We start from the raw sequence: 66,670 nt of genomic DNA, 5'->3' as shown, positions 1-66,670 counted from the left end.
ATCCTTGATAAACACCATCAAGAACCTGTGGGGTGAGCTCATGTGGAATGAGACTTGGTGGGGCCTCTGTGTGGGTGGAGAGACTTATTCCAGTCTGTCATTAAGGTGAGCAGGGAGGTCATACCTGCACCGCGTGTGGGGGAATAGCCCCCAGTCCAACTACCCAGGGAGCCAGAATCCCATAGGAGCTGCTTGATGTTTCGTGCTGCCTCCCACAGCCTGTCCAGTGCCCTCGTTACCCAATGCACCAACGCACACCTGCACTGCTCCCGCATGGCTCTGCCTGAGATTCCTGACGCCCGGTGAGCCGAATGGGGGAGGGACTATACTGGGGTGGGGACTCTGGGCTAAATCCTGCCTGTGCTGAGCTGGTGTAGCCTGGGAGCCCATCCATCTGGGTATCTGGGCTCACCACAAATGCCTCCATCCCCTGCAGAAGCTACACAGCTGTCCCTGCAGAGCACTCATGAGCGGAGGGGTAAAGGGCTAACCAGCCAAGCACAAGCTCCCCAAGCCAAGCAGCAAGTACAAGCTAATGTGGGGCAGAGGAGCAGCACAGGGGTCCTACACTGGGACAGGCCTCTGTCCCCCCTTGCTGTCCCAGCACGGACAGGGGGAGCTCTCAGAGTGCAGAGGACTGGTGGGTACAGTAGCCAAAGCCTCACACGCTCTGGTTTACAGACCCCTCCTCTCCAGCTGAAACCCAGGAAATGGGCATCCCTGCCAGTCACAGAATTCTCTTGGGGGTAGGTGTAAGGCAAAGCAAACTCAGCACCAAAAGCCCGGTGCCCTCAGTAAACACTCCCTGTTAACCAAAATCTGCTGATGTCCTGTCCAGCCCCATTCCCTGTTACCCAGAACCCCCTGGGGTCCTGCCCGCCCTCACCACGCCACTGCCACTCCCAGTTACCCATAATCCCCCAGGATCCTACCCAGCCCACCACCTTCCCTGTTCAGTATCGCCAACCGCAAAAAAACTAAAGTCAGGAGTGAGACCCCAAAATATCATAAGAATTTAATAAATAAATAAATAAATAAAGATTTTGGGGGCCAAATGTGTTTTCTTTGGTCTGTCTTATGGTTGTTGAACTCCCCATCCCCAGTGTGTGTGAGACAATCAGTGTCAACCACGCACCCAGATGTACTGGGTGAGTAGGATGACCAGATGTCCCCATTTTATAGAGACAGTCCCGATATTTGGGGATTTTTCTTATATAGGTGCCTATTACCCTCCACACTCTGTCCTGATTTTTTCATACTTGCTATCTGGTCACCCTATGGCCCACTCAGCCCCAGTGCCTCATTCCCTGCTACCCAGAATTCCAATAGGTCTTGCTTGGCCCCAGCATGCCTCCTCCGGGGCCCCAGCATGAATCCCTCTGGGCTCTGCCCAGACCCAGCACCTCATTTCCGCTTACCCAGAGTTCGCCAGTGCCACTTTTTTGTTACCAAGATGGCCATCTTGCTTGGGGGACTAGGTCTGAGGGGGACTGTATCTGAGATGATGCGGGGTGGGGGTGCAGGGAATTGGGACAGTGTCATGGGTAGGGCTGATAACCAAAGCAGGTGCAGTACCTCCTCCCCAAGCCCCTGTCCCAGCCTCAAAGACACCCAATCCACAGAGAAGGTCAGGGAGAACTTTGGGGTGTAAGGCATGCAAGCCCAGATGGCACCCCAGGTTCAGAGCCACAAGCAGAGCTGGCAGGAGCACCCCCCAGCATGTAATGAAGGGAGCTGGGACTTGGCGGGGGTGGAGGGGAGCAACGTGCAACCCTTGTGCGTGTTGAGCAACCCAGGGCAGGATTAGGGAGATAAAGCTTCTCCCTAGCAGTGCAGGATGGTGCAATAGGGAAAAACAGCTGGGCCTGCACCTCCCCTCTTAGGGGTTGGAACACTGCAGAGCCCTGCGTGAGCTGGGCCCTTCCTCACCCCTCTCTATGAAAAACCAGACAGCCCTGCCTGCGCCATCCCAACAAGGCGGGGGGGGGGGGGGGGGGGAATCCACACCATAGAGGGGGAGGGAGACCCAACCTCCTTGGCTTCAACTCAGCCAACTAGCATGTGGCCTTATCTGCTGCACTTAAGCTGCAGGACATGTCCGCTAACAACACGCCTTTTCTCCTAGTCAAGAGAAACCTACAGAACATTCCCCCTCTCCAGCAGGCGTTACCAGAGCTGTCACAGAGACGCCTGCTCCTGGCCCCTCTCATGTCTGATGCTGCTGTGCGCTGCTGCGTCTGCATTGTTTGTCCCGTGACATGGGGAGGCATTTGAGCCACTTGAGACAGACCCTGGAAGTCTGGCTCAGATGGCGGCATGCAGGCCTGGGCTACAGGCCGCACCCACTGCAGTGATGCCTATTGCACCTCCAGGGCTGGCTCATGCACTGTCCCATAAAACCTGCTTCCCAAGGGCTTCCCCAGGGGCCCTCTGTTGTTATATGTATTAACAGTAGTGCCCCAGTCAGATCAGGAGCCCATAGTGCTAGGCGCTGTACAAACACAGAGCAAAAGGACAGCCCCTGACCCAAAGAGTGTCTCATCTCTCCCTGTCTCTCCAGAGGGCTCTGTCTGCCAGGGAGCTCCCTGCCAAGGCCACTTGGTTTAATTGGAAGCTTTCACACCTCGGCAACAAACCGGAGAGAGACTACCGAAAATGACGCTTCCCTCCTCCTGGCAGGCTGGCAGCACTTCCTTTCTCTGGAAAGAACAAGGGCATTTCACAGGCAATCGCACCCTGTGGTCTGATGCCAGCAGGCCGGGGCAAACAGAGAGAGAGGGTGGGGCAGGGACGGATTCACAGCAGGCAGCTCTGTTGGGTCATAACTCCCTGGCAAAGGTGCTTCTTAACCATAGAGATTGTTGGTAAAACAAAGAGCTCGGGCTATAGACAGGGTGGGCCCAGAAAGTGCAAGCACAGCCTGGCTGGGGTTGGCTCTCGCTGGGGAGGGATTCCCATGTCCTCCCTGGTGCTTGGGAAGCACCAGCTGCTGAGACAAGAGCCCACAACCCAGGGCGTGTCTGACCTGAGCGAGGAAACTCCAGGGGGTGGGGGAGATGGTGTGTCTTTCTACCCAGAGCCCAGAGCTTTCTACCCAGAGACAGGGCGTGTTTGGCTCAGTAATTAGGGGTAAAGGCAGAGCGACGCCTCCTGCAGACTTGGCGCTGACACAAACCCTCCTCTCCCAGCTGGATTCCTTCCCTCTAAGAGTCTTAAAAGCTACAACCCAGCAGGCTGCTGCCCCATCTCCTGCATGCCCAGGACTGTCTGAGCAGTCCTGTCTCTACAGAGACCTGGCGCTCAACTGCGCCTCAGTCCTGAGCACTTCCAGACCCATCCCACTGGGGCCTCATTATGGTGGAAATGGGCACAGCATGAGCACCAGGAGGGAGCAGCAGGCTATTCTGCATGACGCCTTCCAGACAAACCCTGTCCCCTAGTACATTGCAGGAATACCTGTGGTCAGGAGCTGCGCAGACCACAGTGGGCCCCCAGTAACCCCCAGGTACAGCCAGGTGGCCTCTGTGGTTCTGGGAGCCTCTCAGCTACTCCATGCACTTGAATCTACAACTCCCCTTGGCCCTAGGAGAGGGTGATTGCTGCAAGGATTGGCACGGAGTGGGGAGCCATGGAGACCAGGATCCTCTCACCCCAGGGTCTGGGGGAGCCATGGAGACCAGGATCCCCAATCCCCTCATCCCAAAGGTGTGGGAAAGCCCTGGAGACCTCAAGATCCAGTCCCCCAGCACGGGTGGGTTCAATGGGGAAGCCAATTCCTCTTTCACGCACTTAATCAGGAGTGAGAGCAGTGTCACTTCCGCCAACTCCACTCCCAAGCTCAGTACGGCCTTGCTTGCTGCTCTCACCTAGCAGGGGCCTTCACCTCCAATCTAAGGCACTGCTGATAGGAGCCAGGCCCCCTGCACACCAGGCTCCTGTGTGTGGCCAGCCTGTTTCTTTAACTGGATTGGAAAGTGCCAGGCCTGCCCTGTGGGTTCTGGCTTGCAGCTCAGGTGTTCTCCTGCAGCCACCCCAGGTCCGAGGAGCCTCCTTGCCATTAATATCCCCAAAGAGGGTGCAGCAGGGCTGAGAGCAGCCAGGGGCAAGGGGCAGACTCCACACCCAGGGGAAGGGAAATTGGCCCTTCATGGCAGCCCACCGGCCCTTGTGATAGGAGGCTGGGGAGGGAGAGAGACAGAGGTGCTTGGAGTTAGCATTGCTATTTGTATTGTGGCAGAGTCTGTTTCACTCCATCCACTCTTCTAAGGACCATCCACTCTTCTTTTGCCTCCAAGGCCTCATACATTGTCCCAATCCTCCTCCTTTCACCCCTCTAATTTTGCTCCCCTTTTCATTGTTTAGTTTAGAAGACAATCTTGTTTCCATCTTGTGCCTTCATTTTCTTTAGGCCAAAGGTGTGTGTGACAAAAATACCTGCAGATTCCTAGGGATCTTTGTATCTTCGTACAAAACTTCCTACAAGCTTCGGGGGGCACTACACAAACCAGGGCAACATTTCCTATCGCAGCTTGGTTACGACAGAAAACTGGGGTTTGGCTCATTTGGGTTTTGGCAGAAAGTATGTTGAGAATGTTTCATTTTTAAATCCAAAACCTTTGAGCCAAAAGAAGAAAAATTAGGGGTGAGGGTGAAACCTCAAAAATTCCCACAGAAAATTTTGCCATGAGGAAAAAATTGTCCTTGTGCCGCAAGTCGTTCCACATATAAGAACAAGGAAAGAGCTATAGCCAGGAGGCAGATGGTGAGAGCTCAAGAAAACAATGGGATGACACCAGAAAGACAGCAAAGAGGTCACCATTGGGAGGTGCAGATATTAGAGGCGCAGTGGTTGAGGGATGATGACACTGTGAGCCAATGGGGGATCTACCAACAATAGGTGGCTCATATGGGGCCAGCCCATTCCTTCCCTCAAAGCCTTAACTGGCTCTCTGAGGCATCCAATGAGGGTTTTTTTGGAGGGTTTAGGGGTGAGGAGCCAATACCGGCATATTCCTAAAGTGCTGGGCCAGACTTCTGCAGCCACAATCCCCCCACAGTTCATGACTGTCCCTGTGCAGAGGTCCCTGCAGGCAGCTGGCCAGAGTCCCCTTAGCACTGCAGCCCAGAGGAAATTTGAGGATGCGGGCAGTGTGGGGAGGGTCCAAGCCTAGGGGCTTAGTGCTGGGTTTGGTGTAATGCGCTGTTGGTAGAGGTCAGACTCTCCCTTGGCAAGATGGCGGCTCTCTCAAGAGACCCATGTGTGCAGGCTCCTCACGGAAGTGGCTGTGACTGGAGCACTGGAATCAAGGGTGGCCCCTGAGTTGAACTCAAGATTCAAGGCAACATCTGAAAAGGTGTGACACCTGCTCTGCTGGTACTGGGCCATAGGTGCTGGAACTGGGCGTGCAGGGGGTGATGCAGCACCCCCTGACTTGAAGTGGTTTCCATTATATACAGGATTTACAGTTTGGTTCAATGGCTCTCAGCACCCACCCTGCATAAATTGTTCCAGCATCCCCGTACTGGGCCTGTCCACATGGTTAACGGACAAAGGACATTTACTTACCATCTGTTGTTAGGGTCACTGCAGCAGAGGGGGGGGGCCATGCTCCCCATACCCTTCTGGGACAACATGCCACTGCCGTACAAACCCCACCCCCAGATGATCTATTATAGCCCACCGCAGCACCTCCCACAACTCCGCCCTGGTCTTTGTGCAGTATAGAGCCCCTCCCACAACAGTTCTGCCCTGCAGCCTCCCCACTCCCCCATCTATATTCAGTAATAGAGTCCCCATCCCCCCCCAACTCTGCCTTGGAGCTCCCCAGTCTCTATTCAGTATACAGCTCTCCCCCCGCCCCTGCTCCCCCACCCCCCATGACAGCTCTGCTCTGAAGCTCCCTGGTCTCTATTCAGTGTAGAACCCCCAGCAGCTCTGCCTTGCAATTCACTCCCTCTTGTTCTCAGGTCCTTCTCCATGGGCCTGGGCACACCGCCTGGATCCAAGCCCCCTGTTTACATGTAATGTGACCTACATCAAAGCTGGGCCAGACACCAATGGGACCGTGTGCAAAACCCAAGCGGGGTGGCCCAGCCCAGCCTTGGAAGTGTCAGGTTTCCCTGCCTGGCTTCCCCCTGCAGCGCTAGGGGCGAGGAGAGCTCAGCTCTGGGGAACGCGCTGTGCCCTGCAGTCCCACGTGCTGCCAGCACCTGCCCCCATCAGGCACCTTCCCCAGCCAGGTGAGAGCAGCAGGGAGGTGGTGTGAGCTCTGCTCTGTTCTCTGCTGCCTCTGCCACTGGCTTTGCCCAGAACTCAGGGGAGGGCACTGGCCACAGGCCTGTTACATCCCTAGGGCCGGCTTCAGCTTTTTTGCCGCCCCAAGCGGCGAAGCCAAAAAAAAAGATAAAGCCGCTATCGGCGGCACTTCGGCGGCAGCTCTACCGCACCACTTCATTCTTCTGCAGCAATTCGGCGGCGGGTCCTTCGCTCCAAAAGGGAGTAATGGACCCGCCGCCGAATTGTCGCCGAACACCCGGAAGTGCCGCCCCTTTCCATTGGCCACGACAAGCACCTGCTTCCTTTGATGGTGCCTGAAGCCGGCTCTGCACATGCCCTAGCTGGGGGTCCCTTGGGAAGCAGCCAGGGCACCACAGACCAGCACTGCTTCCCCACCCTCTGACACACAGTGACCACGCCACACTCACCCCAGTGGGAAGTACCCAGGGTTCCACACTCCACCAGAGTCCCACCCATAGCCCCGGCAGTGCTGAAGCAGACATGGCGGGGAGTGGGATTCTCTCCCCATGTTAGCTCTGCCCTAGGGGGATTGGGAGTGTCCCTATACAGGCCACCAAATCCTGCCTCTCGCTTGCAGCCACCTTGGGTAGGCAGGGGAGGGAGTTCAGGCCACATTCTGCTGCCAGAGCCCAGGCTCTTCCTTCAACTTGGCAGGGGTGAGCCACAGGGGGCAGCTCCCTGCTAGAGCTCTGAGCTCTAGGCAGAGCTGGGGATGCCTTGCCCCTGGCAGCAGCCTCCCTGGCTGCAGGATCAAGATGGCTCCTGAGGGCTTCTCAATTTCCTCCGAAACAATGAGGTTCAGAGTTTCTGCCTGGCAGCCTCTCCCTGGCACTGGGATACCACTAGGACAATCTGCCACCCGGCAGCTTGGCCATGAGCCGGCCCCAGCGCGCTGAGCCACGTCTGGGTTACCAGCCCTGCAGCCCCCACTGGCTTCCAGGCAGGAAATGGGGGTGGGGTGTCCCTGATTAAACTGGTGCAGGGGGAACATCACTGGGGAGGCAGGATCCTACCTGTGTGTAGGGGGGGGAAGGGGGAGGATGCCATATGCGGGTAGTACCAGCCCAGCTGGGGAATGCCAAAGCCAGGGAGATAGCAGGATCCTGCACTGGACAGGGGCGGGGACAGACCACAAGCCAGGGATGTACCAGCTCTGTTGTGGGTCTTCCCAAGCCAGGGACTGACCCAGCCCAGCTGCAAGGAACCCAGATCCCAGGGAGGCAGGAGACATCAAGCCAGGGATGTAGGGCCCAACTGGGAGGGGGATCCTACGGAGGATGTACCAACCATGTTGGAGGGGGGACCCCAGATGCAGAATGCACCACTCCAGCCAGATCCTCCCAGGATGCCTGTTACAACAGGTTATATTAATATACTTGGAATCACTCCTCCAGCTGTGATTCTTCAGCGATGCCCCCAAGAAGGTGACAGGTGACTCTGGCCAGGCAGGGGGTGCACATGGCTAGTCTCTGTAACCCTATGTTACCCTCCTGCACCCTCTTACACTCGCATGTAGCCCCTGGCTTTAGCTCCTGGTACCATGTCTGCACAATGGCACCCTGACCCTGAGTGCCATGGAAATCAATAGTAGTGAGTCACCCCTGGCCACGCTGCACAGAGCACGTCTGCTGCCGGCTGCCCCATGCCAGCCAGGGCCGAAAGCCCAGAGCAGGGGTCTCCAGCCACCCCAAAACAAGGATAGAGAGTGAATGGGCCAGGACAGGTGTGTGTGGGGGGGGGCACCATGAGGATCTGCAGCTGGCGGCGGCTGTGTTTTGTGACCTGTATTCTGGAGCCTGCAGGCCAGGCCACCCCTGTCCCTCGAGGAGGGGTCGGGGTGCAGCATGCCCCCTGTCCCTCCCAGGTGAGCTGGAGCCTGCCCCACCCATACTGAGTCCCAGCTCAAGAGGGGAAATATCTTTGCACTGAGGAATGGCTTATTCAGAGCCTGGCTTGTGAGTGAGAAGGGCGGGGCTGAGCCGCCAAGATGGTCCCCATCCCCTGGCTGGGGACTGATCCTGACACAAGAGCTGGGGCCCAGCTCACAAGACCATCCCCTCAGCCGTCCCCCTGCCGTCAGCTCAGAGAGGCCTCCACACCCAGGTACCTCAGCCAAACCAAGCTGGTAGCTGGTAATTTTACACTTTGTTTCAGTTCCTCCCTCTCCCCTCCCTGGGGCTCTGGCTGGGCTGGGCTGAGCAACCTCCCTGCATTCTTCCCACTGCCAGTAAACAAACAGGAATTTGGCCTAGGACCATGGGTTACTCTCCCGCCTCTCCTGGCTCTCGGCCTGCCTCCCACGCTGGGCTGGATGCAGGGCAGAGAGACTGGTCAGAAAACACCTCTGCCCTGCATAGGGTCCATCACACCTGGGCTCCACACTGTGAGGGGCCAGACTGCATCCCGCTCCCCAGGCAACCTGGGGATCAGGCAGGTCACTGGATAGAAGGTAGGCAGGGAAAGGGGCTGGCTCTGCGCTCTCACCCACTGGCCTGGGCAAAGCCCCTTCCTTCCACTTGCCACCATTGCCCCGCCTGTCTCAGGAAGCCGATGTGCCGCACTCACCCATGGCAGGGAGACCTGAGATGAAAGAGGCACCAGAAGAGTAGGGATTCTTACAAAGAGCTCACACAATGGCAGGGCTGTAGTTACACACACACACACCAATGCCATGGCAGGGCTGTAGTTACAGCGCACACACCCACACCCCTGCTGCCACACTCCTCCAGCTAACAGCACAAACACCTTGTTTCTAAGCCTCTGGCCCCTGCAAATGCCCCCTCCCCAGGCCCACATGCTGCACCCCACACATTCCGAGCCCTGGGTCGCCTTGGGATTGTGCATGTCCAGCCTGTTCTCTGGAGCACCCACAAGAATCTGCACAGCCTTGTTTACTAGGAGCAGCGTTCTGCTAAGCCCTCGCCCGGCAGCCCTGTGTAGCTCCAGACCAGAGATCAATGGGGGGCGGGGGGGAGGGAAGATGACAGCTCTGGGATCGCCTGCTAGCTCCTCCCAAGCTCCGAGCAAAAGGAAAACAGCTCACCAAGATAACATTCCAGGTCCACATTCCAGGCCCAGCCCTGGCGTTTCCGCATGCAGCACAGCAACCCAAAATCTCATGTGGGAACCAGGCGCAGGGAGCCGGAGTCACCGTGGGACTGTCCCTGCCCTCCTCCCACCAGCACCTCCTCCAAAGTTAGACTAGCACAGGATCTGGGCCCTCCTGCCTGGGAGGCTGCTTTAACCACATGTGTGAATTTAAACCCCTGTCATTAAAGCGGTGGGAAAGGCCACATGGACGCTCTCATCTCAGTTTAAATCAGCTTTACTTTGGTTGGTTGGGTGTGCTAATCCAAACTGAGATAGGAGCGTCCATAAAGGGCTTCCACTGGGGCACATGCCGATGCCCCCTAACTAATGGATGTTGGGCAGCCACATCCCCAGGGTGTGGTATCCCACAGCAGGTAGCCTGGGTCTATAGGTATCCTGCACCTTCCTCTGCACATTGTGGGACACTGGGTTAGATAGCTCCCCCGTCAGCGCTGCTCTGTTCCAACCTGCCTGACTCCCAAGAAAGAAACCTTACTCCAAGGTACGGCCCACGGACCCAAACAGTCATCCCTCCCCCTGCCACAGGGAACATAGCGAGTGCACAGGTACCCCCCCTCCCTGATCCCCAGCAGGGCTTTAACTCAGGACCCTCATTGCTGAAAGCATGGGCCTGTACATCAGCTAAAGGGGGACGCTCCATTAGCAGGTGGCAATAGTAGGTTGTTGCTCTCAGGTTTGGTCCTGCCATTAGTGTGGCACACACAATGCACACTGAACAAGCAAGTTAGCCAGGCCCCAGGGGATGTGTCCCCATAATATTGCTCCCACATCCCAACACAATGATGTGCCACCATTAAAACACTCTCCAGAACATGCCAGAAGCTGGGAATGGGCAGCAGGGGATGATCACTGGATGATTACCTGTTCTGTTCATTCCCTTTGGGGCACCAGGCACTGGCCACTGTCGGAAGACAGGATACTGGGCTAGATGGACCTTTGGTCTGACCCAGTATGGCCATTCTTATGTTCTCCCTGCCATACACTGTGTACCCCCTTAAATCTCTCCTCCAGCCCCACACAGGTGTGTTCCCATTATATCTGTCCCCAGCCTGATATACTGTTTCCCCATTATATTTCTCCTCAATATAGTGCAGGGGCTCTCAAACTGGGGTCAGGACCCCTCAGGGGATTGTGAGGTTATTACATGGGGGAGTCGTGAGCTGTCAGCCTCCACCCCAAACCCTGCTTGGCCTCCAGCATTTATAAGGGTGTTAAATATATTAAAAAGTGTTTTTAATTGATAAGGGGGGTCACACTCAGAGGCTTGCTATGTGAAAGGGTTCACCAGTACAAAAGTTTGAAAACCACTGATATAGTGTATCCCCCCCCAATAAACTGTGTCCCCCATTAAATGATACATTCTGCATCTGGACATAACTCCCACCCTACATTGGTTGTTCCCATTATATCTTTCCCCACTCCAGTACATTGGGGTGAATGGGCAGATGGACTTCGGGGGAGTGGAGGCAGCAGGAGTGGGGGAAGAGCAGGGGGACAACAGAGAATGGGTGAGGCTTTTCCTCCACTCAGACTATTCCTGAGCTTCAAAACACAGGCCAGACTTTGGCCGCCCCTGCCCCAGAGCTCTGGGTCAGTCCCTGGGAGCTCACTGGCAGGGCCAGCCCATGGGGCCTCTGCAAACTGCAGCAGTGATGTAGGGGTTGCCTCCAACTTGGGGCCTCCTGCCAGGGTAGCCCTGGCGGTGCGGTGCAGCGATCACGCTTTCCTGTGCAAGCGGCAGTAAGAAGCTAAAATGGAAATGGGCTGGGGCTGCCCGGCTGCAGCTTGCTTCCTCTCGAGGGCTGGAAGCTGACTGCAAGCAGAGGGGAGCCGTGAGTCAGTACACAGAGCCGCCCCAGAGAGCTTGGGTGGGGCGGATTTAGCAAGAACAAAACTCAAGCCAGATGTGCGAACGGGCAATTTGGAGTGGCGCCAGCCTTGGCTGCAGCTGCTCCCCCACATCTGGTGGCCATCTTGAGGCATTGGAGTTTGTTTGGGAGGAAATGTGCCCCCAAGGGTGTGGGGGGAGGATCAGGGGAGACACTGCTAAGGGGCAGCACAGGGCATTAACCCTTCCCTCACCGCACCCTATAGAAACACAAGCAGCTTGTTTGCTATAGGATGTGCAGTGAAGTTTGACAAGCTGATTCCCAGCAGGCAGGGAACTACTCACAAACTGAGCAGCCAGGGCCACAGCTTCGCACAGCCAAGCGCAAGGAGTGGCAAGGCACACGTCACTGCTCCCGCCCTCTGGCACGCAGACGGCATTTTGTATAACTGTCTATGGCCCAGATAGGCACCCCACAGCAGCTGGTGGTAAGCCAGCATTTGCTAGCAGTAGTGCCTGGGGAGAGCTGAGAGAGCAGCCGGAAGAACGTGTCTACACGGGGGGCTTAGCCATGGGGCTGCTAGCTGCAGTGGGGCAACCATGCTATATGCTGCATACATCAGGCATTGCGTTAATGCAGAGTGCCTGCAAGAGGGGATTGCAGTTGCACCAGTAGGGAAAGCCCCAGGGCAGAGACGGCTAGAGCCCATGAGATGGTTTCAGGAAACGGGTGGAAGACACTGACAAACGTTGGTATTTTAGTGAAGAACATTATGTACACCATGGGGGGGGGGGGGGGGAGGAGACAGGCAATAAACACACATACAAGCTCCAAGCACAAGCCAATGGCTAACTACTGGGGCTTGTGAGGAAACGTGTCCCATGGCCTCTCCCCCCTGGAGTCAGGACACTAGCCTAGAAACCCCCCCACCCCCTTTCTGATGAAGTCTGGCAGGTCCCAGCAGCCCCCAGCTCAGGAGGAGGTTGGAACTCCACCCTGGGGTAGCCCCATAGCAGATTTATTTGGCTCTAGGGTGCTGGCAGGTCTGGTTGTAGCAAGCGGCTCTGGGGATTTACACCCATAAGCCTTTAATGACCTCTGATCCCCAGCACAGTAGGCAAAGCCGGATGCCCTGAGCAGTGCGCTGTGTGGGTCCCTGCTCTGCTCCTGCACCTGCCCAGAGGGAGGGAGACACCTCCAGGCACCCTGGGGGCTGGGGCAGCATTGGTGGTGGTCTGGGTACGTGTGCTCCCCTACACATGCTCCATACGTGCATGGTGCTGATAAACAGTTAAGACACTTATGTGCCACCACCACACAGGAGGCACTTTTCAAAGGTTCTTTAGAAACATGCTTTTAAACAAAATAGCCTGCCCCAGGGTAACAGCTGGTGCAGGCAGCTTTAAAAATCCTCCCCCCAACACACACACACTTTTTGTTTTACGTTATCCAAGCACAAAAGGCTAGTAAAAATCCCTCTCATTTTGTGCTCAGATTCTCCCCCCCACCCAACAGTTTCACCAAACCTTCTAGAACTGTTTGTCTCTGGCTCCACTACAACAAAAGCTCTTGGCATCTCCCTCGCTAGACCTCATGCTGCTTTGCAAAGGAGGCTCCATGGGCTCTTTTTGCAGATGGGGAAACTGAGGGTCAGAAAGGGGAACAGATCCCAGCAATCCTGACTCCCAGCCCCCCACCCTGCTCTAACCCATCATATCCCACTCCCCTCCCAGAGCCAGGGCAGAACCCAGGTCTCCCTGCTGCCTGGATCATTTGGTGGGGAGCGTGGCAGAATGGTGATAGAACGCTGCCCTAAGGGCCCAGCCAGCAATGCTCTGCGACAATGCACATTATGCAGCAGCTGCAGAGCTGAGTGGTTGAGCGCTCAGCTTGCTGGTGTGAAAGTCCCTCCATTCTCCCCCTCTCACACACTTGTCAGGGGGAGGAGAGGAGCTGGGCAGGGCCCTTTCTTGTCTCAGACAGGCACAGAGGGAAGGAGGGAGGATTGCAGCAGGATCTGAGGGAATTTACAAAGAGGGTGGGGCGGGGCAGGGCAGGGCCAGGCCAGCTCATCTAGAAGCACTGGAAGAGGGCAGAGGCCTGTTATTCAGACAGCACCAGCAGGACAGATGGCCCTTTACACCAGACACAGTGCCTGCCCCATGGCCTTGAGCCACTGAATGGGCCATGAGCCAGTGACCCCGCCCCATTTAAACACAACCATGTACCTTAGCATCCACTCCCCTTCTACCCTGGGGCCTGCTCCCACATCCCAAGCTTCCAGCCTCACTGGTCGGGCACTGGCACCCCCCATGGCAACCACTGAAGGGCAGGGACTTTTCCTAAGGGATCCTGCAGCAGCCAATGGGGAAGCTACATTAGCAGCCAGCAGTGAGATCACAGCCCCCCCAGCAGTTCAGCCCCAGACACTACAAGAGGCTCACACACTGCTCCCACTTCTACCCCAGCTGGCACCAGCAGCTTGCTGCCCAGCCCTCATCATGCTGTCAGATGGCAGGACAGCTACAGCCTCGCGTGGCCAAACCACACCCGCACGGAACGCGGCAGCCGGGCAGCAGGATACAAGAGTGACTCATGCTTCCTGAGGGCCCCCGAAGAGCCAGATGGATGCGATTAACCCAGTGCTGCCTCCCACCACAACTGCAGCTCGGAAAGAGACGGAGAAGCAGCCGGTCCATGAAGACAGGCGGCCAGCTCCAACCAGCACGTAGTGCAGTGCCAGAGCTGTCAACAAGGCATAGCAGGGGGAAGTGGGGCAGCTTAGCTAGCAGCTGCAGTCAGGGCCCCAGCCCCTCTACACCCAGCCCAGAGGGCTCCTGCCCACACCCCAGGACAGCATGAGAAGAGACTGGGGGACCCCACCCTCAGTTCAATGGGCAGATGGTGAGACAGCAGACACCCCCTCTCCCTGCTATTCACCAGCCCTTCAGCAGTTTGGACTCTTCCCCACCTAACTTGGAGCTTCACCCAGTCATGATGAGAGCAGGCACATGCCTGGGGGTCCCAGCCCAAGCTCAAACTCCAAAGTGCACCTAGTTCAGACACTGTTCAGTGCGGCCTGGGTGGTGCAGGACCAGCCCCTGCCTCCCTCCATGCCCAGGGATCCCCAGGCACACTGATTACCAGCCAGGACAAGCTCATAGCAGGGGGGTGAAGAAGCCATTTCTCTGCAGCCAGCAGAGCACCCAGGCTGCTCCCTAGGAACAGGGCCCTGCACTGGGGGGCTCAACTGCTAGGGTAGGAGTTGCAAACCTTTCAGAAGTGGTGTGCCAAGTCTTCATTTATTCACTCCAGTTTAAGGTTTTGCATGCCAGTGATACATTTTGTTTTTAGAAAGTCTCTTTCTAAAAGTCTAATATAACTATATAATATAGTTATAACTATATAAAGCCTAAACTATTGTTGTATGTAAAGTAAATAAGGTTTTTAAAATGTTTAAGAAGCTTCATTTAAAATTAAAATGCAGAGCCCCCCAGACCGCTAGCCAGGACCCAGGCCGTGTTGAGTGCCACTGAAAATCAGCTTGCGTGCTGCCTTTGCCTTTGGCATGCGTGCAATAGGTTGCCTACCCCTGTGCTAGAGATTCCCAGCTGGGGGAGGCCCAGAAGGAGCAGGCCCAGGCACAGGGATACTGGCTGCTTAGCTACAGGGAACAGGGCTGGTTAGAGCAAAACCCTAGGGAAGGCTCCTAGGAGCCAGCTGGCAGCCCCTGCCACACTGGTGAGGGAAGGGCCCTTGCAGAGAGCAGCTGCAGGGGAAAGACACCCAGGGCCTAGCTGTTGTGACTGACCAACACAGACAAGAGAGCTGACAGCCCCTAGGAGCCCTACCCACCCCAGCTGCATAAAGGTTAAGGAGCAGAATTTGCTCCTCACCCTGTAGTATTTCCAGGGGTGGGGCACTAGTTGAGCCAGGGTTGCACAATCCCAGGCTAGAAAGGGGGTGTGGCGAGCAGGCTGGTTGGTCAGGCAGACACCAGCCTGGGAGCTAGGCATAGGCCTAAGACAGCCCACTCAGAGGGGGTGGGAACAGCCTAGCAAGTTGTTTGATGGGTTCCAGGGTGAGGCTCCCCCCCCCCCCCCCACACACACACACACCCTACCAACAAGCTACTCATGAGGACAGCTGTGACCTATTTCCTGTGGTACACCCAAGCCCGTAACCTACCTGGCTGCAGGGCCCAGCCCTGCCCGCTGGCACTGATAAGCTTATCACCAGTAGGCTGAGGGGGCAAGACTAGGGCAGAGGCTTGCAGTGACCTACGCCCTACCTCCCAGCTTAAATATTGATTTGGGGCCTGGCAACTCAGCCTCTCTAAACAATTAGAGAGATGACTCTTCCAGTGGGCACTGCCCCAGCAGCCAGGGCCACCTCCCCGCACTCCTTTTGTGCTGTGCGGACAGCTCTCACCTGTTTGCCCTTCCCAGCTGCTGGCAAGGGGGAGGTTGAATGGGCCCCAAGCACAGCAGCTTGCTGGGCACTGTTAAAGGCAGAGGCCAGAGCCAGCCAGCCCTGGGTTCCCATTCCAGCCCTAGCAGAGACCCACACGGCCAGCTCCATGCAAGTGCCATGCCCTGTCCCTCTGGAACGAAGAGCTCTTCTGGGCAGAAGCAGCCTGTGCAGTGCCTTGAGGATAAAGCCACCTGGTACAGCTCCCCAGTACTGATGCTTCCCAGTTTTCCAGGCAGAGGTGACTGTACCACAGCACCCCACCAACAGAAGCATCTTCCTGTTACAGACAGCCCAGATGGAGACAAAGCCAAAACACCAGCCTCCCTGCCAGAGGCACCCATCCCTACCCAGCAACAGCAGCTCTCCCCCTCCACCCCAGCCAAGACACCCATCGAGCCCACAGCAAGAGTCCAGATCTGCCCCACAGCAGCTGCACCCTTGCTAGGGACAGCCCAGATTTCCTGTCCTCCCCAGCAGGAAACCCATAGTGTCTGTCCCTGCACCCCCAGCCAGCCCCACAAGCCCCTGCCCAGGAATGACAGACCCCAGGATACCAGCATGTGGGGTTTTTATTTTTCATGTCACTGATCCAGGCTTCTGATGTTTGGCCCCTGGTGAACAGTTCCCAGCAGCCCATGCTCCCACTGGCTGCTGCCCAGAGGCTGTTGTCCCTCACTGGCCAATCTGTGCTGTCCAAGCTGGCAGGAAGGCAGCACCCTCACTTGAAGATCTTTCCCTGGTTGAAGGCTTTGCCGACGTGTTTGAATTCGCCCTCCCACGTGAAATACTCTTTGACCAGCGTCTTGCACTCCTCACTGTCTGCATCCAGCTTCCTCCAGGTATAGGACTCGTAATCCACCTGCCAGTCAGGGCTCAGCTGGGAACAGAGGGGAGGGATCAGCAGGGGGCCTCCCCCACATCCCAGGCACTGCACCAACAGGCCCAGCCACCAGAGGGCAAGCTGAGCATAGTCCCTCCCTTTTCCCTGCACTGCAGATGGGAGTCGTGAACAACCCTCTGCTCTTGGCACTAGGCAGCTTCACAGGAGGGCATGGCCAGACTGCCCAGAGGGAGCAGGCTGCCCCCCTTTGCCCAGGAACATTAGCTGGCTGCCCCAAGCTGCATCGCACCAGGAACATTTACTTGTTCCCAGGCTAGGTAGCCAGCAGGCTCCAGAGATGCAGCAACCCTGTAGCCTGGCAGTACAGAGCTACTGGTACCCGCTCCTAGTAAGTATGCCCAGATTCCCTGCACACCCGCAGGCTGCGCAGAGGCTCACCGGGAAGGCCAGCTCCTGGCCGCGGAAGACCCAGATCCCGGAGATGGTGCTGTCGTTGTTGGTACCGAAGAGGATGACACTGGAAAAAGCGTTCTTCCGCAGTTTGTCCAGGCGCTGGAACATGCCTAGTGGGAAGAGGTGGGAGAGCAGTCACTGCCATGCCCCACTCCAAGCAGGAACTCTGTGACCCAGACCAGCCCCAGGTGCTATTTGGGGAGCTGGGCTCTGACCTGTGATGAGGTTGCAGCTCATGAAGGTCTGGCTCAGCTCCTCAGGGAAGCGGTACTGCGAGTACCAAATGGACCAGCCGTCCTTGTCAAAGTGCTCCCAGAAGTAGGGTAGTGCCACCGTCAGTGTGTCCTCGTTGGAGTACTTCCGCTTGAACTCATCCATGATGAAGGGGCTGGGGGCAGAGCAGCTCCATCAGAGACAGGCAGGGGCCAGCTGCCCTCACTCAGCCACCTCCCAGATGGGCTGGCTCTGTCCCAGCTCCTGCCTAGTAGTGACTCCAAGGCCCCTCTTCCTGCCCAGGTGTTTGGGGCCAGGACCCTGCATAGCTCACCTCCCAGGTCAGTGAGTGAGAGCCCATGGTTAAGAGTAACGAAGGGCACTGAGGAGGGTGAGCAGCATCTGCCCCAGCCTACCCAGTGGTCCTAGGCTAGGACCCCATCTTCCACGCCTCTGGCCATGTGTTCCACATCCCAGCAGGGATTATGGGCCAGACAGTGCAGCGCATGAAGCTATCCCAGGCATGCAGCAGGGCGTGGGACTAGGATGACTCCAACTCAGCAGTGCTGAGGCTCTGCCTGTCAGCATGCAGTCACTGCCCCCTGGTGGCCACGGAAGGCAGCAGAGAAGCCATGAGCAAGGGGACCCTAGCCTGAAATCTGATTCCCAAGAGAGGCTGCTCCCTCTGCTAAGGCCAAGGGGTAGAGGCAGGGAGGGGCAGGACTGGGCTCCCAAAGCCAACTCCTCTGTTTGCTCTGGAAAGGCCACTCTGCCCTTTCCCATCCAGAGGCCCATGGAGCAGCAGGAGGGGGCTGGCTGTGTCCCCACTGTCTGGCGCAAACAAGAGCTAGTGGCAGCTTGCCCAGAAGAGGCCAGAGGAGAAGGGGAGCAGAGCATGGGAACCGGCCCTTCCTAGGGCCCAGCCCACCAGCAGCAGAGAGGAGCCCAATTAGTTCAGGGCAGCTGCTGGGGGAGGGGGGGAGGAGAAGAGGGGGGAAGGAGAGATTAGTGCCATGCAACTGCCAGGATCCAGCCCCCTCTCCACACTTTCCCTGCAGGAGCCCGACCAGCCAGGGCTGGCCCAGCAGGTGAGCACCTCTTGGGCAGGTGAGCAAAGGGGTCCTTGGACTTTGGCTCAGCAGCCAGGGCCTGATCACACTCATCCAGCTCCTCCTCAGGCTCAGATTTCCTCTCCTCTTTCTTCTCCTGCTTCTTCTCCTCCTTGGCGGGCTTCTCCTTCTTGGGGAGATCTCTCTTTGGCTGGTTCTCAGCAAACTTCTTGGCTGCATCAAGGGGAGGAAGGAGCCCATGGGTGGGGCAGCCAGGTCTCTCCCACTCCATGGGAGAGACCTGGCAGACCATCTTGAGACTTAGCAACGGCAGAAATCTAGCCACTGATACCCTGACCCAGCCGTTGTTAGCCCCGAACCAGGGAGACCCTGATCACAGCAGCCACAGCTCCCTGCTAGAGCTTCTGTGGTTGCGTCCTCCCCTCACCCAGGGTGGAGTAGCCTCAGAACCACATCAGGGGTGGAGTGAAGCCCCACAAGGGGGGGGGGGGGGGCAGTAGATCAGGGTACACAGATCCCAGCAGAATCAACCCAGAGAGTTAGCAAGCAGGATCCCCCTACCCTTCTCCCCCTCCAAGATGTTCTCTAGACTCACTGCAGCAACAAGGCCTGCTTTTACCAGGGGCACCAGGACAGCCACACACCCCTCAGAGGGGAGGCAGAGGGCCAGACCCCTGCCTAGGGAGCTACTCACCATCAAACTGAGCCATCTTTTCACACAGCTTCACCTCACCCAGCACAGCCTTGAACTGCGGCTGATTGATGCAGGTCACAAACCAGCGGTTGGTGTTGCTGTAGGGCTGGCGGAAGGATGGCTCCAGCACCTGGAGAAAAGGTCAGAGATCAGTACAGCTGGAGCCAGCCATGGCTCAGGACATTGAGATCAGAAGAGGGGTTTCCTGGGCATCTACCCCTACCCCAGGGACAAGCAGCCACTCCCCAAGTCTTTGCAGCCACACTGGAATCCATGACCAGCCTTGCCCCCTCAAAGCCCCACCCTGCACACCGGACTCCAGCTACAGCCCTCAAGACAGCAGGAACTCTTAACGAAACTATAGCCCAGAACCAGACCCTCCTGCCCCTACCATGGAGCCTCAGACAGTAGAGCACTGAGCCTCCCCGCACCTGCTTGTAGAGCCAGAGGAGGGTGCACACAACAGTGATGTCAGCCAGTGTGATGCGCTCCCCCACCAGGAAGGTCTGGGTCTTCAGGTGAGAGTCCAGGATGCCTAGGACCCGCTTCACCTCCTCCTTGGCATACTCTGTGGCCTGGAGATCAAAAAGACCAGGTGAGCCCCACTGAGGCAGGGGGGACAAAAAGATGCTCAGGCGCCATACATTGTGCCACTGAATACAGGAAACCGCTTCACTGCCACCTAAACACCCTCCCCTCCTCATCATTCCCAGGAAACCAAACCAGACCAGGTGCACTCTAGTGGTTAGAGCAGAGGAACCAGGTCTCCTGGTTTCTAACCCCAGTTCAACCACTGACTTCAGGAAAAGTCCTTTCCTATCTATGAGGCAAATTCCCCACCCTCCCCACCCCATGGGGCCTGCTAACTCCCAAACCGAGGTGCAGGAGATGCACAAGCTATCAACGACTGGCATCGCCCTCCTTCCCCCACCCCCAGCTGGCAGGAGATGCTGCAGCTTCTTTCCAAGCTTGGCACCAAGACAGGAATGGGCCCCAAAGCAGGAGAAAGTCCCAGACATGCAGTCTCAGACCTAGCCTGGCCGTGTGGCTGTTTCCTGATCAGAACCCCAGCAGGGAGGGGAGCTGGAGGCCCATCAGCTCGGTGTGGCCCTTCCCACCCCTCATCCATCTCAGTTCCTGTAGGAACAGGGAAGAGAGAAGCTGGTCTCACTGGATTACCACAGGAGTCCTGTATTCACAGCAGCCTTTTGACCCTCAGGGTAAGGGGCCAGCAGTTCCTCACAGACTGCAGCCTTGGAGCAGGCTATTTGCCTTCCCAGCTGTAGAGGCACCAGTGACACTTGTCAGAGGAGAGGCTGCCCAGAGAGATCCTCCTTGGCATGGGCCCATCTGCATGAATCAGGGAGGCCGTGCCAGGAGCTTCACTGTACCCAGACTGCACCATCGCAGCCCAGACTCAGAGGTTCTGGGCCTCCAACAAGCTGGAAGTAGTGTCCATTCTCCGTTAGCTGTGAATGGCAGGGGGCAAGGACACTTCAACAGTTGCAGCCTCTCCTCAGAGATTTCAGGCCAAGGTCTCACTGCCAGGCCCTTGGAGAGATGCTGGGATGGCAGACACCGACAATGGCCCCATGCATCTGTCTCACCCCTAGTGAGACAGGTCACTGAGTGCTACCGTAATGCAGCCAGTGGTGCGCACCCCTAAAATTCTGACCCTGCCTCACAGCCAAGATCTAAGCTGTTGACACTCCAGGAGGGGATGTTAGTGAACAGCAGTATCAGGAGTGGAAACTTCCAGGACTCCCAATTCTCCTACATGTACACAGGGACAGCAAGGAGTTGGCCAGGTCCTGGGACTGTGAATACTGGAGGAGAGCAGGAGCTACCTGCCCCACCCCCCACTGACCTGCTTGTTGTAGTGCATGATGCCCAGCGTAGGGAAGACCCAGGTGCTGGCGGGAGGGACGATGTCACTGTCAGCAAAGCTCACCCACTGGATGATCTGGGCAGCTATCTCCTTGGTGGATCCCCGCAGCTCGTCATTACTGACTGGAACCAGAGCCAACTGGTCACTGTGATGGGGAGAGACACCAACCCCACCCAGCCAAGACATGTCCACCCAAGACATACACCCCCCAAATCAACACACACATCCCATCTTTCCCGCCTCCCCCCCCCCAGCAGCAGTGGGAAAAGCCAAGCCAAGCCCAGCCCAGCCTGAGGACACCACAGGTCTAGCAAGTCCACAGGCACTGACCCAACCATGGGTGCGCTGGACACTGTAAGGAGCTGGCCAACACACTGCTTACTCCACTGAGCCCAGCACGGACAGCAGCAGAGGCAGGAGCAGCTGGATGGCGTCAGGGACACCCTAACTTTACTTCCTGGTACAAGCTGCACAGGGTATGCTCTTTCCATGAAGTTTCCCCCCAGGTGCTGGGGGCAGCCCCCTGGCTATTACCGTAGTGTGAGATGGCGTTACTCTCAAACACGCAGAATCCATCAGCCCCTTCAAACGCAGGAACCTAGAAAGCAAGCACCATTGCACCCCTTACTGAGCAACCAAGGCTTTTACCTGCCTGTGCAGCACCCCGCCCCCTCAGCTACACTAGCTAACTCCACCAGCCCTCAGAGCACAGCCAGTTCCCCCTTCCCCAAGGGCCGACATACTAGTCATCTCAAGGGCATCTCGGCCCTGCTGACACCCAGCACCCCACAGCAGCAGCTCTCAGATGGAGTCACAGGGTGGCAAGGAGGGAGGCATTCATGCCCTCCAGCAGGCACCAAGGAAGCCCCTCTGCTGTTTCCTTCCCCATTAGACACCCAATCCCTGGGGGATGGAGTGGCTTGCAGCAGGGAAAGCATGCGGGGGTGGGGGGGGGGAAGAAAGTGGAGAAGAGGGCTACTCAGGGCTTGTCCCTCCACAGCTCATTTCCCAAGTACCATGAGCAGTCAGTGCACAGCTATCACCTGTGGGACGCCCAAGGGGTAAAGTGACATAAGCAGCTGCACCACACTCTAGCTACCAACATTTCCTTCTCTACCAGGAGATGCAATGCAGCACTGTTTGCAGCTGGTCTGCCCTCTGCCAGACCAGGCCTCCCCAACCATTATATACCCAGCACATGGAGACTAGAGGGAGGGACAGAGTGACCCCAGAGGACACCTGTTTTTCTAATATGAATGACTCATTACTGGAAACCTGGCACTACCCCTAGCAATGCTCCTCGCTCAGTATAAGGAGGCACATGCAGCACTGTTACCTTCCCAACGGGGAATTTCTTCAGGAACTCAGGTGTCTTGTTGGTTTGCCCAAAGTGGAACTGGGGTGGGGTGGAGAGGACCTTGATCTTAGCCCCACTGTACTGGGCAGCAATGAGGGCTTTAAATGCCCGCCAGTTCTCAGGGTAGGTGTAGAGAGTCTGAAGAACACAGAAAATGAACAAGGTACCAAAAAATGCAGGAGCACATCACCAAGATCTGTCTTCTGGTCCACCCTCCTTCTCAGTCTCCTCTGTCCCCCAGGAAGATCCTCCTCCTTAAACCAAACCCCCACCACGCTGATTTTAGCCACCCTAGAATTCACCCAGAAAGCCCCCCCTCTCCCTTGCCCCTTCATCTCCCATGGTCACCCCGGGTACCCCCTCCCCCCATTCACCAGACAGTGGTTCCCTTCATCCACCCAAGGCCCTGTCACCAGTTCAGAGACATCACCTTCTCACACAGGTACTCGCCTCCTTCCGCCTCCCAGATTTCCCCTCACCCACAGAAATCCTCAGCACCCCAGATCAAATGGCCCCTTTGCTTCAGGGTCCCCCATACATGCACAAAGACCACTACCCAAACAGAAACCTAAGCACTCTGGGCCACACCCCCATCCACTCATCTTCACTGCCAGCTTTGCCATGCACCAGAAAGCCCTGTCTCTCTATACAAACTCATCACCCTGGGACAACCCCCATCTATTGCCTCCACGCCACTGACTAGACACCTAAGCCAACACCCCTCCTCTTGGCCATTGCACCTCTCCATCAAAGGGACATACAAGGACAGTAGAATCCAGTGCAGAAGTCTCCTCCAGGTACCGCTGTACACCCAGAAAAACTCTTCTCCCCTACCCCCCCCCCATCAGTACCACACTCCCCCTCCCCACCAATACCTTAATCCTACGGCAGCCACCTCCTCCCCAAGAGATAGGGGCTCTAAGGCAGAGACCCCTCCCTCCAGTACCTCCCACCAAAGGCAGACACGAAGTCAACACCCCCTCCAAATTGCCCCCCACCTGCAGGAGCCTCCAAATACAACCCCGCCGCTGCCGTCTCCCCTAACCGCACACTCCCCATTCCCCTCCCCCAGCCCCATAGTGCCAGCCCCAGCTCTCCTGCACCAGGTAAGCCCCCTACCCCCTCCTTGGGGCCTGTCCCGGGTCAGCCCCCGCAGGAACCCCCCTCCCCGGCCAGGCCCCCCGCAATACCACCCTCAGGCAGACCAGCCCACCTCCGCCCCAGCCCTGCCATTCCCCCAGGCCCCGACCAGCCCCCCAGGAGTGGATGGAAACGGATTGCCCAGAGAGGAGCGGGGGACCCGCGGAGGCGACACACTCACCCCGGCCACCGCCATCTTAGCTAGCAGAGAAAAGGGAGGAGCCCGGGGCGGGACCACCGTAAAGCAAAGAGAAAAGAACCGCAAAGCGAGACGCCGCACACCCAGTCACAGCACGACATACCATAGCCCGGCGCCTTTATATGGCGTCACAAGGGGGCGGGGCTTTAGAGAGGCAACAGGAGAGGCGCTTCTGGGTCACGTGCAGAGGGAGCTGTGCAATGGGAGGGAACAGTAATGGCTTTAAAACTCCAACCACGTGGGCGCTCCCCAGCCTCTCCCTCCGAGTGCTTCGCGTCCCGAGTTAACCAACGCGCCCCACAAGCCCTCCCCGATGATAACCCCCCACTTGCCCCTGGATTCTCAGGGCCCCGGGGTGATAAACAGGGCCCGATTAACCTTTTGTGGGCCTGGCACCAAACGTAAATTTTGTGGGCCCCCATGGGGGCAATGGGGCATGGCACGGCGGGGGGTGGTTGGTCCCCAGAGTGATGGAGAGGCCTACCAGAGGCATGACATGGTCTGCCCAGCCCAGGGCAAGGGCACTACTTACAAACCGGCAGTTGCCAGATGCACAATGGCCCATGCTGCACCACATATGCCCCCCACACACATTGGAACACCCCCCCCCATTCCCTATGGCCAGAGCCTCCCCAAACCCTCTATGCCCAGTGCCCCCCTAGACCCTGCCACAAATGCACAGCACCCTGCACAACACTTCCCCTCACCAGCACCCTCCTGCCCACAGCCCCACCACAACTGCCCAGCACCCCACACAGAACCCCCACTCCCTAGTGTCCCAACATATAGAGATCTCCCTCCCCAGACCTCCAAGAGACCCACTCCCTGCTTCCCGGCCATACTCACCGGCCCTGCTGGGAGGCGACTGTGTCTGCTGGGCTGAGTTGCTGGTGCAGCCAGGGCTGGTCCTGGGATGGGGAATTGCTCTGGCCCTGGAGTGGCGAGATCAGCGAGGCCAGGGCCTGCCCTGGCCAGGCTCCCTCCGGCCCAACTTTCCTGGAGGGGCCCAGCCAAGTTTCCCCCACCCCAACTGGCCAAGACTGGCCAGACTTCTGTACCAATCCCAGGCAGCTCAGCTCCAGGGAGACAGGTGGGGCCCTACAGGTGGTGGGAAGCAGAGACTGCCTCCCAGAGCTGGAGGTGCACTGGGGTCGGGCCAGGGGGCAGAGAGAAGCCAGCAGGTGGGGCCTAGGGGTGAGAGGAGCCCTTGGTCTCCCAGTGGCTGGCTGAGAGGAGCAAGTGGTGGGCGGGGGGGAGAGCCAGTGGGCTGGCAGGGTCTCAGGGCACAGAGCAGGTCGGGGTCCTTTCTGAGCATGGGCCTGGCTCCATGGCACCATTATAAACCCGACACTAGTGATAAAGGGCCACATGGTGGCCAGCTCCAGAGAGACAGGGCAGCTGGCAGTACCTGGCTGCCCAGGGCGAGAGGCAGGGCTGGGAGACCCAGTTGGGCCCAGGGTTGCTGGCTCTGTGATACGCTTGCTCTGGCACTGTGCTCTAGACCATGGGGGCTCTTACCCAGCACCAGGGCTGCCCCCGCATGTCTATGGTACACAGCTCCTACGCTAGCTTGCTCCCTTCCAGGGCAGACAGCATAACTAGACGTCAGAGCTCCTGCACCAGTTCCCCAGCACAGCCCCGGCTAGGACCAGGGTGCCAGATGGCAGGGGCTGGAGAGGGGATTGCTGGATGGGTGACAAAGGTCCTGGCCAGCAGTGCTCGGGAGCAGAGCTTGCCCCACCCCGTCCATCTCCCTTTGTCCTTTTCACACAGACTCCCAAGCCCTGCAGCCAAAGCAAGCAGCAAAGAGCAACCCGAGTGGTCTTTGGGGCAGGTTGGTGTGAGCAGCATGTGGGACTCATGGGTGAGCCAAGGCCAAGGGTGCACAACCCAGGATCCTTGCACTGATTCAGGGGAAGCCCTGCTTCCCTGCCTTATAACAGCCCAGCCCAGCCCAGCCCCCCCCCCCAGTGCTGTTTGGTGGTCTGCCTGTATCTGTGTGTCCACCTTGCCCTTTAGAGTGTCAACTCTGGTGGGGCAGGGACTGGCTGTGTGCATAGAGCCCCGGGCACACCAGGGGCATAGCCAGAGTACAGACAGTAATGCTCTCTGGGAAAGCCAGACTGGCATAGTCTAAACAGCTGCACCATTGTGCCTCCCTTGTTACCCACATGTAAGGCTGAGGTGCCAAGTAGCTGGAGTGCTGAAGAGCAGGGCAGCCCCCTTCGTGCTCAGGAAAGGGAGCCATGAGCCCCACCCAAGGCAGCTGGCCCTGCTTTGCGGGTTGAGACACAAAATGCTGCTTTATTAAAACAAAGGAACTTTTATTGGAGGTGAAGGAGGAAGCTCTGGTCCGTCAGCCACCCCCCAACTCCCAGCTGCTGAGTGGAGGGGAGTAGATCCGTACACTATAAATACAGCAGTAGGTGCAGGGAGCAGGTTTGGCCTGGATGCAGCTCATTTGCTTCCCAACTGGAGCCCAGACACGCAGCGAGAGGGATGGATTTGTATTTCAGCTCACAAGACCTGAGTGAGAAACACAGAGAGAGGAGGTTGAAACCAAGAGCAACCAGAGCCCTGACCCCCAGGAGGTGCAGCTCAGCCCCTTCCCCTCACCCTAATCCCCCCACCCCCCAAGGGGAGACGTCCACACTGTCCCCAGGGGACGTGTCAAGCACTCCTATGGCAGAGACTGAGAGCACTTACTTCTAGTGCAAGAGCCAATGCTGCAGAAACATTCTGGAGTAAAAGATCCACCCAAGCCCAATGTGACCTCAGCCAGCCCAGCCCAGCTGGTTACTCCCCCCAGCCTACAGAGAACACTCACCCAGATAATCATCCATAAGGGAGCCGATGGCAAACTGCAAACCAAACAGAGAGATTAGTGCGGCAGCAAAGAGACTGTGTGAGTTGCCCCTGCCTGCGCACCACTGCTCACCCCCAGCGTTCTAGCACCCCCTTGTGGGAGAGACAGGGAAGGAACGAGCCAGCCCTCCTGCCCCACTCCTTACAGCTCCCAGGCTAGGAGCGGTCGGGAGCTCCCCCACAGCCAGCCCTCATGCCCTGCTCCTTACAGTGCCCCTTGCTGGGAGAGGCTGGGGTGCAGTAGCCAGGAGCTCCTGCCCTGTTCTTTGCTGAGAGCTGGGGATCTGCACGCACACACACAACAGGCACAAAGCGTATTTGAAGGAGGCATCAAAGACTCACAATGTCATTCTTATCCACTCTGGTCCCCACGATTTTCAGCCGGATCTCATCATCCTGCTGGATCACAATGTCCTAGAGACATGCAGCACTAGAGTGAGACCCATTTACAAGCTTCCTCCCCTTCTCAGACAGACAGAGGCAGACAAGGCTAAACACAGAGTTGCACTTAACTCCAGTAAGTAAAGTATGTCTGATACGGGGAAAGCAAAATTCTGCCTCACCATCCACAAGCCTGCTCCACAGGTCTCCCTTGCCCCCAGCTGGGTCTCCCTCACTCTCCAGACACCTCCACTACCCACATTACACCCCAAGCTCCTTGCAAAGAACCATCCACCCAGGACTCACCTCATCCACTGTCTTGTAGCAGGGAGGGTTGGAGTTTGGGTCAAACTCCATCTCGGAGGGAATGGACTGAGAAGAGAACAGGAGTCAGTGAGGGAGGAGCTCCCCAAATATCACCCCACCCCTAACCTGTTCCCCAAGCTCCCCCTCCCAGCACCCCGCTTACATGTCGAGATATGAAGCAGGACATGGGCCCGATCTCGGTGAAGAGCCCAACCTGTAGGAAGTGGAAGCAGTGATTCCATTAGCACATAGACATGGGAGTTATCCCGGTCTCCCACCAATAGCCACACCCACCTCTAGCCCCGAGACACCCACTGCTCACACCCTGGCACCCAGACACCACAGTCAGAGGCAGAACAGCCCTTGCACATCCCTTCCTGATCTGCTCTGGGGCTCCTAGATCCTTAGCACAGGGGACACCCCACAGTCTCAAACCAGGGACCCACCCCCTGGCTTAGCTCCACGAATCCCCCTGTCCATCTCTTTCCTTCATGAGCCTTGAGGAAAACAGGATTGTTTGCATTGGCCACAACACTTGTAACTCAGCATTATGACAATGACTATAATCTCATGCTTCAGATCTTCAGCCAGTCACTTGCAGGGGTCAGGAAGGAACATGCACAATCTGGGTTGGGTTGGGGTAGGATAGGATGGCCCCCCTCCTACCCACTCCCGGGTGGGTCCCCCACTGCACCTTCCTCTGAAGCATCAGAGATCAGCCACTGCTGGAGATGGCTCACTGGGCATAGTGGGCCAGTGCTTTGAGGTCCAGAGAATCCTCTTTCTAAATGCCTGGCTGGGGCACCATGCTCAGATCACCAGACTTGGGGCCAATAAGGCATTTTCCCCCACCAGTCAGATTGGCAGGGACCTTCAGAGCTTTTTGCCTTCCCTTGTAGCATGGTATGTGGGTCGCTTGCTAGGATCATCTGGGCATATCTTGCCAAATCAATTCCCTGCCACTGCAGGGCCTTCTGGCATTGGTGGCTGCTCAGGTTCTCCTCTTCTCTGCCTGGGGCACACAACAATTTAGTCACTGAAGGACTCAAGTGAGTAAATTCAATGCAGGGATGTCCAGGTGATATTGTCTGGCCTGTGTTATACAAGATGATTTAATGGTCCCTTCTGACCTTACACTCCCCGAGTCCACACACACACACACCCCCGCAGCACCGTGTTACCTTGTTGACCTGCGTCACCACAGCATCCACCACCTCCCCCTTGAAGGGCCGGAAGACAATGGCCTTGTACTTGACGGGGTAGAGCACGAAGCCACGGCCTGGCTGGATGACGCCTGCCCCAATGTTATCAATGGTGGTGACTGCAATGACAAAGCCGTATCTGGGGGAGAGTGAGAACCAGCTCTGTTAGAGAGTGCCAAGGCAGAGGGAATGGGCCAGAGAAGGAGCGGGGCTCCCAGGTCCTGTTATGGAGGAAGCTTCCCACACTCACCCCAGGGGCTAGTCTTAGGGTCCCTCCAAAACAACAACCCCCCTCCTTTTCCAATTCCCACTTCTTCCTTCCATGCATCTGCACCTGCCCTGGATCTCCCACCTCCTCCCTCCGTTCCCACAACCCCACTGTTTCCTACTCCCCTCCACACACACATTCCCATCACCCCCAGCCTCGTTACTTCCATCCCTACCCTCCACTGGCTGCACCCTCCAATCCCACAATGGTCTATCCTCCATACTCTCCTGCCCCTACTCACTTGCCCGTGCAGGTCCCCTCCACCTCTGTGAACAGCTTCTGCTTGACAGTGTTGAGGAGATTGGGCCCAAAGTACCGTGGATGCAGCAGGATCTCGTGCTCCAGGGAGATCTATGGAAGCAGGAAAAGGGGGTGAGGGGGCAAAGGAGAGACCTGTCACCGAGAGGGGAAGGGATGCAACCATCAGCCAAACCCTCCCTCCCCCATATCACAGCAGACTGAGCAGTGCACGATGGGGCAGGGCCCTAGTGCCCCCTGGGGCAGAGGGAACGGTGGCTGCTGAGACCCCTGGATTTGGGGGGAGGTTCCCCAAGGCACAGGGAATGGTGCATCCTGGGGCCCTGGATGGGTGAGGGGAGAATGCCTCCTGGGGCAGAGGGAGCAATGCATGCAGGGTCCCCAATGGGAAGTGGGGGCAGAAGGCAGCTAATGCACCTGGGGGGGTTGCTTCTGGGAGGGAGGTCGAGGAGCAATTGACTCCTGGAAAGAGGGCTGGGGGAACAGCTGACCGGGGGAGGGGGAGGGGGAGGCTGTCCAGGCGCTGCTGGGGAGGGGTAGGGTTATCCAGACCCGGCCTGGCAAGGGAAGCAGCCGACCCCCGGGGGAGGACTATCCAGACCCCCGGGGGGGGGGGGGGGGCGGGAGGATGTCCAGGCCCCGGCGGGGTGGGGGCAGCTGATCCTCGGGGGGAGGGTTGTCCAGGCTCTGGCGCGGGGTGGGGGTGGGGAGCTGACCCCGGCGGGGGTGTCCCGGAGTTGGGGCCCGTCACTCACGTGATAAAACATCTTCCAAGCGGGTCAGGAGCGAGGACTGGCAGGAACCCGCCACAATCCCCGCCCCGCTCCTTCCGCCACTCTCCCCGAGCTCCTCCCTCGCTGCTCCACGGGAGCCCCGCCCCTCCAAGAAATAGAAACCTGTAGGGTTCTGTGCGCATGCGCTCCTTGCTGTCACAGCGGCGCCTAAAGTATCATGGCAGCCGCCGAGCGAACGGCTGCCGCGCTGGCCAGAGAACGCCAGGGGGAGCTCGGGGTCTGGCCGGTCAGAGAGAGTAGGAGGGAAACAGTGATTGACATCGCGAAGGGCGGAGCGCACAGTGATTGACAGAAGGCGAGTTATACCAAATCCCGTTTTATTGGGCAGTCAGGTACAAAAATAAACTCTGGAAAGCGACATACCCCTCCCACGTGCCTGAATCAGCAGCTCCCCCCCCCAGCTTCTGGGAGCTCTGTAATTCCTCCCCCAAATCCCAGTCTGAGACCCCCCCCCATCCCCAAAATCTATCTCCAACCACGATTGATCCACAAGACCTCAACCCCCTGAATCCCCACTCACAGGGAGCCACCCCCTTCAAAACTCCCTGAAATTCACCCACCAAGGGGGCCATGATACCCCTGCAACAAATCCCTGATCGTGGCTCCTGGGAGTCGAGTTCAGGGGGCTGCCCCTCACAGTATGGCACAGCTTTCCATTGCCCACCCCTCCCCCAGCACACCCCACTCTATACAGAACCCCACCACCACTTCCCATTCTCTGCACACACCTCACATCTTGGTCTGAGAGCACCAAGTGCTCAGATCCACATATACACGTATGGACCCTGCCCCACATTAAACACACACGCTCAGCCCCCTAAGCCACTTCTCTAAACTAGTGCAATATCCTCTATGGTAAGCAATACAATAAATGGATCAGCAGTCCTGGAAAGAGGAGGAGACCCTCTCTGAGCCCTACCCCGCCCCATGGGAGACTGTCTCTGAGCCATAATCACCCTGCCCCAGAGGAAACTCTATCAGCTCACAAAGAGATAGGAGACCTTTGGAGATCTACAGCCCTTGGCACTTTGAGACCAAGACCCTGTGGTCAAGGGACAGATTAAACCCAAACATTTTGCATTTAAGTGCCTTTAGGTGGCTGTGGGTCTTTGTTCCTCTAGCCCCTATGGCCACAGCTGTAGCACCCAGCTCTCGGTGCTGTCTGTATCACTCTCCCCACACCAAACTGTATTCTCTAAATCTGCATCGGTTCAACCGCTAAAATGGCATCACAGCTGGCAGGGCCACAGGACAAGGGCCCAGGCCCCTGCAATACAGCAAGCCACATCTAGCCGTGGGGCACTGCTGCAACCAGCCCCTCCATTCAGCCCTGGGGCAGTGCCACTTTGCACTGGCTTGCAGCCTATGAACTACTTTTGTTCCTAATTCTTCCTGCCACTTCCCCAAGACCTATTTTCCTCCCCCAGCCCTGAGTGCAGGAAGCAAGTTCCAATCCAGCACCTGTAAGTGGGACCCACCTAAAAAAAAATACCCGTCATGAAACTGGAGAATTTCAGTTCCCAAATAAAATTTAAGGCTAGCTCCTCTCCCTGTGAAGGTGCCCATCCCTTCTGGGAGAGGGTTTTAGACCCTGAGACCATAGGCACTGAGTTGTTTTTCTCGCTGCTTGCTTCTCCCCCGATCCACCCCTCCCCCCCGAGACCCCCTTGCCAGCTGCTTGTCCTCTTTACCCTTCCCGGAGTGCCTCCCGTTAGTTGCCAAAGAGCTGTTCGGTGGCCAGCCACGGGCCCCAGCCAATAGCTATGGCTGGTGGGTGCTGAGCACCCCCTATTTTTTTTTTCTGTCGGTGCTTGAGCACGAGAGCACCCACCAAGTTGGTGCCTATGCCTGAGATTTAGCTAATGTCCATGTGCCAGGGCCCCACACCTCCAGCTTCAGAGTGTAGCCAGGAGGCAAGCACCACAGCACTAGTGCTGACAAGTCACATGCTGGCATCCAGGGCCCCCTCAGGTGTTTCATTGCTGCTGCCTGCACTGGTCCTTCTTCGGCTAGTGGGATCCCTCCCGGAGCAGGGGGGAGCAGAAGCAGTCTGGTGCAAGCTGCCATAGCACTGGATTTCCAAGGGAGGCTGCATATGTACATCCAGCTGAGGAGAGGTCCTGGGCCTGGCCCAGCATTCGGGCAGGGAACTGCTCTCAGTTCTTGGTGGCACAGCTGGGCTTGGGGCTGAGTGGCTGTGAGTAGGGAGAGCTCCAGTCTCGATGGAACACAGCTTCTAGCTGCTCCCGCAGGGTGAGCTGCGTAACCCCAGGAGCAGCCTCACTCTGGTTGACGATCAGCCCCACCCCTGCAGTGTTGGTGAAGTAATCCTCAGACCAGTTTGAGGTGCCTGCCAAGAGAGGAGCAAACATCAAGTCTGCAGGGAATCAACACTGACTCATTCAGGGGCCCAATCGTGGCTAACACCCCTTCTCTGCTCTAACCCACTGAACCCCACTCCCCTCCCAGTTCTGGGGAAGAACCCAGGAGTCTTGGCTCCCAAAACTCCCACCCATCACTGGACTTTGAAATGCTGTAACTGGTCCCAGTGATGGCTTCTCTGGCCTGCTTAGCCCATGATTCCAGACCCTTGGGCTGATCCCCCACCCCATAGCTGGGGAGGCACACACCAATGTAGGCTAGGCGGTCGGTCACCATGTACTTGTTGTGGTTGACACGGGAGAAGGGAATCTGTTTCTCCTCAACCGACGTGGAGACAACAAAGAGTTTCTGAAAGAGACAAACACAAAGTCACCTTTGAGCCTACAGGTCTAGCATGTCCTGGTATAACCTACAAAGGATGGTTTAGGTTAAGAAATAAGTAAAAGTTAAGCTAACTTAGGCCCAAAACCTAAGTGTAGAGGAGTATGGGAAACTGACATTGCTAGTGTGAGAAAGTTAGAGATAAGCTGGAGATACCATCTTATGAGAAAATAAGCGTTAGCAAGGACACAACCCTGGATGAGCAACGTAATTATTCCAATGTAAGTTTATAGTGTAGACCTGGCCTAAGACTGTAGTACTGTGTAAGTGATAATGGCATGCCTGTTTGCTTATCTAAGGATTTTTCTTTTTAATTAAGTTTGGTTGTAGCATTCAAAGTGTCACCTAGTGGTCCTCTACTAAATACATTTTCTGTAATTGACTAGAGGCTCAAAACTGAAAACTAAGATGGTTTTATTGCAATTTAGCTTTAACAACTTAATATTAATTGGGAACTTTTCAACACAAAGGTTGAAAAAAGATTACACAGGTAATCTGTGACCCCTTGCCAATGCAAGGCACTGACATAGAGAGAACTTCCTACCAGGTGGCCCCTGGGCTGAGTCATGGAGTGGAACGGTCCCCAGCCAGCCCCAGCCCCAGGCACTTCAGGTCCCTATTCCTGCACCACTCCAGGACTCACCACTTCGATCGGGCAGCCCAGAGGCTCCCGGCTGAGGACACTGAGCGACTCCAGGAACAGGAACATGGACTGGTCCGAGTGCTGCCAGCAGCTAATGAGCAACCTCACCTTCACGTGCCTGTTGCAGGCCGCAGCACGCAGCGCATCATCAATGACCGGCCAGAACCTGGAGGGCAGCCCAAGGAGACCAGGTCAGGGGACAGGACACCTCACATACAACAGCCCCCCAACCCCCCAAATGCCAAGACCCTGGGCCACAGCCTCACAACTGCTCAGCCCCCGGGTCCCAGCCCTCAGGCCATGGTCTCCCAACTGCCCACCCTCTGGGTCAGAGCCACCCAACTGCCCTCCCCTCTCCCCAACCAGCCCAGTCCCCAGGTCATGGCCCAGCCCACCCACCCCCCCATCTGCCCAGCTCCCCAATAACAGCACCCCACCTTGCCCACCCCCAGCCATTTATCTGACATTCACTAGTGCCAGCCTGTGTCTGGCCCTCCATCTCTCCTCCCCATCCTTACTGTCTGCAGAGCCCAGGTTGTCCCTGCTGCCAGCCTCATGGGGGAGGATAGCACAGGATTCCCAGCTGTGTCTAGAAGAGACAATGTCAGGGGAGCTGACTGCCTGAACCCCACCTTCAGCCTGCACATCCTGTGGCCCCCACCTCTTAGGCTGGCAGAAGGTGCACTGGGGCACATAGTCCATCACCGAGATGTAGACAAAGGCCTGGGCATCCTGGATGGTGCTGACAATGGCTGTGAGGTCTGGGGTACGGCCAGTGGAGCAGAGGGCGGGAGGGGAGCTCTGCAATACAAACGAACACAGATACAGAAACAGGCAGGACGTGTGTCAGCACACAATCCAGGAGCGAATGACGGGGCCTTCTGGGGCCCAGAACCCCTCAGGGTCAGTGTGTGCCACAGCACAGACTCTGGGGAGCGAGTAACAGGGCCTCCTGAGACAGGGAGAGGCCCCTGGCAGAGAGTCCTAGGTGGCTGCCCCCCATGCACTGGAGAGCCATCCAGGTCAGCCCCAGAGTCCAGGAAGCAGCCACGATTTGCTGCCTGACCCGACAGAGCCTACTTGGACACTTACGGAGAGGTACAGTTCTGCACTGCTGCCATTGAGCTGCAGCTTCAGGGGGCGGCTGAGGCTGGACTTCGCGGAGACGTAAGCCGGCCACACCGTCGGGAGTGAGGCCCCCTGCCCTCCCAATGCACGGTACATGGCGAAGATCCGGTGCAGGTCACCAGCCACACAGCTGCAGTTGTAGAGCACAGCACCCAGCTCCTTTACCTGCAAGGAAGAGGTGTTTGGGAACAGCCACACAGCAAACATGACCTTGCCCCAGCTCCAACAGGAGCCCCAGGCTGAACTCTAAACCCCAGGAGAGTGAGTGCAGCCCCAGTGGGCAGCCAGCCACACTGCCCAATGCCCAACTCCAACATGAGCCCCAGCTCCAGTCCTAACCCTGCCCCACAGGGACCCAGGAGAGTGAGCTCCAGTCCCTGTGAGCACTCAGTCCCCCTGCGTGCCCCCTGCAGTACCTGTGTCAGTGAGCACCAGTCCCTGTGAGCACACCTCCCCGCTTTCGACACCCTCCCGAGTGCCAGTCCCTGTGAGTAACCTCCCCTCTGTCTGCCCTTTACCCGCTGTGGTACCTGTGTCAGCGAGCGCCAGTCCATGTTGGCGCTGCCAATGTAGACGTGCTTGCCATCCACCACCCAGAACTTGGTGTGCACAATTCCTCCAGTCAGGCGCTCCAACTCCACATACTTTACATCTGCACCTGCAGGGGGCACCAGCAGAACAGTGGCTATCACACAGAGACATCCTTTCCCGCTTCTCTCAGCCTGGCTATCCCAGCACAGCTGGGTGGGGTCTTGTCTGCCCCTTTCCTAGGGCTGACACTTCCCCTCATGCCCCTATCCCCACCCGGGCTCGGGGGCTGTCCCGACCCCTATGTTACCTTTGCTGGCCAGCTCCTCGGTGTCCCGGTCAGACTTCTGGGGGCTATTCACAGCAATGTTGAGCTTCACCCCCCGAGAAGGCAGGTCCCGCAGCTTCTCCAACACCTGCCTGCCCTGCAGGGAGCAGCATGAGTGTTATGGCTTAGCAACCCCTTCCTTCCCTCTCACCCCAGAACAGGAACTGATAAGGGCTTCCTCCACTTGTGCCGAGCCCACCTGCCAGGATGAGGGTTCTTCCTCCTGCATGTCTGAGTCCCGGAGAGTGAAGTAGAAAGCTGCGATGTCCACAGAGCGGTTGGCAGCATCCAACAGGTCCATCCAGGCCTGGAAAATGGGGAGGTGGCGGGAGTTGGAGTGTTTGTAATCCAGGCCCACAGGGATGCTTTCCACCAGCACCAAACTGCAGCAGCCACAGAGAGAGAGGAGAGATGGGCAGGGTTAGGAGATGGACACCTCAACAGGGGTAGTGAGGGCATCAGTACTTGCCAGGACAAGCAGAGACCAGAGCAAAATCCAGCTCCCTTCCACTCCAAGCATCTGCTGAGTCCGAGACCAAGCACAGCCATCTGCTACCGCCTGCAGAGTCTGTGCTGTCACTATGTGCTACTGCCCACCACCTCCGTGTAACAGCCTGCCCCCTGCAGGATCCTTTACCTGCACTGTGGGCTGCACTCCTCCTCTGGCTCTCTCCACAAGCTGGCGACATGGCTCCAGCCCAGCTGCCACTGCTCCATCAACCCCAGGACAGAGACAGGGCTGCTGTGCTCCCACAGGAACCAACCAGAGAAGCCCAAGATGAGCAGGAAGGGAAGAAGGATGCAGCAGGTGGAGGAGAAAAGGAAATGCTAACAAGAGAGAGAATAGCGCTTAGTGGGGAGCCCTGCCTGGGCAGGAACCAACATAACAAAGGGACACTTCTCCAGGAGCCCATATCTGTGTCCATATGGACAAGGACCCATATCTGTGTCCATCCAACCCTTCCAGGGACAGGACGGGGGCTGGCTGGACCAGCTCTGCTCTCTTCCAAGTAGTAGTGTTCAGAACCCGATGCTGCAGTGCAGAGAAAGGTTGCTGAGCACAGTGCTCTCCATGGCAGGGAATGTTCCATTCAGCAGCGGTTGAGCCAATGATGCCCTCCCACAAGCCGAGACTGCCCCCCAGCCAGTGTGAGAAAGCAACTCTGTGCTCTTACTTCCCTGCCTGTGGCATTAGGGTATGGCTCTGAGGGGAGCTGCCATGGCTGTCAGGAAATGGATCAGCTGTTTAAAGGGAGACTAAGTTAGGCACCCAGTGTGGAGGGGCAAGGAAGGGAGCCTGGTACTACAACTAGACATGGAGCAGGGAGCTCAGCACATAGACTACCTGGACACTCCAGTGCAGAGGTGTGGATCTCTCCTTTACCTTGCTCGGCTTCCCTGGGTTCTTGGGTCTGGGAGCTGGTGACCTGAGTGCTGCAGTTTCTGTCCACATCGCCAAGCTCGGTGTTCCATGGGCAACGTGCCGCACCCTGGGAGTATCTGTCTCTGTCAGAACTGGAGTCCCAGGTGCCACACTCCGCAGTCTGGGAGCTGCACTCTGCCACCTGGGCGTGCTGATCTGCGCCCTGTCCTGCAACCTGGGGACCCCACCCTGTAGCCTAGGGAGACTGCTGGCCGCCCCGCCTTGCAGCCAGACAGCTGTGCCCTGCAGCCTGGGGGTGTTGCTGGCCGCTTTGCCCTGCAGCCTGGGGGCCATGATCTCCGTGACAGTGGCTGTCTCTGAGCCAAGCAGTGCAGTCTCCAGCACCTGCAGTTGGGCTCTCTCATCTCTGAACTCTTGCCAGTCCAGGTTCAGCTTCTGCAGTGGGAGACAGCCAAGCCAAAGGGTGGTCCTTAGCCTGGTTGAGAGAGAGGCAGCCCCCAGTCCCCAAGCATTGTCCCTCTGGTGCAAGGATAAGAATGGCCTAAAACAGCACTGAGCAATAGAAGGGTACAAGTTGGGGCGGGGGGGCTGCAGAGCCTGAGACCTGGGATCAGTCACTACCTGTGCCTAATGTGAGGGTCTGCTAGCCAGCCACAGTGAGGCTGCTCCACGCCCCACCTAGAGTGGGCTGGGTAGCATCAGCAAGAGCCACAACCCAAGACCCCTATTACTCATGGGAGGGCCAGACTGTCCATGGAGCTACAGGGCTCGGGGGGGCAGGGAATGGGATATGGGGCTTTCACTGATAAAGCGCCCCAGCTCTGATCCAGTCCCAGTGCATAGGGATTGGCTGGCTCAGTCAGGTCGGGTGTGGGAGATGGGGCCTTTTGCTGCTAGAAGGCATCAGCTCCGATCCAGCCTCAGCATCAGGGAGGACTGGTTGGCTCAGGAGGCTGGGGAATGGGACACGGGGCCTTTTCTCTCTAGGGGGTGCTGGCTCCGATCCAGCCCCAGATCAGTAGTGACTGAAACCCATTCTAATCTGATAGCTGTTTGCTGACCCCAGTCCATCAGGCAGATGTCCCCAGCACAACTGTTCCTGACTGGTCCCATTGTGGGCAGCCTCAGCAGAAGGGACTGTGGACACAGAACACCCCTCTCACCTCTAGGGGGAAATCCAGGATGGCTGAGGCATAGGGGCTAGAGAAGAAAGGGACCACATTACCTCTTTCTCCCCTGAGCTCTCACTTCGGGTGGGGAAAAGCTCCTCCTTTTCTTCATCCTCCTCTGAGATCTGCAGCCTCTTCAGCCTCACATAGGATGACTGGAAGGGAAACAAAAATAGCTAGATATCAGCTCTGCCAGAGGCTGCACAGTCCCTGAGAGACGCTACATGGGGCTAATGGAGACAGCGGCCCATCTGCATAGTCTGTACAGCACCAAACGTCCTATCCCTATGGAGCACTGGGAGGGGCTAACCCACCAGTAACAGCTAGGGGTGAGGGAGAATGGGGGAAGGGATCACTCCAGACCCAGACATGCAAACCAGCACAGACAAGACAGAGCGACTCACCAAGTGGGCATCTTGGTCCAGCGCCACCCATCTATTGCTCCTGGAAGCCTCCAGCCTTGCTGCTGGCTTCCGGGAGAGGCCTCTCTTCATTGCAGTCCTGGTGGGTTCATCCTTGAGCTGGGGCAGTGGAGGCTCCCTGGTTAATATTGGCAAGGGCTCCAGGGCTGACCCAGCCGAGGGCTCCATGGCTGGCACGGGGGTAGGATCACTGGCTGGAGTGGGCGATGGATCCCGGGCCGAAGTAAGATGCAGTTTGTGGGCCTTGATGCTGGCCCGGGGCTGCAGAACGAGGGGAAAGCTCCCTCCCTCAGCACTGGGCACCTTGCTCAGGACCTGTAGAGGAGTGTGGGGCCCTGGTTAATATTCCTCTCCCAGGTAGAATAGGAGCTGGACACTGACGCTGGGAGCTGCCCACATCTGCAGGCTCAATTTCATCAGAGATTACAAATTAACAAGGGATTGTAGTTTACAGCGCTGTTAATCCTCATTACATTTGGCACTTTACCTAAAGCCTCAGCTCCTGTAAGAATTGCAGCTTGCCCTTAAAAAAGAATAAGTTTCTAGCCCTCGTGATTGCAGAGAAAAGCTTGAAAACATGACCCAGGTATGCTCCTAACAGTCCCTAGGTGTGTCCTGGGCATGACCCTAAAAGCTCAAATGAAAAGGAACATACATTTATTCTTGTTTTTAAATTTCATTATTTCTTGGGGCTGGTCCTTTAAGGGAGAGGAGGGGCTCAGCCTCACTTGTGCTAAACTTAGCCCACTTCCCCAGGTGAAGGGAATGACACCAGGGGACCCTGACAATGGCATGTAACTAGAAACCAGGCCTGCTGGGGAACATAAGGGGCAGCCACAGAGTGGCTGGGTAGGGCATATGTATTTGTTGAGGAATAAGTCTAAATTGCAGGGAATAGAAGCTTATTAGGAGGGCTGAACTGCTATAAGCAAGCGAAAGCCCAGATAAACTGAAAGAAGGGGGAGGTTTTATAGTACTAAACCACCCCTAGAAGAGCAATACTGTGAAAACACCAGCTGTGGTGGGTGGTTTGATGTGAGATCGAAGAAAAACTGAGACAGTGGCAGGGCCTGAAGCCAGACTGTGTAACCCTGCTACCTGGCCTGCCTCTTGATTGGTTAGTGGTTTTGGGGATGGCAATACTGGATTTAGAACAGCGAGACCCTGTGCCTCAGGGTAATAAACCATCAGGAGGGAGAGGACACCAGGTGCCCAAACCTCTCTCCAGTATAGTCCCATAATGGTGCTGGGTGAGAGACTTCCCCCAAGGTAACTCCAAATCCCAGGTAAGAAATTGCCCCTTGGGGCTGAAAGCTTGTTCTTGGCACAGAGGGATGTTTTCTTTGTAAAATGAACTTTGGTCACTTTTCCTTGCTTTTTTTTTATCTTAATACTTCAGTCCTCGCCCACCTGCAGTGGCTCTACAGGCAACGGAAGAGTTGGTGGGTTTGTGACACCACAAGTGACAAGGAAGTGAAACCTGACTCTCTGAGCAGAGAGAGGGTTTTTATTCAGGCTGTTTAAAACCTTCAGTGAATTGCTGACATTTTTTTCACTCCAACACTATGGCAAGGGGAGCTCCAAGGCATAGGGAGGCAGCGTGTTTTAGTGGCTAGGTCACTGGATTAGGGTCTAGTCCTGGATCTGCCAAAAACATGACCTTGGGCAAATCTCTCTGTTTCCCCGCCCAGCCTTTGTCGAGTAGAGTACAGGGTGAGCTCTCCAGGGCAGGGAGTGGCTCTTGCTGTGTGTTGACAAAGCACCTGTCTCTGCAGAGTCCTGATATTGGCTGGAGTCCAGGCAATACAGTGTCACAGATGTTAGAGCCAGAAGGGACCATTCTGTTCATGTAAACTGACCTCCTGCATAGCACAGGCCAGAGAACCTTATACAGCAGTTCCTGCCTCAAGTCCGGAACTAGCGCTGGCTGGAGATTTATTAACAAAACACTTTGGCCAAAAAATATCAGAACTCCAACTGTTCCAGAAAAGGTTTTGGGTTTAATGAATTTCATGCCCTGATGGGGAAAAAAAATTCAAGGAGGAAAAACAAATTGGGAAGTTGCTGAAGTATCCCACTCTCAAAACAAAGTTCTGTTTTTTGTTTTGAAAAGTAACTTCATTTACACTGAAAAAAAGGTGGAGGAAGAAAAGTCAAAATTCTCAGAAGGAAGCAGTTTGATTAACACAAAGCAAAAAAAAAAAGACTTTGGCCTGATGTGCAAGAGGGTTTTTACTCTTAAATTTTCAAAATCACTTCCCACTCAACTGTACCCCATAATGTCTGGTTGAGCGAAAGCAGAAATAGAAAAATCATCCAGTCATAATGTAAAGACTGCAGGTGATGAGCAATCCACCATGAGGCTGGGTAAATTGTTCTAATGGTTAATTACACCCCCTGTTAAAAGTGCCTTTCTTCTAGTCAGAGTCTTCAGCTCCCAACCACTGGATTGCATTCTGCCTTTGACAGCTGCTGTTAGAACTCTCCTCCCTGTGCAGCAGTTACAGACTGTCATCGAGTCACCTCAATTTTCTTTTGGATTAACAATAAACCGCCTACTAGCATGAGACTAAGGCCTGGTCTACACTTAAAACTTGGCTTGATCTAGCTGCCTGCCTCCGGGTTGTGAAAAAGTCACACGCAGGAGACAGTTAAGTTGACCTAAGCCTTGGGACAGACCTCACTAGGCTGCTGGAAGGGAGGATTTCTTACAGCGACAGACCCAGCCATTCGGTGGAACCCCACGCAGCGCTGAAGCAAGCGGGGATGTCACTCACAGCAGGGGAGCTGTCGGGCAGGCACAGCCTAGAGCAGCGCCGCTTTTCCACAACTTGCCTCTTTCTTGCCCGGGCCCCTCTTCCTGTTCTGCCCTTGCCCAGCGCTCGGGGGTCCTGGCGCGATGACAAACCCTCGGACCGCGCGCGTCACCCACCGAGCGGCATCAGCTGGGGGGGGGGGAGCCCCGGCATTGCTGGCCCCGCAGGCCGAGCTCCGATGCCAGGTTGCTCGGGGGGGCAGAGTCCTCAGCCGAACGCGCCGGCCGGGTTGGGGAGGCGCCCCGCGGGGCCGTGGTGCTGGCTGGGTCGGGGGGCGCCCCGCCGGCCGGAGCCTGCCCCCCAGCCCCTAAAAGCCGCTGAGGGCCTGGGCGGCAACGGCCGCGCTCAGAGCCGGGGCCGCCCAGCCCGACCCGCGGGGCTCCCCGCCCCCTCGAAGCCCCCGCGGGGGCGCCCCCTGCTCTCACCGTCTCCTCCGCGCTACTCTGTGCCAGGCGCGTGGAGCGCCTCACGGGAGTCCCCGCGCGCAGCGACCCCCGTCTCCTCATGCCGGGCGGGCGAGTGGCGGGGAAGGAAGAGGCGGGCCCGGCTCCCGCGCCCGTTGACATTCAAACCCCGGGGCTGGTTTGAAATGACAGCTGGCAACGCGCCGGCCGGCCCGTGCCCGCGGCGCGGCTCCCCCTGGCGGCCGACTCCCTGCCCTCCGGGGACAGGCGCCACGAGCCGGAGCCGGGCCACAGGGAGCCGGGCCATAGCGGGAGGCGCCCCTCGGCTGCCGCAGCCCGGGGGAGGGGAGCAAGAACCCCTACGGAGGGGCCGGGACACTCCGTCGGGTATCGGCTGCCTCCCGCTGCCTGGTGCCCGAGGGGACTTTCACGGACACCCCGACGGGGGAGGAGACCCCGCCCCGCCCCGGTGAGGAGCGCAGGGCGGGGAGCGGAACACGGCTGAGGGATCGCCGCGAACAAATAACAAGAAAACAAACTAGTTCTGCTCTGCCGCCCAACCTCGAGAGAGCACAGTACAGCTCCCGCGGCGCTCACCCCGCCTCTCCCTCACGCACACCCCCATCGGCTACTATGGAGACCGAAGTCCCGCCCCCACACGAAATAGAGGACCAGGTTATTCCACCAATCACCAGACGGGGCTGTTGGAGTGACACCAGGCGTTGACCAATCATTAGGAGGACCCGGGTCTGACCAGTGCCTGTTGAGATGGCCGAAGGGCTGAGGAATATATTTCTGCGGCCAGTCAGCGGGCAGAGCGTGAGCGTGACATTTTATGGTAAACCAATCAACTGATGAGTCGAGTTGATGGACGGGCGCTTCAAACTAATCGACAGGAATGGAGATTGAATGACAGCGGCCGGTATCCAATCTTCGGGGGAAACCGGAGACTGACAGTGATTCCGAGCCAATCAAGCAGCAGAGGTTGGAGAAGTGGCACAGGCAGGCAACAGGGGGCGGGAGTAGGCGGATCCTTTCAGGCCGCGGCTTTGTGGTGAGTGGGGATATGGGGACTAGGGGGCAAAGAACCCCCTGAGCCGGGACTAGTCGCCCTCGCCTCCCCCCGCACCGAGACCCTCCGGCCCCGCTCCCCTCACGCGGAACCAGAACGGGCCCCTCCCCCCACACCGGGGACCCCCGGCCCCGCTCCCCTCACGCGGGACCAGAACCGGCCCCTCCCCCACCCACCGGGACCCCCGGCCCAGCTCCCCCCAACTGAGACAGGCGCACTCTGGCCCTAGCCCCCTAAACTAGGATCCCCCTGAGCCCGGCTCCTCCCACCCGCCAATCAGCCCCCCGCCTGACCCCCCTCCGAGCAGCCCTGGCCTGACCTCCCTCCCCTTGGACCCCCAAGTGCTCCTCGCCTAGTTTGTGCTGTAATGTGGGGGGCAACCACCTCCTCCCTGCCCAGGCTTCCCCACCCAGGCCCCATCCCTAGAGCAGAGACCCCCCACGCCAGCCCTCTCCCCTCCCAGGTTAACACACCTGCAGGCTCCTCTCCCATCTCAGGGTCACGTAGGGGAAAGTGAGACAGGGCCATGTTAACACACGCCACCCATGCTAGAATGGGGGATGCCTGCTCTAGCCAACAGCCAATGCTGGGGAATATTGGGGGGCACCAGCTTCTAGCCTGACCCTGGGGCGGGGGCCCTGCCTAGGGGGATGATGGGAGCAGGGGCTTCTGGCTACTGTAGCCCACAGGAAGAGGAGATTCTGGATAGGGTACTTTGCAGCGGGAGGGGGATAGAGAGGCTCAGCATGAGGTGTGAGGGCCCACAATGGAACAGGCTGAAGGGGAAAGGGATGGGGGTGGGTAAGGGGCAGATAATGAAAGATGCAGGGCAAGTGAGGCCCCAGTAGAGCCCAAGAAGGAACGGAGCTCAGACTGAGGCAGCAAGGGGACAGATATGAAGCATGAGGGATGGGCCCCTTATGGGGCAGTCTGGTGGGGAAGGGATGTTTCCTCACCCCCTTCATCTGCAAGGTAACTCTGATTCTCTCTCTCTCTCTCCCCCCCACTCCCAGGGGGCTCAGGGTTATGCCAACTGCTGCTCCATCCTCCTGACCTCCCTTCAGCATGGAGTTCCCTGACCACAGTAAGCACTTGCTGCAGAGCCTGCGAGAGCAGCGACACCAGGGCTTCCTCTGTGACTGCACCATCATGGTGGGCAACACCCAGTTCCTAGCACACCGGGCCGTGCTGGCCTCCTGCAGCACCTTCTTCCACATGTTCTACAAGGAGCGGCTGGACAAACGGGATCTGGTCTGCATCAACAATGAGATTGTCACAGCACCAGCCTTCGGGCTGCTGCTGGAGTTCATGTACCAGGGCATGCTGGCCTTCAACGACACTCCAGTGGAGGATGTGCTGGCTGCTGCAAGCTACCTGCACATGAATGACATTGTCAAGGTCTGCAAGAAGAAGCTGCAGGCACGGGCACTGGCAGAGGCTGACAGCACTAAGAAGGAGGAGGACTCCCCAGCCAGCTCTGAGTTCCTGCCCAGCACCTCCAAGTGCCAGCTGCAGAGCCCTGAGGTCCTGCCACCACCTCTGCATCTGTGTGAGGCAGGAAAGAACAAGAAGGAGGAGTGGAAGAATAACCCCTTGGAGAAAGCAGGCCCCCAGCAGCCTCCAGCACCAACTGCAGACATGGCAGATACTACCCAGCCAGGCATGGAGGGCGACTCCCCCCGTGGCCCCGTCTTGGGTAGGCCTCTTCCCCCAGTCACTGCAGACGTTTCCCTGTCCAGCCCCAGCAGCTCCACCGAAACCATCTCCCACAGCTACTTTCCCCCAGGCAATGTGGCAGAGGCACCATCCGGCCTGGAAACCATCCCTGAGAGCTTAGCCGTGGAGCCACGGATGGGCAACTTAGATGGCTTCTACCCCAAGGAGCTGGACAGGGGTCCCATCAAAGTGAAGGTGGAGGCCATTGTAATCTCTGACGAGGAGCCAGACACAGTGGAGCAGCTGGAGAGGCGGAGCATGGAAATGAGGATGGAGAGCATCTTCCAGAGGCCTACAGTGGAGGTGGGGCCAGCTGGGGGCTGCAGTCGCCACCCCGATGGCTTTGAGGAGCCTGGTGGCATAGAGGAGGTGTCCTCAGAGGGCGGCTTCCTTCCACAGGAGCATCTCCCCTACCACATGATCCCAGTGCCGGGTGGACAGGGCTACTCCAACATGGTGACACCACCACTGCATGAGCAGATGTACCTGCCAGAGTACGAGGCACACCCCAACTTCGGTATCTTCACTGAGGATGTCCCCACCTGCAAGACGTGCGGCAAGACCTTCTCCTGCTCCTACACACTGCGGCGCCATGCCACTGTGCACACGCGCGAGCGCCCCTATGAGTGCCGCTACTGCATGCGGAGCTACACCCAGTCTGGGGACCTGTACAGGCACATCCGCAAGGCCCACAATGAAGACCTGGCAGCCAAGCGCTGTAAACAGGACGTGGAGAACCCCTCGTAGTGAACCACATCTACCCCATCCAGGGATCTAGGACAAGCCGGACGCTCCTCAGCAGTACAGGGGAAGCCTTTGGATTCTCTCCTGTAGAGATGGGTTGGGGGTATGGTGAGGCCCCCCCAGATGCTAGCAGGGAATTTTGAACTCTAATCAGGAGCCACAGCAACCATAGAAACAGGGGCCTCACTCCAAACCAGCAGCTGCTCTGGTTCATGCCCTTGATCAGTTGTCTTCCTGCCCAAGCCACATGTACCACCTCCCTGCCTGCTGGAAGGAGTCACTGTCATTTCTTATACAGGGTAGACCTGTGCTGGGCACACTACACTGGCGTTTCCCCCCTTGGACTGCTGCCAGCTTTGTAAATAGTTTGGAAATAGCTGCATTGATCAGAATAATTTAAATTCTAACCAGGAAACACTTCCACATATATTTATGCTCAGAGTGGGTCACAGCAGGTGGGAGGTCAGACCCAGGACAGTATCTGACTGTCAGGGTTATTACCGCCCTGGGCAGGAGCTCTTCGCAGAGAGGGGTTTAGAGTGATTGCTTCAGAGTTTGAGCAGAGACACAACCTTCACTTCCCCCACCATCCACTCCCAGCGCTGCCCCTTCTCTTGGTTGTTTTTAACTTAGCATAAATACTTATGCCCAGACAGACACACTCTCCTTGAAGGTTACTCTCATTCATCTTAATCCCCCTTAGACAGAGGCTCCACTTTTAGGGTTGTATTTTTAAGTAAATCATGGTTCTCTTTTCAAGAGGATATAAAGTGAGTTTTAAAAAAAAAATGGTTTCCCCCCAATGTGGGTGGCCCTTCCAGCCCCCCAGGAATGAGCAGGGAGTAGCCCAACATCCCAGAGGCTAAGTTCCCAGCAGCTATGAGACTTTAGGGCCAACTAGCCCTTCTGCAAACCACCCAAGAAGGGACAAAAAGGTGAAAGGTGGGTTATTTGCATGGAATGGTTTGTAGCAGTTTTGTCTGTGCTGCTAACTGTGGAGCTTTTGGGCGCAAGGGCAGATCGGTAGACAACGCCTACAGCCAAGAAACCTGCTTGTGAAAACCCTCCTAAGGTTCCAGGCTAAGAGTTTCTGCTTCCTATTGTTTTTAGTGTCATGGCAGTATTTGGGCCCCTGACTGCTCAAGACCACCCCATGGCCCTAGCTCTTTAAGCTAAAGTTGCCCCTCCCAGTCAATACATCTTTGTTCCCCCACACTGCCCCAGCAGTGAATGCAGCAGGAGGGACAGACTCCAGAAGCTGCTGTGCTGCTAAACGGTCCTCAGATCAGCCCTTCTCCTCCATCTACCAAACCCAACAGCCCAGAGCAGCCATCTTTTATCTGACTCATCATTTGATCCTCTAAATATAAAGCCCAGAGTGAAAGTGCTTCTAGGACTCATTTCTGTACAAAGCCAGGAGTTGGGGTCACTGCCCAGGACAAAAGTTCAATAGTAAAACTAGCACCAAGTGCTTCCGCTGTCTGTGCTGTGGTCTTCTCTCCAGCACGTTTTGGTTGTTATTAGAGGGGTCAGCTCCACTGCAGCTCTGGCCTCTCTGGCTCAGGCCGACAAAAGTCCCTTTATCTGCAGGACAGGCTGCGGCAGCGCAACCTGCATGATTCACTCCTACAGTGGAGGAGGGAGTTCAGTCTTTGTGGCTCCTACCATTATTACACAGGCAGTTGGCCTGAGGCAACCCCGTTGGTGGGGTGATATGGTCATTTAGCCACTGTTGGTCTGGAGCAGGGCCTTAGAGATGAACAGCACCAAGCCCCACTCACAAGGGCTGGTTGAGGTGAGATTCCATAGTTTACTCAACCCTGCTAAGAATAGCATGAGAAGAATGAGGTGAGCGGAGGGGGACAAACCCAGGCTTCTGGCCAACTCCAGAGGGGAGACCCTTAAAGCCCCCCCTTCTGATGGGATTTCCAGCTTCAAACTGCTGTGCACCTACCTGCCTTAGCCAGACTCCAGAAGCAGCACAAGAAGATCACTCTTGTGCCATGGAAAGGGGGCCTCCAAGGTGCTTTGTACTAGGGGCAGAACTCCCACCCAGATGAGAATTAATTTGTAGGAAAGTGAGAATCAGGAAGAAATTTTTCTACTCCCCTCAACTCTGAAGAGGAAAAATTCTCACACACAGTTCCAAGTCCCTCTTTACATCTGTCTGGTGCAGGAGTCTCTGCAATCAACAGACTGGGACTCCAGAGCAGGGTACAGAACAGGAACTGCCTATTTAGTGGATGCTCCAGCCTCCTCAGGCATGTTCCCAGAACATGAGAACAGATGCTTCCCCTCCCTGCAATAAATCAGTCTTCCCAGCAGCAATGGAAGGAGAGGTCCTGGTACATGCACACATGTTGTAGGCAGCAGGAAAGACACTAGCTGCTATCTCAGCCCACTCCTGCTCTACACCATTAGAAGCTTTGGGTGCTTAGATAACACAGGCCTTTTTAACCCAGCTTTCCTTTGCCCACTGCCGAATCAGTGACAGCCGCCAGCAGAAAGCAGCCTATAATCTGTCTGAAATGAAGACAGGCTTCCAGCACGGCGTCCAGGAGCTTTTACTAACCCAGCAGTACTGGAGAGGAAAGTACACCGCACCAGCTAAACAATGCTCAGACTGGGGCCTGCTAAGCAGTTGTGGGTCCAGGATAGGGTTACCACAGCACAGAACCTCCCATCCAGGACAGATTATTTGCACCAAGATAACAGGCCCAAGGGACCATGTGCTCTAAATACAGTTGTAACTAGTGCACTCCCCTCAGGCCTTTCTACTGACTGGTGGCATGAGGTGCTTGCACCTGGCAGGGTGGCTCTCAGTGCAGTCATTACTCTCAGCAACTGCAGTGGCTTAGCCATGCTGGATTGGATTGCCAGTCCCATTTCACACAGACAAGCATTTACAGAAACATGTTTAACGGTTAACTAGTGGTTACAGGATATGCTTCTAAAGAGAACACATGTGCAGTCTAAAGGACAGACCGTGCTTATTCCATGTGCAGGATTACCTTCCCTCCTGCACCACTCAACCTCCCTTACAAGAGAACCAGTCTACCCCACAGCTAGGGCTGCCCTCGAGGAGGAGGTTCACCCCTGTTCAGGGAGGTGAGGGGTCTCCGGTGGGTCAGCATTGGGGCTAGGAAAGTTGCTGGAAGATAAGTTTACTTCCTCTTATTCCAAAAGCTACTACCATGCGAGTTCTATCCCAAGGTCAGAGGGAACAGGCTGGGCTTTAGCAGACCCAGGTGGTGCAGCAGGAACTCAGAGCCAGCACTGAGCAGTGTCCTACAACACCACCCCTTAAGCAATGGGGTCCTATTGGTCTCACGGGGGGGGGGGGGAGGGAAATCACACTGGCACCAGTGCAAGAGACTGGTGGGTGTGACTATCCCCACAACACAGAAAGGACCATCCCATGGGCACCGCATGACACAGGGTGAAAGCACTTGCTCTGAGCTAAAGGGGCCCTCACTCTGGAGTCAGATCTTTCCCTTTGAAGCAAGTCTACTCAGGCACCCACCTGGGGAAGGAAGGAAATGGGCAGGTTCCTTGGCATCTCAGCACACCAGGGTAGATGCCCCACTGGCCAGATAGGAATATCATTCCTACTCTGACCGGAGGGGGTGGGATGACACCATTTACCAAGCAGCAACATTAGAATGGGCAAGAATGGCTCCTCTCAGAAGAGCAGGAGTCCAAGGCAACCAGTGGCCTTAGCCAAACATCTCCTGGGAGGCGTAGGTCATGTAGAGGAACCCGTCCTCATCTCGGTTTAGTGTGTACACCTCAGTCATGGTGAGTGACATGCTGACCAGGCTCCGGCTACCATCCACCAGCAAGTAGAACGACTGGGTAGAGCTGAGGGCCATCCTGTTCCTGGAGAAGCAAGAAGGCAGGAGAGCTGAGTCCCATCTGAAGGTAAGAAGGGAAAGCACTGACTGGTCTCCCCTGAGAGCACCCACTGCCTGCCTTGCCCAGGGGGGAACTGGACTACCTGGGCATTGCCTGCACTTGCCCACAGCCACCCCTGCACTTAACCCACAACAGCAGCCAAGGAGAACAGGGGTCCCCTACCCAGGGCATCCTGGAACAAGAAAGGGCTGTTCAGAGAGCTGCAGTCTCTGCATTAACCTTTGGTAGCACCTCTCCCAAAGCTGTATGGCACCCCTGAAACACAGCCAGGGGCATCCTAAGGGGGCTAATGACTGCCCAGGTCACAGCACCCCCCTATGGTGTCTCAGGTCAGAGACAGAAGCAGCACCTGGGGCACAGACACCAAGGGTGCAATACCAAGCCAGACCCCCACCTCCAATCACACACACACCTCCTCTCTTCTCTTACCGGATAATGGTCACAAACTGCCCCATGGTCAGCTCCTGAGGGACCAGGAACTTGGTTCTATCCAATGCTGGCAGCACCTTCTCCTTGGGGTACCGCTCCAGGATCACCTGGAAAACAGACACGTGGGAAAGGGAGGGAGGCAGCACCCCTCCCTGAGGCCACGCTGCTGAGATGGGCACAACCCTTTCCCTGCACCTGCGGAGTGGGGGGGGGGGGGAAGAGAAGAGGTGAGGGACTATTTCCCACGCAGTGGCTGGTGTCCTTGGCCCCAGGCTACACGCTAAGCGCCCCCCACGCCCTACCTCCTCCCGTCAAGCGGTCGCCCTGCCCACTCACCGGGAGTTTGCTGGGGAACTTGGAGCGGACCGCGGCCACTTCGCGTTTCCTGGTAGCTGGAATGAGAAGCGGACCCGGGAAGAAGGGTCACAGTCACGGGGGCCGAGCCAAGGTTTCCCCCAGCAGAGCCCCCCGAAAATCGTGAGAGATCCCGCGCGGGCAGCACCCATTGAGATCTGGATACTCAGAGGGACCATCCGGGCCGGGCCGGCCCCCCGCCGGGGGGTGGGGGGGGGGGGGGGGGGACAGGGGCAGGCAGCCAGCCCGGAGCAGGTCTCTCCGCACCCCAGCTGCAGGGGGAGCTCCAGTCCAGCCCCCTTGTTTAGCTCCTGGGGCGGGGGGCTCTCCGCTCCGAGCCCACAGAGGGGAAGAGGGCAGGGCACCCCGAGGTCCGCCCAGGGGCTTCCCCACAGGGGACGCCCTACCCTCGAATTCCCCAGTCTCTCCCTGCAGGGACCCGCCCAGGGGCTCCTCTCTCACCGAAGCATTTCCGCTGCTTGAAGGGAGCGCGGGGCTCCCGGTTGCTGGTAACTGGCAGCATCTTGCAGGGCGCTGAGCGGGGCTCGCCTACCCCCCGGAGCCCTTTAAATAGCGCCGCTTGCGCCTCAGCGCTGCTCCAGCTGCAGCAAGATCCCCCTGCAACTCGCCCCGCCCGCGGGGGAATCCCTAAGGCCAGGTCCCTGCGGCTACTGGGGAGCGCACGGGCCCTGACGGGACTGGGGGCTCCTGGTGGGGAGCAGGGCACTGAGGCGGGGGGAGGGTTTTTCTTCTCTATGGGCTGATTTTGCTTCTGCTCAGAGAAGAGGGAGTCTGTTAATTGTAACCCCCCCCCCATGATGGGGATGGAAGCGGTTATCTGTTAATTGCCCCTGTCCTCTATGATGGGGGGGACAGAGGGGCCGAGGGGTCTTGTTAATTGCCCATGCCCCACATGGATGGGGGGTAGAGAGGAGTCTGTTAATTACCCCTGCTCTCTATGGTAGAGGGGTCAGTTAATTGTCCCCTATGATGGGGATAGAGGGGGATCTGTTAATTGTCCCCGCCACCCATGGATGGGCGATAAAGAGGGAGGTGTATTAGTTGCCCCTGCCCCCTGTGGTGCCCCCACCTCCGACACCCCATGCACGTCCAGCGGCTAGAGGGGAATTCGGCCGCATGGTTATTGAATCCCTTTGCCTGGCTCCGTAAAGAGCCGCAAGCAGGAGCCCACATGGCTGGGCCCCGGGGTGGAAGAGGGGGAGCGAGAATGGACGAACAAGCCCAGGCACGGACTCACAGTCACTCCCAAGCCCCCCCCCCCCCCGCCGGCCAAGGTGGGGGCCGGGCCCGGGGCTGCTATGGGAGGTGTCGCTGGTCCGGGGCATGGGGAAGTGACCTGTCCCCAAGGGAGCTGGGGCTATATTTGGGGGAGAATCTGCCCCTCACTGGGGGAAGGATTTGGGGACATTGGCCCCTCGCAGGATTTGGATGGCATTTCACCCTCCCATGGGGTAATGGGGGCCTGTGCCCCCTATGCTGTATTCTGGGGGGTGCAGTGGGGTTATTTTACCCCTCGGGGTGTGTCTGCGGGTATTTGCCCCATAGTGCATTTGAGGGAGGGTCTAATGGGTTTTTGGCCCCCTGGTGCACGGGGGGGGGAGGGGATACAGGATTTACCGTCTACTCCCCCTTTGATCCTCACTTCGTTCTACGAAATGTTTTGCCCGGGTCGGACCCAATCAGGAGCCCGGGGCCTTTGGCCCCGCCCCCACGTGACTCTTTCAAAACCAGCCCCTTTGTTTGAGCTGGTGTGTGTGCTGAAAGTCCCTGGCAAGAGGAGCCGGTGGCGGCTTCTGGGGGTTGCCTCTGTGCGTCCAGCTCCCCCATGGTGCATGCAATTTATCATCCCCCAGCCTACTCCTGGTGCATGCGACTTACCAGCACCCCTGCTGCCGGTGGATGTAATTTACTCTCCCACCCATCCTGCCCCGTGCATGCAATATACCCCCCTCCCGGCATCCTGCTCCTGCTTGCGGTGCACACTTCCCTCTGCAGCTGCTGTACCCGGTGAGTCCTGGTTGCTGCACCTCCTTCCTCGCCCAGTCGATCCTGCCCCTGGTGCATACACTGCCCCCAGTTCTATTTTTTCCTATTCCCGGTGTATGTACCTCCCCAGGAGCTGCGCCCCCAGTCCCTTTCCCGGTGCAAGCCCCCACCCCCACCCCCACCCCGCTGATCGGTGTCGCTTGCCCCGGCGGTCCTCATGGCCCGCAGAGCTGTGCCGCCCTCCCTCTGGTCCGGGAGCGACCGAGTGCGGATCGGGGAGCGGCTTCAGGCCAGCCTGGCCGGGATCCTGGAGCTGGGACTGCTGAGAGAAACGCAGAAGGGAACCGTGGAGAGCGCCCTGGGCATCGGGGACCCGGCGGGGGCTGTCCCAGGGGGACAGCGACAGGTGAGAGTTGGCGGGGGGGCGGCGGGAATGCATGGGCCAGGGAAGGGATTGTTGGGTTTAGTATGCGGGGTGGGGTGGTGCTGGTGGCCTGTGATATACAGGAGATTACATGATCTGGCCTTAAACTCTGTGACTCAGCGGGAGGGGCTGATTATGGGGGAGGGAAGAGTACAGGGGGCCAAGGGAGTGGAGCATGGGTAGCTGGGGTACAAGTAGGGGAACTTGAGCTAAGTGTATGGGTTGGGGGCACAGGCAGGGTGTGTGGGGTACTGGGATATGGAAAGCTAAGGGGATGGGGATGGCTCTGGGTTAGGAGTGGGGTGTCGGGGAGGAACATGGGAGCTGGAGTAGGAGTAAGGGGGGAAGCTATGGTTGGTGTAACTATGGTGTGATTGGAGGTGTGATGGTGCAGGACTGGGGGTGTGATATGTAGGCTGAGGCATGAGTGAGGGGGCAAAGGGGTATGCTGGAAGGGAAGGGGCAATGGTTGCTGTGACCATGGGGAGGTTGGTTGCAGGGTTAGGGTCCAGGGGAGTTCTGGGGGCACAGGATACAAGTGGGGGAGCTGGAGGGCTCCCGGGCTTTGAGCAGGCTGGCATCCCCAGGACTCTGCCCTGGGATAGTGTGTGCCCCAGTTGGAGAAAAAAATTCTTTTTGCAGCAAGCAAGCCAGGAAAGCTCCCCAAATGCAACAACTTTCAGTCTGTGGAACAGCCCTGGGGGCTGCCAGCCCGGACCCAAGCTGTGCCTCTCCAGCCCTATGCCCTGCCTCTGGGAGTGGCTCAGATGGTTTAAGGGAAGGCACAAGAAACTCCAGTGTGGAGGACTATGTTGTGCCCATGAGGAACCCCCTGCTCCCTTAGGGGCTGGATTGTGCCCTGAGGCTGAAGAGTCTGCATCCCTTATAGCCTCTTCTCCTGTCTGACATACCTGGACATGTTCCCATTATCCACAGATGTGTCCAGCCCTTTTGTGAATCCTGCTAGGCTCTTGTCCCCAGTCATAGCTTGTGGCAGTGAGTTCCACAGACTAATTCAGTGCTTGTTTCCTTTCTTTGGTGTTAAATGTATTGCCTCTTTAATTTCACTCAATGTCTCTTTGTTCCTGCATCAACTTTGGGGATAAATGGAGTCCCCAGTCTGCCTTCTCTATGCCAGTTACTATTTTGTGTAACTCTCTGATGTCCCTTATCTGAACTAAACAGCCCCAGTCTCTTCCAACTTTCCTTAGACTGAAGTCTCTCCCTGTCTTCTAATTCTGGTTTGTATTTGCACCCCTCCCAATTCCACTTCCTCCTTTTTGTGGATAAAGTTTGTGTAGAATGTGGCATGTGGAGGAGTTGGTAGGTTCATAGCCTGATGCTGGACAGCTTGTTTTGTGAGTTGTTTCTTATAAATTCTCTTTAGTCACTGCTTGAATGCAGCCACGTCTGGTGTGGGCTGGTGCAGCTTATCGAACAGCACATTGCAATGCTGCTCAACAGCTTAGGAGAGGAAGGAAAAGAGAATCCATGATCCCTCTTAGACTGTCTCGTCATATAGGATGTATGCAGAGTTGTAGTCATATTGGTCCTAGGACATTCGAGAGACCAGGTGGGGGAGGTAATATCTTTTATTGGACCAACTTCTCTTGGTGAGAGAGACAAGCTCTTCTTCAGGTCTGGAAAACATACTCAAGAGTCAGAAGTACTTGTGGCACCTTAGAGACTAACAAATTTATTAGAGCATAAGCTTTCGTGGACTACAGCCCAAGAAGTGGGCTGTAGTCCACGAAAGCTTATGCTCTAATAAATTTGTTAGTCTCTAAGGTGCCACAAGTACTCCTGTTCTTCTTTATACTCAAGAGTGTCACTACTAAGTACAAGGTGGAACAGATTGTTTAGCGTAAGTAGTTACATATTTCAAGGCACCATTCAAGGTGAAGTGGCCTGTTAATGACTTATGCTAAACAATCTGTTCATTCTTGTATTTAGCGGTGACACTCTGAGGCCATGTCTACACTACAGAATTATAGAGCTACCACAAGTAATTACTTCGCTTGTGTGTGTCTATGCCAGGGGTCGGCAACCTACGGCACGTGTGCCAAAAGCGGCACATGAGCCGATTTTTACTGGCACACTGCTGCCAGCCGGGGTCCCAGCCACCGGCCCCTTCAGCCCCCTGCCTGCCTGGGTGAACGGAATCCTAGGCTGGCAGTGGGCTGAGTGGGGCTGACGGCCAGGACCCCGGCTGGCAGGAGCCGGCGGCCGGAACTCCAGACCATCAGCTGGCTGAGCCGCTCAGCCCACCGCCTGTCTGGGGTTACGTCTGCCGGCCCCACAAAGCCAGCTGCTGGTGTAGGGTTCTGGCCGCCGGCCCCTTGCCAGCCGGGGTCCCGGCCCAGCTCAACTTGCTGCTGGCCTGAATGGATGGAACTCCAGGCCGGCAGCGGGCTGAGCGGTTTAGTGCTCTGCTGGCCTGGGGTTCCATCTGCCGCCTGTGCTGCCGGTCTGGGGTCCCGGCTGCCAGCCCCGCTCATCCCGCTGCCAGCCTGGGTGAACGGAAACCCAAGCTGGCAGCGGGCTGAGCGGGGCTGATGGCCAGGACCCCAGCTGGCAGGAGCCGGTGACCGGAACTCCAGACCGTCAGCTGGCTGAGCCACTCAGCCTGTCTCGGGTTCCGGACGCCGGCCCCGCTCAGCCAGCTGCTGGCCTGGGTGAACGGAACCCCAGCCGGTAGTAGGCTGAGCGGGGCCAGGACCCCGGCTGCCAGGAGCTGGCAGACAGAACCCCAGACTGGCAGCAGGCTGAGCCGCTCAGCCTGCTGCCGGTCTGGGGTTCCGGCTGCCGGCCCCTTGCCAGTGGGGTCTCGGCCCCGTTCAGCCCGCTGCTGGCCTGGATGGACAGAACCCTGGGCCGGCAGTGGCTGAGCGGGGCGGGCGGCCGGGACCCCAGCTGGCAGGGGCCTGCGGACAAAACCTCAGACCAGCAGTGCGGGTCGCAGACGGAACCCGAGACCGGCAGCGCGCTGAGCCATTTAGCCCACTGCCAGTCTGGGGTTCTGTCAGGAGCCCCTGTAAATGTAAAATTTATTTTGGCATGGGAAACCTTAAATTACTGAAGACTTCGCACGCCACTTCTCAAAGGTTGCCGACCCCTGGTCTATGCTTTGCACTTTGTGTCTGTGGTGCATGTTCTCCCCAGGAGCGCTTGTATCGTTTATACTGTCAGCGTGGGGCCGCTCCTGAAAGCCAGTAACAGTCGACATGAGCAGCACAATGTCTACACTGACACTGCGTCGACTGACTACATCGACCGTGACTCTACGCCGCTCGTGGAGGTGGAGTTTTTAATTCAGCATAGTGGGGCAGTTACATTGGCAGGAGTGAAATTTAAGTATAGACACTTCTATAGTTAGCTGCCTTGCCTCAACCTAACTCTGTAATGCAGACCAGACCTGAGTACGTTTCCCAGACCTGAGGAAGAGCTCAGTGTAGCTTGAAAGCTTGTAACTCTCCCCAGTGGAAGTTGGTTCAATAGAAGATATTACCTCACCCATCTTGTCTCTTGTCATATAGGAGGCAGCGTTTCGTGCCTCCCTCGTCTGCCCTGTGCCACAGGACCTAACTAAGGGGTGGTGTGTGCTCTGCTGTACTGGGGCTGCGCTGTTTGCGTTTCTCAGCCTGCTTTGTCTGGAATGGATGTGCCCTCGTTTGTACAGTCAAAGCCCCAGGACAGGGGAGTTGGAGCCTTGTGGGGCTTCAGGGGAATTCTTGGCATCTCTTCTGACTCTGTTTGTCCTGAGGCTGGGAGCTGAGCTGCAGGGAGGGGGATTCAGGCCTAGGCTGCTGACCTGGCCTTGGCAGGTTGGTCTCTGTGGATTTGGCTTGCAGGGAGGTGGGCGTTGGCTGGCCAGGCCCTGTGTGTATTAGAGGAAACAAACCACCTGTTGTTTACAGTGCTCACTTGCTTCCTGCCTGGCTATCCTCCCAGCTCAGCTCTGCGCTGGCGTGGGCAGTGCCAGCTTCTCTGTCAGAACCGGAGTCTTCTCCTAATAAAAAACGGGGGAAACGTCAACTAGCCAGTTCCAGTGTAAACTAACCCTGGGACAGGCAGCAGGCTCCTCCCTCCATCCCTGCCCTGCACACCTGGCATGCAGGGGGAGGGGAAATAGGGGAGAGCTGCCCCAGGGCAGCCTGGCTGGTGCATGCCTGCTCATGCATAGTAATGCACACAGCTGTGCCTGTACTGGGGGGAAGAGGATATCTGAATAGCTGGGAGTCAGCGACCTGCCCCCTCCCAGGGACAGCAGTGAGGCCAGACCTGGCTTTCAGGACCAGCTTGGCTTAAGGCCAGCAGAGGCTTTGAATAACCAAATGGGTTGGGTGGAGGCATTGAGTCAGGGGCAGGTGGCAGAAATATCAGTGTGGTCTGGCCGTTCTCCAAGGTGAATGGTGCATGTGTGGACCCTCCATGCACACCCTGGGCACCCCAGCAAGCCCCTGCCTGCACACCCCTCCCCCCGAACCTTGAAATCTTGTACATGCCCCCTCCGCTCTGCCTGTGTGGAGCATGTGTCTCTCTCTGCTTCAGTAGGTAAGATGGAGGCAGGGGAGGGCTCACACAAAGGCAACAGCTGCCCGGCCTGGGAGGGATGGAGCTGAGCTGAAAGGCAGAAAGGGGCCTCTGGGCTCATGTTTCACTCCTGCCGCCAGCTTGGCTCTGGGGCCCTCCCCCCTCTTCCTCACAGGCTTCCCTAGCCTGGCTGTTAGTGGGACTTGGGGGAAGTCCCATTCCTTCCCACCCCCCACCCCCACGCAGGAGAAGCCAGGCATGTGGGACAGTAGGGATGATGCTATGGCGCATGCTCCCTAATGGAACAGGTCACTGTGGCTGGTGCTGGGGGCCATGGGGCAAGGCCTGGGTGTATCTGGGGCCATAGGCTGGGGTGGGTTGGAGGGAGCAGCACCTGTTTTCCACTGTGATTTCCCCCTCACCACCATATTGCCTCACTGTTTTTTTACCCTCTTGAACCCCAGAGTCCAATAAAACCTGAGCCAGCCCCTCCTCTTGGGGGGAAGCCACGGGGCCCCCCAGCTCCACGTCAGCCAGGATACAGATCTGCAAACATCTCTGGGTTAAGAATGACAGGGCCAGCCTCCTCCCCCGCTCATGGAGGAAGGGGGATGGATGGGAGGTTGAGGTAAAGTGCAGGGAGCTGAGGAAGGTTGTGATCTTATCAGTACTTCTAATCACCAGCCTGGGGTCAAGGTGCATCATCCCTTGGCCTCCTGAACTCCTCACCTGGCTGTGGCTGCTGCTGCTTCCCAGTTCCTGGGGTGGGCAGGGAGGCCCCTGCCTTCCAGCTCTCGGGCTTACTGTTACCGCCACGATGTTGATGCCCAAGAAGAACCGGATTGCTATCTACGAACTCCTTTTTAAGGAGGGAGTGATGGTGGCCAAGAAAGATGTTCACATGCCTAATCACCCAGAGCTGGCAGACAAGAATGTGCCCAACCTCCATGTCATGAAAGCCTAGGGTGACCAGACAGCAAGTGTGAAAAATCGGGATGGGGGTGGGGGGTAATAGGAGCCTATATAAGAAAAAGACCCCAAAATCGGGATTGTCCCTATAAAATCGGGACATCTGGTCACCCTATGAAAGCCATGCAGTCACTGAAATCACGTGGCTACGTGAAGGAGCAGTTTGCTTGGGGGCACTTTTACTGATATCTGACCAATGAGGGTATCCAGTATTTGCATGATTATCTTCATCTACCCCCTGAAATTGTGCCTGCCACCCTGCCCCGTAGCCGCCCTGAGACTGGCAGACTGCGGCCCAAAGATCTGGAAGGTGAACGCCCTGCATGTGTTACTCGGGGAGAGGCCGACAGAGATACCTACAGATGCAGTAATGCTCCACTTGGTACTGACAAAAGGGCTGAGGCTGGTGCAGGAGGAGCTACTGAATTCCAATTTAGAGGTGGATTCGGTCGTGGACGTGGTCAGCCTCCTCAGTAGAATTCTCTGATCATGTTTTTGTGTATAATAAAATAGGTGAAAATCTAAAAAAAAAAAAAAAAAAAAGTGCTGTCCGGCGGGGAGAGAGCTAAGACACTCTGTGCTGGGGGTACAGTGGCCAAGCTGTATGCCACCCCCACACCTGGGGGGAGATTGGGAGCAGTTTGCCCTCCCTTAGCTTCCCATCCATTGGAGATGCCTCCGGGCTGTTTCCCAGCTAGGGATATGTCTAAAGCTGCTGCAGGGGGGAACATCTGCATAGGTGGAGGAAGCCTTGCCTAGTGGGTTGAGCACGTGGCTGTGTGCAGGACTCCTGGGTTCCCTTCTCAGCACTGCTGCTTGGTCTGTGCCACCTGGGGCAGGTTCTGTCTGTGCCTGTCACTGTAAGGGAGGCTGATGCTGCCTGACACCCCTGGGAGCTGTGGGGGCTAATGGGCAGGGTGCTCTGAGCCTGGAAAGCGCCAACAGTAGCTTTGCAGAGCTCACTCAGCAGTGGGCTCCCTTCTCCCTTGGGCAGCTGCTCTGGGGCAGGGCCGGGCTCCTGGCTCATTGGGGCACTGGAGCCTAGACATGCCACACAAGCTGCAGCTTAGAATTGGTTTAAAACCCAATAGGGCTAAACCAACACCGCACGTGTGTGCGGACGCAGGAAACTGGTTCTGTCCCTTCAGCCTGCTCCTGTAAATGTGCCTTCAGCAGTGACACCATGCTGAGCCAAGTTTGAATCAACGGGAGGCCATGCCTGCAGCACCGATCGGTACCTCAACGCCTTAGTTCAACCTGTGCAACTCCCTGTGTGGACCAGAGCTTACTGGAGTGCAGTGCCAGCACAAAGGGGGGGAAAAGGGCCTGCTCTCCAGGGGGGAGGAAGGGTCCTCTGCAGTGATGGGGCGGGGGGTGATCTCGGAAGGGTTCCGGGAGTCTCTGTGGTGCCCAGAACAGTGATTGAAGGGAGCCCCCTCAATGGGGGAGGGTTCTCTGTGTGATGGGGGCCCTGATCTTGCTCAGGTAGCGGGGTCTATTCAGTGCCCAGCAGGCCGGGAGGAGGGAGTCTGGGGTAGAGTTGGGGGCCTGTGCAGTGCCCAGTGCCATGGAGGAGGCCCAGTCGTAGTTGGGGCTGTGCTCTGCCAAGCTCCTTGCAGAGACACAGAGCTGGGGCTGGCCCTGGATGCCAGGGCCCTGAGTGGCTGGTGGGTTTGGTGGCTGCTGGCATCTCTCTGACTAACCCTGTTCATGCTTCTGCCCCAGCAGGGATGGGGCAGTCTGGGGGCTAAGGAACCACTGCCCCCAGCTAAGCTGGACCGGAGCAAGTCTGAGGACCTGCTGGGCATCCCTGAGAAGCCATGTGTCTCCTACTGTTCCTCTGAGGGCATCGATGTGGGACGCCAAGCCGGGAACAGGGACAGCAGAACACCAGCGACGAGCCTGGCCTTGAGAACCACCGGCTCCAGCGAGCAGCTGCTGCTCCCCAAGAGGCCCAGGGCACAGACAGAGCTTAGCTTCACTGCACCAGAGACCTCAGAGGCCGACTCCAGGCCCAGCTCAGGTATGTCCAGCAGGGGTTGGGCCCTGGCAACCAGGAGCGACAAGGCACCAGGGCCTGCTCAACCTGGGTGGAGTGTGATGCGAGCAGAGGCTTCGAGCTGGGCCATATACCTTGTCAGGATCATCCTCCACAACCCAGAGTCCTTGGGACTTGTTAGTGGGGGACTCGGCAGGAGGAGAGACCCATCCTGTTTGGGGCTGGCTGGGGGGAGAGATAAGGACAACCGGTCCCCTGCAATGAACCTCTCCTCTTGCCCCAGGGTTCTACGAGACCAGCGAGATGGGCTCCCTGTCCAACTCCTCCACGTCCATGCACAGCGAGTGCCCAGGAGGCTCGCACTGCAGCGTCGGTTCCCTCTCCCACCTCCCAGGCCTACGGGACAGTGGCTGTTCACGGCCACGCTCCACTGATGAGGCCACCGTCCGGCTTCTCGACCTCCGGCTGCAGCGGGTAATGGGACCCAATGCTCCCAGCAGCCCCCATGCTGCTGCCAGGAGACCAGTCTCAACAGGTAAGCAGTTGAGGACCAGCTCAGGGTGCGGAGCCCTGCTGCCAGCCAGTAGGATCCTGGGAGTAACAAGGTGGGAGCATGACCCTGAACCTGGCGGGGGGAGCTGACTGATTCTAACTTCCCCATTCCCACAGGGGCTCTGGACACCCTGCCAGGTGCCGTTGATGCCCCCAGACCCATGGCAGGGTCAGTGCAGGACTGTCCCATACTGCCCGTTCTCTGATTTTCTGCATCCCAGGCAGGGGTGGGGCCTGCCTGCTCCCCACTGCCTCACAGATACTCCAGGAGCATTGCGCTGAGTTGTCACAGATCTCAAGACCAGGAAAGTGCTGGACAGCCTGGCCCAGGGACTCCTGTATGTAGCTTGCCACTCATGGCTGAGCTAGAGCATGCCTACAAGGCCTGGTCTGCACTAGAAGGCCTCAGCAGTGTAAAACCCCACCCCCTAACCAGTGTAGCTCGCCCCAGTGCAGCTGCAGTTATACCAGCATAAAGGTGCTGTACCCCAGGAGAGTTTATTCCAGGAACAGCTAAACCAGGTCAGTGTAACCACATCCCCACTGGGGAAGGGATGCTCTATGCTTTCGCTACACCAGTGTGGCTACAGTGAACAAGGCCTTAGAATCCTGGTCTTAATTTACAGCCCCCACCCCATGTCCCACTCTCCCTTGTGATGGGAAATCAACCATCTCCCTGGGTCTGTTCAATGGCTAATCACTCTCCCTTTTAACAATGTGCTTTCCATCTGGTCCGAGGCCAGGTCTGTCGCTGCCGGTGTAGCTATCCCCATAGGCTGTCCCTGTGCACTACACCAGCAAAACACGCTGAGCGTGGCTGCACCGTAGACTGACAAAACGGCTCTTGTCCCGCAGCACCAGCGAGATCTACCACTACCCCTTTTGCCAGTAGTTTATTCCAGCCCCACTGAGCGCACACAGCTCTACTGGCAAAAGGCCTTTTTTGGATGGTAAAACTGCAGCTATGCTTGGGCTTTTGCTGGCACAGCTATGTTGAGTGAAAGATGATTTTTTTCACCCTTCTCCCTGACAGAGCTGTGCTGGCAAAAGCCATAGTATAGACACAGTTATATCAGCTAAAAAGGCCTCTTGCTGGGGAAACTGGTCTAAGCTGCACCTCCACTAGGAGGAACTGCTGGGGTAGCTATGCCTGTTTATCTGTACCAGCTGACCCCTCCTAGTGGGGACAAGGCCCTGGTCTCAAGGCAGGTTTTCAGCCCTCGACTTGTTCTCCTAGCTCTCCTCTCAACCTGCATTGTTGCCCGGGGATCCCTGCCAGTGCCCGTGGTCACCCCTAGGTCACCACTTAGCCAGCTGTGTCCAGCTCAGATACTGGGTCCAGTTTGGTACAGCCAAGCCCCATGTCATGCCAGGAATATTGGCCCAGGCACCTGGTGTCCCCTGCCAGGGCAGAGCCCGTCTCTGATCCGGGATGCCTGCTGTCTACTCTCTCCACAGGGGACCTGGAGTTCCTGCTGAGCCTGGGTGAGCTCTCTCCAGCCTTCCCTCAGCTCCTACAGTACAAGTGCGACCTGGTGTCCCGCAGCACCAGCGAGATCTACCACTACCCCAGCCCGCTGCATGCCGTGGCCTTGCAGAGCCCACTCTTTACCAGTGGCCTGTCCCGAGGCCCATCCCAGGAGGACCTCAGCGAGCGGGCAGCCATCCCCACTGTGCAGGAGGGCTCTCCCCAGAGTGGGACAGCCCCCTCAGAGGAGCAGCGCCAGGTCCAGCTGGACCGTTACATCGCCAAGCTGGTGCTGAGGTACAGGTGTCGGTCGGCGGCTAGCCGCACAGAGCCTGGCTACCTGGCAGGGCACCAGAAGAGCCAGTCCATGTCATCGGTCTGTGGCTCCCCGCTGGGAGCTGGGCCGCTCCCCGGCTGGAAAATCCGCAGGCGCATTTCTACCTGCTCCCACCTCCGCTCTCCAGAGGGGCCCGACAGTTCCCAGGCCCTGGACGGCCCAGGGGGCCGGGGCTCCACCGCCTCCTCTGTGGGGTCCAGCGAGCGTTCAATGGGGTTGCTCCTGGAGCAGCTCTCGCTGTGCCAGGAGCAGCCAGAGGGAGCCGGCTGGGCCGAGGCCTTGTCCTGTCATCCCCATGTGGTCAGGGTCAAGGCCTCCTCCAGGAAGGCCCTTGGCACTGAGCGGGAGCGGCTGTACAAGGGCAAGCATGCCTCGCGGGAGTTGGTGAAGGCAGGCGAGGGTGCGGAGCGCAGCTGGCTCAGCCCGCGGGAGCTGCTTCGCAGGATCAGCCTCCGGCGCAGGCCAGCTCTCCGGGCAGAGGGCGGGAGCTGCTGCAGCTCAGAGGTGAACGTCCGCACGCCGAGGCCTGTGTATCGCTGCAGCTCCCAGCACTGCCTGGAGCCCCCGGGCAGACACAAATGGGCATCTGTCCTGGAGATCTCCAGCCAGGCCCTGGGGAGGCCGAAAGCCGAGCCCTTCCCCCCACCAAGCCGCCAGTTGGCCTTCTCCACAGACTCCTGTTTCCCTAATGGCAGCCAGCTGGAGCTGCAGCCACAGCGGGCTGAGGGCAGCAGTGCCTCCAGCCTCAGTGAGGTGGATTCTGTCAGCCTGAATGGGGATTGGCGACTGCGGCAACTGGGCCCACCCAGGGCCCGCCCGTTCCATGCCTCTGCCACACTGGATTCCAGCAACCTGGCCATGGCCAGCTTCAAACTACACAGGACCCGCTCCTTCAAGGAGCTGAAGAGGATGGTGAGCCGTTCCCTCAGGCCTCTGGCTCCCAAGGCCAGCGGAGCCTCCAAGTGACCTCCTCTGGCTGCAGGCTGCTCCCAAAAACCCTGTGGCAAAACTCCCAGCTAGCCCCATACTTTGGGGGGGGACCTCGTTTACTGGGACTGCCTCCTCCCCACAGTCTCTTCACCGTCCCCTCTTCATGTCTCTTCTCTGTGGTAGACAGCTGACTGGAATTGGCAGGGCCTGGTGCTTCACCCACCCTGATCGCCAACAAGTTGGGGAGAGGATTTAGAAGCAGCCCCTGCCCAACGCTGGCAGAGCTGCAGTGACAAGGCTGGCACAGGGGCACCCTCTCCCTACAGTACGGACAGGCCAGAGCAGCCTTCTCCCTGAGAGGCAGGAAGCTTGAAATGGCCCCCCAACTTCTAAGGGTGGGATGGGGCAGGAGTCACACTGGGCTCTAGGGACTGTATCTGGGCCCCTAGTGTGGGCTTGAAATCAAATGTTCAACAGGTACCACAGGCCCCTGCGTCTCCCATAACCTAGGTGTGTCTAGGTGCTGTTGTCTGCCCAGCTGCAGCAGGCAGGCGTTCTGTGTAGGAGGAGCTGCCTGGCTCTGGCTGCACCAAGGAGCCTCATTGCTGGTGTCAATTCTAAGTGAAAAAATAAAAAGAAAAAATGAATGTGAAGGATTTGGAAGGTGTTTTAGAACTGGGGGCGGGGGGGGTGTCTGCTGGCCTGGGAAGGGCAGCGCCCCACTCGTGTTAAATGCTGGCCAAGAAGGCAGCGGGTGCTCTCTCTCTCTGTCCATGCATAGGCTGTTTTATGAGCATGGGTGCTCACATGCAATCCTTCCCTGGCTGTTACAGCCAAGCCCTGCATTTTGTTAGCTGCTGTGGCCTTAGCCTTGGGTGGGGGTGCAACCCAGTCGGCTGTTGGCAAAATCCCTGTGCACTCCCTATCTTAATGCCCGCAGCTTACCAGGGGAGAGAGGATAGGATCCTTGCTGTTGTTGGGAGGACTTACCCTAAGGGCAGCATTTAGAATAAGTCCAGGCAGCACCTGTGGAATGGCAGCAGGGGGCTGTGAACTGGACCCCCTGCTCTATTTCATGCTGCTGCTGCTTGTCAGATGCTGCTTGTATTAACCCCATGCCAGCTGCCTCCATGCTAATAACTCCCCCTCGGAGCCCAGCACTTGTCCCTGGAGCTGGGAGGAAACCCCAGCTGTAAGGTGCTTCTCTAGGTGAAATTCAGTAGCCTCAACCTGTGCCATCACATGGGGTTTATCAGGTGTGTGGGCCCAGGGGCTGGCCTGCACAAGAGAGATCTTCCACTGCTTTCTCACAGGCTCCTTGCACCCATGGCTTGGCCTTCCTGGCCCTTGCTTCATCACTCCTGCTGGTGCCCTGCTGGCTTGTGCATTAATTCTGAGCCTAGGAGGGAGAGGAGAAAGACCCACCAACAGTAGTGCTGCCCTCCCTGAACCTCTCACCTGCACATCCCCTGCTTGGGGAGGGGTTGGCTGTTGCTCTTGGAGAAAAGGGAATAAGCAAGGGGGATAGTAAAGGGTGGCCCCATTACTGCATGAGGTAGAGTCACAGACTGTTTAAGGCCACAGCAGGCAACTGGATCATCAGGCATGAGGCACCAACTCGAGCAGTTCACTGCATTGAATCCAATACCTCTTGACTAAAGCATCTTCCAGACAGGCTGTCTGAGAGTCTGGAAACCTCAGGAGATGGGGGAATCTACCCCCTACTTGGGAGTTGTTCCAATGGTAAATCACCCTCCCTAGGAAAAATGTGGCCCTTAATCAAGTCACCTCTTTACTAAACAGAGCGAGCACCGTCAGTTTCTCTGGGTTAGGCACTTCTCTCGCCCTCAAATAGAGTCTGTGGCTCTTCCCTGTATGCTGGCCAAGGCCCTGCTTAAAATGTGTATCACAAAACTGGATGCAGGATTCTGGGATCAGTCTCCCCAAGGCCACAGCTAGGCAGCTTGTTGGGCGTATAGAGGAGAGGAGCGTGGCCTTTCTGAGATATTGTGTAATGACCTGCTGGGCTCTGCTACAGCTGCAATACCTTTTCCCCCATTTCCTGGGGCTGCAGGGTGCTGGAAAGAGGCATCCACTTCTCCAGTCAGTTATTTATTTCTCCTGCATGAGCCTTGCCCTGTTCTGCACGACACCACACAGAGGAAGGAGAGAACTTGGCCCTGGCATGAGCCATGGCACCTGCTTCACAGTGGCACAGCCAGCAAGGGCAGGAGAATCGCTTACCTGCTCAGGAAGGGAACTAGGAATGTCCCAGGCTTGGGTTTGGCCAGGGCAGACGGAGCACAGCGCATGTAGGGACTGGGCTGTGCAATGGCTAACCTACAATGCAGAGGCCTTGGCTACATACAAACTGGTTGAATTAAAGTGCAGCAAGACCCTGGGTGGAGTGCTCTTGGCAGCTCCTAATCTGCTTCAGCTGCACTGAAACTGGAGTGTCCACATGGAGCTCTGCAGCTGTTCAAGTGAACCAGTCTTCACTGGTGTCGCCCTCTGTGCAGACAGGCCCCCTTGGCCCCAAACCCTGATCAAGAGAGGCCGTGCCCCCGTAGCTTGGCTGCCAGGGACCTTGGACCCATTCTGCCCCCGTTCCCACCCCAGCCCCTGCTCCTGTCCCCTCTTCTGCCCCAGCCCCCGATCCTGGCCTTGTTTAAAACAAAACACAACAATCTTCCTGTAGTTCCTAGCGATCCTTGTCAGGCAATCCCACAGCTTTATCTAGCCCCTGGGAGCCCGGGGCCCTGGCTTCACATTACCTGGCCATGACCCCAGTCACAGCCTCACATCCCTGTGCTCTTATCTCCCTGGGGCAGATGCCAAGACGCGGGGTGGTGGAGCAGGTCCCTGCTCCTGGCTGGGTTGGATCAGCTTGTCACCTGAGAAACCTGCACTTCCTACCTGGAGTGGATCCCTGGATCTTCCCTCCTGCCCCTCTGCCCTCTGGGGCTGAATCCAGCAGGCCAGGCGGAGGGGCTGCTGCACCAGGCACGCTAGTGGAGGAGGCTAAGCCCAGCTCTCAGGACAGGACAGAGGTGGTTGGGGGTCACCCTCTAGGATGGAGCAACGCCATGCACTGGCCTCACCTTAGTACTCTTTAGCCTGGGCCCTGGGGCTGAGAAGCTGGGGCAGCACCAGCAGTTTGCTGGTGACTTGGTGTTTGCACATTGCAGGGAGAGGAGGGACAAGAGCAAGGGGGGAGCTGAGAAGAATCAACAGTCCCATTTCCCAGCTGTCGGCAGCCTGGGGGGAGCTGTTTGCTTAAGCAGCAGGGAGGAGCCAGGGCGTGTGGATGGCAGGAATGAAGGATGTTTGCTAGGATGGGAGGGCTAGGGGAGGAGGAGTCAGGCTTGTTGCAGGACCTGACAAAACCGAGCCCTTGGGAAAGAAGCCATGAGCCCCGCAGAGCAGATCTCCCACCTGGCTGCTTGGAATGAGCCAGACAGTGTAGGCTCCAGGCCCAGCTCTGCTATGAGCAGCCAAAATGTCAGAACCTGAAATGCAGCTGCCCCCAGGGCCGGCTCTACTGTTTTTGCCACGCCAAGCAGCGTGGGGGCAGTCAGTGTGCTGTTAGGGCGGCACAACGTGCTGGCGGCAATTCGGCGACAGCTTCTGTCTTCAGCTGGGAGACAGAAGCTGCCGAATTGCTGCCGCAAGCAGCTGAACATAGAAGCTGCCGCCAGATTGTTGCCGCCGCCACGGAAACGTGCCTGCCGCCCTAACGGCACACGGACTGCCCCCAATGTCTGCGGCGGCAATTTGGCGCGCTGCTTGGGGCGGCAAAAACACACGGACTGCCGCCCCAAGCACCTGCTTGGAATGCTGGTGCCTGGAGCCGGCCCTGGCTGCCCCCACCCCTCATTTCTATCTGAACAGCTGTCGTTGGGGCCTCGGGAGCATAGCGTGGGAAGGGTATGATGCACCTCTGCAGTGGGGGGCACAGAGCAGGCACCAGTGCAGCGTGTGCCCTGTCAATGGGAT

The 66,670-nt window shown here is 57.4% G+C and overlaps 6 protein-coding genes and 1 pseudogene across 10 annotated transcripts; 3 read left to right on the top strand and 4 right to left on the bottom strand.

Moving 5' to 3' along the window:
* Positions 1–16,262: 16,262 nt before the first annotated feature.
* On the bottom strand, positions 16,263–23,634 carry EEF1G (eukaryotic translation elongation factor 1 gamma). Its single transcript, XM_054034796.1, has 10 exons — positions 23,549–23,634; positions 22,207–22,365; positions 21,405–21,468; positions 20,850–20,992; positions 19,414–19,557; positions 18,983–19,112; positions 18,315–18,501; positions 17,221–17,393; positions 16,991–17,115; positions 16,263–16,588 (listed from the first exon to the last, which is right to left on the bottom strand). Exons 1-10 carry the CDS (start codon positions 23,561–23,563, stop codon positions 16,430–16,432), a joined length of 1,299 nt encoding a protein of 432 aa, XP_053890771.1. The 5' UTR covers positions 23,564–23,634; the 3' UTR covers positions 16,263–16,429.
* A 2,235-nt stretch (positions 23,635–25,869) lies between these two features.
* Positions 25,870–29,686, bottom strand: POLR2G (RNA polymerase II subunit G). Its single transcript, XM_054034432.1, has 8 exons — positions 29,602–29,686; positions 28,830–28,939; positions 28,300–28,459; positions 27,282–27,332; positions 27,119–27,184; positions 26,774–26,845; positions 26,394–26,427; positions 25,870–26,092 (listed from the first exon to the last, which is right to left on the bottom strand). Exons 1-8 carry the CDS (start codon positions 29,611–29,613, stop codon positions 26,079–26,081), a joined length of 519 nt encoding a protein of 172 aa, XP_053890407.1. The 5' UTR covers positions 29,614–29,686; the 3' UTR covers positions 25,870–26,078.
* A 418-nt stretch (positions 29,687–30,104) lies between these two features.
* LOC128841155 (5'-3' exonuclease PLD3-like) lies at positions 30,105–41,811 on the bottom strand. 4 transcript variants are annotated; one of them, XM_054035928.1, is made up of 14 exons: positions 41,247–41,775; positions 39,769–40,132; positions 37,988–38,320; positions 37,640–37,738; positions 36,376–36,849; positions 35,668–35,858; positions 35,230–35,413; positions 35,013–35,127; positions 34,705–34,832; positions 34,139–34,339; positions 33,708–33,847; positions 33,047–33,212; positions 32,271–32,370; positions 30,105–31,990 (listed from the first exon to the last, which is right to left on the bottom strand). In XM_054035928.1, exons 3-14 carry the CDS (start codon positions 38,171–38,173, stop codon positions 31,797–31,799), a joined length of 2,178 nt encoding a protein of 725 aa, XP_053891903.1. In that variant the 5' UTR covers positions 38,174–38,320; positions 39,769–40,132; positions 41,247–41,775; the 3' UTR covers positions 30,105–31,796. The 4 variants fall into 4 exon arrangements, with proteins under 4 accessions (XP_053891903.1, XP_053891904.1, XP_053891901.1 ...); XM_054035929.1 differs by lacking the exons at positions 39,769–40,132; positions 41,247–41,775 and adding an exon at positions 41,787–41,811; XM_054035926.1 differs by lacking the exon at positions 39,769–40,132.
* A 393-nt stretch (positions 41,812–42,204) lies between these two features.
* ZBTB3 (zinc finger and BTB domain containing 3) lies at positions 42,205–46,144 on the top strand. Its single transcript, XM_054034213.1, has 2 exons — positions 42,205–42,279; positions 43,311–46,144. Exon 2 carries the CDS (start codon positions 43,363–43,365, stop codon positions 44,758–44,760), a length of 1,398 nt encoding a protein of 465 aa, XP_053890188.1. The 5' UTR covers positions 42,205–42,279; positions 43,311–43,362; the 3' UTR covers positions 44,761–46,144.
* A 1,161-nt stretch (positions 46,145–47,305) lies between these two features.
* LOC128840359 (microtubule-associated proteins 1A/1B light chain 3C-like) lies at positions 47,306–50,702 on the bottom strand. The gene is made up of 4 exons (XM_054034214.1): positions 49,918–50,702; positions 49,438–49,493; positions 49,102–49,208; positions 47,306–48,636 (listed from the first exon to the last, which is right to left on the bottom strand). Exons 1-4 carry the CDS (start codon positions 50,270–50,272, stop codon positions 48,474–48,476), a joined length of 681 nt encoding a protein of 226 aa, XP_053890189.1. The 5' UTR covers positions 50,273–50,702; the 3' UTR covers positions 47,306–48,473.
* A 401-nt stretch (positions 50,703–51,103) lies between these two features.
* Positions 51,104–63,304, top strand: LOC128840357 (dapper homolog 2-like). 2 transcript variants are annotated; one of them, XM_054034212.1, is made up of 4 exons: positions 51,104–51,868; positions 59,117–59,411; positions 59,671–59,922; positions 61,398–63,304. In XM_054034212.1, the coding sequence occupies exons 1-4, from the start codon at positions 51,680–51,682 to the stop codon at positions 62,708–62,710; spliced, it is 2,049 nt and encodes a 682-aa protein (XP_053890187.1). In that variant the 5' UTR covers positions 51,104–51,679; the 3' UTR covers positions 62,711–63,304. The 2 variants fall into 2 exon arrangements, with proteins under 2 accessions (XP_053890187.1, XP_053890186.1); XM_054034211.1 differs by having other exon boundaries at positions 59,114–59,411.
* On the top strand, positions 56,837–57,890 carry LOC128840360 (40S ribosomal protein S10-like; annotated as a pseudogene).
* Positions 63,305–66,670: the final 3,366 nt, after the last annotated feature.

Source organism: Malaclemys terrapin, chromosome 7 (assembly GCF_027887155.1).
Source record: "Malaclemys terrapin pileata isolate rMalTer1 chromosome 7, rMalTer1.hap1, whole genome shotgun sequence".
Taxonomy (NCBI): domain Eukaryota; kingdom Metazoa; phylum Chordata; order Testudines; family Emydidae; genus Malaclemys; species Malaclemys terrapin.
Note: the sequence above shows the minus strand (reverse complement) of the source record. Positions and strands in the feature narration are given on the sequence as shown.

Coding starts and splice junctions, on each gene's coding strand:
- POLR2G (XM_054034432.1), bottom strand. Junction 27,333..28,299: donor TGGTGACGCAGGTCAACAAG/GTAACACGGTGC, acceptor CACTTCCTACAG/GTTGGGCTCTTCACCGAGAT. Junction 27,185..27,281: donor CCTGCTTCATATCTCGACAT/GTAAGCGGGGTG, acceptor TTCTCTTCTCAG/TCCATTCCCTCCGAGATGGA.
- EEF1G (XM_054034796.1), bottom strand. Junction 21,469..22,206: donor AGAAATTCCCCGTTGGGAAG/GTAACAGTGCTG, acceptor CTTGCTTTCTAG/GTTCCTGCGTTTGAAGGGGC. Junction 19,113..19,413: donor TCCTCTGGCTCTACAAGCAG/GTGCGGGGAGGC, acceptor CCTTTTCTCCAG/GTGCTGGAGCCATCCTTCCG.
- ZBTB3 (XM_054034213.1), top strand. CDS start 43,363: ATGGAGTTCCCTGACCACAGTAAGCACTTGCTGCAGAGCCTGCGAGAG.
- LOC128840357 (XM_054034211.1), top strand. CDS start 51,680: ATGGCCCGCAGAGCTGTGCCGCCCTCCCTCTGGTCCGGGAGCGACCGA. Junction 51,869..59,113: donor TCCCAGGGGGACAGCGACAG/GTGAGAGTTGGC, acceptor CTTCTGCCCCAG/CAGGGATGGGGCAGTCTGGG. Junction 59,412..59,670: donor CGACTCCAGGCCCAGCTCAG/GTATGTCCAGCA, acceptor CTCTTGCCCCAG/GGTTCTACGAGACCAGCGAG.
- LOC128840359 (XM_054034214.1), bottom strand. CDS start 50,272: ATGGGGGGGGGGTTACAATTAACAGACTCCCTCTTCTCTGAGCAGAAG. Junction 49,209..49,437: donor AGTTCCCCAGCAAACTCCCG/GTGAGTGGGCAG, acceptor TCTGTTTTCCAG/GTGATCCTGGAGCGGTACCC. Junction 48,637..49,101: donor CAGTTTGTGACCATTATCCG/GTAAGAGAAGAG, acceptor TTGCTTCTCCAG/GAACAGGATGGCCCTCAGCT.
- LOC128841155 (XM_054035926.1), bottom strand. CDS start 41,387: ATGTCAACGGGCGCGGGAGCCGGGCCCGCCTCTTCCTTCCCCGCCACT. Junction 38,321..41,246: donor AGAGTAGCGCGGAGGAGACG/GTGAGAGCAGGG, acceptor ACTCCTCTACAG/GTCCTGAGCAAGGTGCCCAG. Junction 34,833..35,012: donor CGAGGAGCTGGCCAGCAAAG/GTAACATAGGGG, acceptor TGCCCCCTGCAG/GTGCAGATGTAAAGTATGTG.